This window comes from Salvia hispanica, chromosome 5 (genome assembly GCF_023119035.1).
Source record: "Salvia hispanica cultivar TCC Black 2014 chromosome 5, UniMelb_Shisp_WGS_1.0, whole genome shotgun sequence".
Classification (NCBI taxonomy): domain Eukaryota; kingdom Viridiplantae; phylum Streptophyta; class Magnoliopsida; order Lamiales; family Lamiaceae; genus Salvia; species Salvia hispanica.
Window position 1 is genome coordinate 11233499 of NC_062969.1, and position 72089 is coordinate 11305587.

General features: G+C 37.8%; 7 protein-coding genes, 1 long non-coding RNA gene and 1 pseudogene across 8 annotated transcripts in view; 5 read left to right on the plus strand and 4 right to left on the minus strand.

Moving 5' to 3' along the window:
• Positions 1–6312: 6312 nt before the first annotated feature.
• LOC125189413 (protein FAR1-RELATED SEQUENCE 5-like) lies at positions 6313–9203 on the plus strand. Its single transcript, XM_048086693.1, has 3 exons — positions 6313–6358; positions 6862–7624; positions 7787–9203. Exons 1-3 carry the CDS (start codon positions 6313–6315, stop codon positions 9201–9203), a joined length of 2226 nt encoding a protein of 741 aa, XP_047942650.1.
• A 17209-nt stretch (positions 9204–26412) lies between these two features.
• Positions 26413–27025, minus strand: LOC125186384 (dirigent protein 1-like). The gene has a single exon (XM_048082739.1). It carries the CDS (start codon positions 27006–27008, stop codon positions 26445–26447), a length of 564 nt encoding a protein of 187 aa, XP_047938696.1. The 5' UTR covers positions 27009–27025; the 3' UTR covers positions 26413–26444.
• A 3634-nt stretch (positions 27026–30659) lies between these two features.
• LOC125189414 (dirigent protein 21-like) lies at positions 30660–31223 on the minus strand. The gene has a single exon (XM_048086694.1). It carries the CDS (start codon positions 31221–31223, stop codon positions 30660–30662), a length of 564 nt encoding a protein of 187 aa, XP_047942651.1.
• Positions 31224–39897: 8674 nt separating this feature from the next.
• On the minus strand, positions 39898–40470 carry LOC125189415 (dirigent protein 21-like). The gene has a single exon (XM_048086695.1). The coding sequence runs from the start codon at positions 40468–40470 to the stop codon at positions 39898–39900; it is 573 nt and encodes a 190-aa protein (XP_047942652.1).
• A 15000-nt stretch (positions 40471–55470) lies between these two features.
• On the plus strand, positions 55471–56165 carry LOC125189418 (annotated as a pseudogene).
• A 1395-nt stretch (positions 56166–57560) lies between these two features.
• On the minus strand, positions 57561–57926 carry LOC125189419 (dirigent protein 21-like). Its single transcript, XM_048086700.1, has one exon. It carries the CDS (start codon positions 57924–57926, stop codon positions 57561–57563), a length of 366 nt encoding a protein of 121 aa, XP_047942657.1.
• A 4867-nt stretch (positions 57927–62793) lies between these two features.
• Positions 62794–64152, plus strand: LOC125191296 (60S ribosomal protein L21-2). The gene is made up of 2 exons (XM_048088809.1): positions 62794–63077; positions 63748–64152. The coding sequence occupies exons 1-2, from the start codon at positions 62841–62843 to the stop codon at positions 64003–64005; spliced, it is 495 nt and encodes a 164-aa protein (XP_047944766.1). The 5' UTR covers positions 62794–62840; the 3' UTR covers positions 64006–64152.
• A 497-nt stretch (positions 64153–64649) lies between these two features.
• Positions 64650–65292, plus strand: LOC125191297. The gene is made up of 2 exons (XR_007171081.1): positions 64650–64891; positions 64983–65292. It is a non-coding gene; the product is annotated as an uncharacterized LOC125191297 (long non-coding RNA).
• A 3399-nt stretch (positions 65293–68691) lies between these two features.
• The window catches only part of LOC125188845 (carbon catabolite repressor protein 4 homolog 1-like), a 4950-nt gene continuing 1552 nt past the window's right edge, over positions 68692–72089 (plus strand). Inside the window, exons 1-6 of the mRNA XM_048085908.1 lie at positions 68692–69268; positions 69969–70710; positions 71210–71296; positions 71371–71454; positions 71534–71620; positions 71727–71813. Of these exons, the coding sequence (XP_047941865.1) occupies positions 69111–69268; positions 69969–70710; positions 71210–71296; positions 71371–71454; positions 71534–71620; positions 71727–71813 (1245 nt within the window). The 5' untranslated portion in view covers positions 68692–69110. The remainder of the gene's footprint in view (positions 69269–69968; positions 70711–71209; positions 71297–71370; positions 71455–71533; positions 71621–71726; positions 71814–72089) is intronic.

The window sequence follows — 72089 nt, forward strand, 5'->3', positions numbered from 1 at the left end:
AGCGTGGCCACACTTTCGTCGCACCATGGAAATGTTGTGATTGTTGGATTATTGAGAAAATGAGGGAGATTGTTTCACTGGCCAATCTATGAAATTATTTTGTGATACTCGATGATATTATTTTCTAAATGCAAAACTCGAGTTCACTATGGTAAGGATGGCATATCTATTAAAATATTTTGGCATGTGTCCACTGGCTGGGTATTTCAAAATACTCAGTCTTGCATGTGTTTTCCTTATGTGCAGGTTGAGCTGGCGACGAGCGGTTGGTGGTGTTGAGCAATTTAATAAAGTACTATGGTTGTCTTGAAACTCCGAGTGTCGTTGTGTCTTCACACATGACTTCACTCTTCTCTTGGATGCTTCCGCTGAAACATGTTTTAATTAATGTTGAATGATCTTGGGACTATATTGATTTCCGTTTATAACTTAGGGGCATTATATATTTCGGATTTCATTGAACCCTTGTCATTTTGATAATTTATGATTATAGTCGTTATCCATTGGATTTAACTGCCAAAGCGTTGCTCTGACTTTTCTTGATATCTATACCGTTTCATTAAATGTGGGTCAAACTCTTTTATGAAACCCTAGACCCCGTCTTCGCTCAATTTAATCCCTTTTAGGTCACGATCGCCCGCATTTATTGAATTCTAGAAGGGCGGTCGTGACAGATAAATTAAGAGAGATGAAGAAAAATGTGATGGAAGTTGTGTTAGTGGATTGTGGGGTCTATATTAAAAATAATATTTAATTACTTAAAACTTTATATATTTAGAAATTGGTTTAATTTTGGTGGACGGTCTAAAATGGTAAAACTAGTCTATTTTTAATTGATAGAGATAGTATGAGTAGTATTTATTTTTTTTGAATTCTTGGGAATTTATTGGGAGAGAAAGGGCCAGCAAGGAGATGATGATGATGATGATGATTATGGTGGTGGTGGTGGTGGTGAGAGAGAACGTTTGTGTTTTGGCCATGGCTGCAAAATGTGATGAGTTTGTTTTTTTGTTTTAGTTGAGGTGCTTGAGTAAAGATGATATTCGAACCATATCCAATAAACATCAATATTGTTTTTTCAAATTTATGGTCTATATTCATTTCCATTTTAAAAGACAATTGATATATTTTTAAGCTATGAACTTTGGCAAACTATGAAATTTCTTATGTGTGAATTTTCCTTCGACATTAAATTCTGATGAACTTAAGATTTGATACTAGCTAGTACTCATTCGTCTACGAATAAGAATCCCGTTTTTTTATTTTAGTCCGTCAGAAAATATGAATTCCGGTTCACTTTTATCATAAATGGTAATAGGGTCTCACCTTCCACTTACTCATTCCACTCCCATTTTAAAAACTAATATATACAAGTGAGATCATTATTCCACTAACTTTTTTTTCATCTACTTTTCTTAATATTTTTTAAAACCGTTCCATTAAGAAATGAGATTTTTAATGACGAACGGAGGGAGTATTAAATATCATGAGTAGGGATGTCAATGTAGCTCGCAACCTGTGGGCTGGCCCGAATAACCCGCTAAATTTATAGGGTTATGGTCGGAAATTTCTAGCCCGATAAAAATAAAACCCGATAAGCCCGCACCCGATTAAACCGCAATCCGTTAGGGCTAGAACCGAAAACCCGATGGGCTGGCCCAATAACCCGGTAAAATTTATATTTTTCAATTTTTTATTCCTAATTCGACACTTCATTGACTAATTTTATGACATAGATAACTAAAAAAAGATAACTTCCAATTTTATGGTAAATATATAAATTATATATTGATTTTTTATTAATATAATAATTGTTAAATAAATCAATCTCACTAAAAGAATATTTAAATTTTTAACATGTGTTAAAATTTCACGAAATATCACAAATATTAGTATTTTATGATAGAGTTTAAGCATATATATCAAATTTATCATAATTAAATATTTTATATTTAAATATAACTAATTTTAATCATGATTTATTTGATTGTTCGAGCCTTAACCTTATCGGTAGCGACCCGATTAACCCGTCGGGCTAGCCTGGAACCCGAGCTTTTAGGGTTAGGGCCGAACTTATACAACCCAAAAGAAATAACAACCCGGCAAGTCCGCACCCGATTAACCCGCAACCCAAATAGGATTGGCCCAAAACCCGATGGGCCGGCTTGATTGACATCCCTAATCACGATCTTTGCTTTTTTTGTGTGAATATTCCTATGACGTCGGATTTCGACAACATCAAAACTAAATATCAACTAAAATAATGTCGTTTTCAATACTAAACTAAAAAGAGAAAAGGAAATGTCATATCCACCCCACCCTGCACAAAGAATAAATATACTATTTCCTCCATCCCGGCTAAGATGACACATTGCTTAGCCGGCACAAGATTTTAGGAGTTATTGGTTAAAGTGTTTAATTGGAAAGAGATAAAGTAGATGTAAGTATTAAAGTAGAGAGATAAAGAAAGATGCATATTTAAATGAGAGTGAGAAAAAGTGGTTGAGTGTATTAATTGGAGAGAGAATATTTACAAAAAAGAAATGTGTCATCTTAGTTGAGACAAATTAAAAAGAAAAACGTGTCATCTTAAGTGGGACGGAGGGAGTACCAACTATTAACGAAATGGATGGGCAAATAATTAAATCTCTTTTTGGCGGATTTAAATCATAACAATAAATAATTATTGAACGAAAGGTTTTATTAATCTGGTCTTCCTTTGCTCATTTATTTGGTTATACAACGTCGTACTCTCCGCGTCTTTGAAAAGTATGAAAATTTGATTCGGCACTAATTTTAATATATACTCCTTCAGTCCCTCATCATGTGTCTTAGTTTTCTGTTTTGGTCCATCCCATATTAATTGTCTCACTTCATTTTTACTATTTTTAGTAGTATACCCTACATTCAACGTAACTAACTCATTCTTGCTCACATTTTATTATAAAAGTAGGACATCCATTCTGCTTATTTTTTCAATTCTCTTTCTACTATATTTTTTAAAACTCGCGCTGGGTCAAAGTGAGACACATATTGTAAAGAGTATTATAAGTAGAATTAATGGAGAGTGTGATCCACATCATTAGTAGTATAGTGTAGTGATATAAGTTGTAAATAAAATGATATATACAGATAATGTGCTGTTTTACTATCCAAAATTAGAAAGTTCATATTACCTCCGTCCCACAATAAGTGTTACGTTTTGCCATTTCGGTTTGTCCCACAATAAAAGTCACATTTCATTTTTACCATAATTGGTAAGTAGACCTCACATTCCATCAACTAATTTTAGTCACACTTTATTATAAAACTATATATATATATATATATATATATATATATATATATATATATATATATAGTGCGATCATATCATAACCCATATTTATGTGATAACCTAATAACCCTATCATTTTATGGGTCAAAAATATTATTTTTACTAAAAATGATATTTATACACGATAAAATGATATTTTTTCAGCATGCATAAAACCATAAAATGATATTCTGTTCCATAAAATGATATTTTTCGTCCATAAAATGAGGGTTATTAGGTTATCACCATAAATATGGGTTATGATATGATCACATCCATATATATATATATATATATATATATATAGGGATGTATTCAGATGAAAACCATAATGTATATTAAAACATCAAACCATGTAAATAATGTACATTATACACACTAATAATGTACATTTTATTCATGTATAATGTACTGTTCTAAATATTGTACACACTAATAATGTACATTTACATTATATGAATTCTGTACATTATGCTGACAGTACATTATACATGAATAAAATGTACATTATTAGTGTGTATAATGTACATTATTTTACATGGTTTGATGTTTTAATATACATTATGGTTTTAATCTGAATACACCCCTCTATATATATATATATATATATGTATTATTAGCCGCTGTGCATTATTAGAATGAAAATGTTCATTATTAGTCTATAATGTTGCATTATTAGCCGCTGTGCATTATTAAATGACATGTGGCATTAATCTAACCGTCAGATGACAAAATTGTGGGACTAGGATTAAGAAGGAAAAAGGACAAAAGATATGAAAAGTATTTGAATACATCTATATATATATATATATATATATATATATAGTTGTGATCAATGTCGAACCCTTCTTAAAGACCGAACTAGAGACCAAATTTGGGCCACTCATTTTTCTTAATCTTATGGTTATGAATAATTTAGAATTTATTTAATATTTTATAAAATAAAAAGTTTTTTAATTTATTTTTAAAATTTTTTTTTAAAATTTAAAAAAATATAATTTTTTTAAATTTTTTTTTAAAAAAATTATATTTTTTTAAAAAAATTATAGAAAAATTTTTTTAATTATTTTTTAGAATTTTTTTTTATTCATAAAAACTTGCTGGAGTAAATAATGAACTATATTCACTATATAATGAACTAAATGAATGTATGTTATGAAGTAATTTTTCGCATTCATTATATACTGAATTTACTTCAACTGAAAGATAATTATGGCATAACACATTATGAAGTAATAAAATAATAAAATGAAGTAATAAACTAATGAAATGAAGTAGTAAACTAATGAAATGAAGTAATAACATAATTGAATGAAGTAATAAACTAACGGAATGAAGTAATAGCATGACTGAATGAAGTAATAAACTAACGGAATGAAGTACTAAACTAATAGAATGAAGTAATAACATGATTGAATAAAGTGATAAACTAACGGAATGAAGTAATAACCCTAAACCCAACTGAAAGATAATTATGTCATAACACATTATGAAGTAATAAACTAATGGAATGAAGTAATAAAATGACTGAATGAAGTAATAAACTACTCCCTTCGTCCCGCCTAAGATGACACGTTTTCCTTTTTAGTTTGTCCCAACTAAGATGACACATTTCCTTTTTTGGTAACTCTCTCTCTCCAATTAATACATTCAACCACTTTTTCTCACTCCTATTAAAATATTCATCTTTATTTATCTCTCTACTTTAATACTTACACCCACCTTCTCTTTCCTCAATTAAACACTTTAACCAATAACTCCTAAAACTCCGTGCCGGCTAAGCAATGTGTCATCTTAGCCGGGACAGAGGGAGTAACAAAATGAAGTAATAACATGAATAAATGAAGTAATTAACTAATGGAATGAAGTAATAGCACGACTGAATGAAGTAATAAGCTCATAACAATAACATGACTGAATGAAGTAATAAACTAACGGAATGAAGTAATAACCCTAAACCCAACTGAAAGATAATTATGTCATAACACATTATGAAGTAATAAACTAATGGAATGAAGTAATAGCATGACTGAATGAAGTAATAAACTAACGGAATGAAGTAACAAACTAATAGAATGAAGTAATAGCATTAATAAATGAAGTAATAAACTAACGGAATGAAGTAATAAGTTCATAACATACATTCATTTAGTTCATTTTATAGTGAATATAGTTCATTATTTACTCCATCAAGTTTTTATCGAATAAAAAAAAATTTAAAAAAATTTTAGAAAAAATTAAAAAAAATTTTAAAATAAAAAAAACGTTTTTATTTAATAAAATATTAAATTAATTGTAAATTAATCATAACCATAAGATTAAGAAAAATGAGTGGCCCTAATTTGGTCTCTAGTTCGGTCTTTAAGAGTGGATTTGTGGTTAATAGGATTGTGCTAAAATGACAACACCATTTAATATAACACCATACCACCATTAGGGGCCCTAGGATCTGGAAATCCGACCGTTGCTAAGCTGCCATGTGGCAGCTCTTTTTTTTTTGTTTAATCAAATTAAAAGGCTGAAGGGCAAATTGGGAAATCTCTTTATAATTTGATACAGAAACAGATTCACGCTACCCTTCTTTCCTTCCATTCTCAAAGATTTTCGTTTCTGGATTTGTCGCTAGATTTCTTCAAATTTTTCAACCAATTTCGATTTTGATTCACGATTCTGCAATATCTATCGCCAAATTTCACCCAGCATGTTTAATCCAGTTTGAGTTCATCTCAATTTGACCAATTCAATGACACGAGCTGTGCGATTCATCTCAGTTTTTTCAACCAATTTCGATTTTGATTCACGATTCTGCAATATCTATCGCCAAATTTCACCCAGCATGTTTAATCCAGTTTGAGTTCATCTCAATTTGACCAATTCAATGACACGAGCTGTGCGATTCATCTCAGTTTGATCTCTGCAATCGATTCATCTCAATTGCAATCACACCACATGTGCAATCGTTATTTCTGCAATCCATTCCATAAATTCGTTCAAATATGGGTGAATCAATTATCGATTTTGATCTGGATGTTTTTCCAGCAGGTGGATTTCGTCATTACCTCAATTCTCGATCAATTTTTCATGTGTTTTCTGTCGCACTATGGATTATTGTCATATTTAGTGATGGATTGTTTGCCAATTTTGTCAGATTGAAGAGTATTTTGTGATTTTGATTGTAGGGAAAGTTTTTGTTGAATGTTGCTTTGTTTCTGATTCTGTTTTGTATGATTTGCTGTTTTACGTATTACATCTTGTTGTTTTGTTATATGGTTGCATAGTTTGTTCTATTTGTTGTTTCTGATTGTGTTTTGTTATATTTTAATTGCCTAGTTATGTTTTGTTATATTCTGATTATGTAGTACTAATTGTTCTGTTTGCTCATTCTGATTCTGTTTAATAGTTTTAGTAATTGCTGTCATATTGCTGTCAGATTTTCGTATGCAATAATTGCTGGTTTATGTGTATCACATTGCTGTTCACCTTATCGTTTATTGCAGTCAATTGTATCTGAACTAATTTGCCTCATGTTTTATCTTTTTATCCAGTTGCATGTGTGCCAGCATGCCCCGACGAACTCCGTCCTTATGTTGGTAAGAAATTCCATTCATTAGATGAGGGTATTGCCTTTTATGAAGCTTATGGTCGTGAAACTGGTTTTGATGTGCGTAAACGTGGAATCAAATCTACTAGAGATGTTGTTACGTGGCAATATCTTGTTTGTAACAGAGAGGGATTGAAGGTGGGGATTGAAATGGATGAGATGCATGCACAAGAGGGTTTTATAACCAAACGTAGACGCACATCCAAAAGGTGTGAATGTAGGGCGCGAATATCACTCAAGTATGTATTTGAGGCTGGATTTTTGGGGTATGTTGTTCAAGAATTTGTGGAAGTTCACAATCATAGTATGATTGAACTTCCGTTTAGACGTTACATGCATATTAACCGTAGGTTGGGTGAAGTACACAGGCGATTCATATGGGACTGCACGAAAGCCAATATTGGACCCACCATGACATTCAAATTCTTGAATGAGTTCTTGGGCGGCTATGACACTGTTGGAATCACCGTGGCAGAACTTAGGAATTATGTCCAAGGTCTGAAAACTTATGTCGAAGGTTCTGATGCACAAATGTTGTTAGATGAAATGGCGAGGAAAAAGAAGGCATGTCCTGATTTCACATATCACTATCAGCTTGGGAGTTCAAAAGAGTTGAAAGCGCTTTTCTGGTGCGATGCAATATCTAAGCGGAATTATCAACTGTATGGTGATGTTGTCTCCTTCGACTCCACATACAATACCAATAGGTAATGCCTTGTTCGTTTATATATAAATTCTGCATTCCATGTGTTAGGTTTCTGTTTGGATAACATTGTAGATTAGGACTCTAATATTTGCAGTCTATTGTGTATTATATTGCAGTTTTTGGACTCTAATATTGCAGTCTACCATTTACATGTATGAAACAGGTATTGCATGATATTTTCACCCTTCACGGGCAAGGACAACCATGGAAAGCCAGTCACATTTGGAGCTGCACTCTTATCCAATGAGACCACAGAATCTTATTCTTGGCTCTTCAAGCACTTTTTGGAATCCATGGGTCAAGCTCCTAAGATGATTGTTACCGACCAAGATAGAGGTATGAGAGCAGCTATTCGTGATGTTTTGGTGGATACAAAGCATAGATGGTGCATGTGGCACATTATGCTTAAACTTACCGACAAAATTCCAAGGAGATGTCTAGAAAATGAAGAGTTGAAAAAAGAGATTAGTGCTTGTGTGTGGTCTGAGGTACTAGAGCCGGAAGAGTTTGAAGATTCATGGATGGGGATAATGGAGCGTTATGAGCTTCTTCATGTCGAGTGGTTTGTAACAATGTTTGACGATAGAGAGATGTGGGTCCCTGCCTATTTTAGAGACTTTCCCATGGGGTCTCTTATTAGGACGACGTCTGTTTCCGAGTCTGAGAATAGCTTTTATAAAACATTCACCAGACCTCGCTCCAATCTAGTTGAGTTCATCATGAATTTTGATCATGCCTTGGCTGCACAGAGAAATTCTAGCTCGAAGTTAGATTATATGGATTCAACTATTATACCACCGTTCTCCAGTCAGTTGGTATTAGAAAAGCATGCTGCAACAAAGTACACTGATCACATGTTCAAGAGAGTGCAACGTGAGATAGTGGACGCATTGCACCATTGTAGCACTGATGGTTTGTTGAAAGATGATGTGTTAGAGATCTCCACAATAAAGGACAAGTATAGTAAATCTTGGGTTGTTACCTACACGACCAGTGAGGATTCGTATTCCTGTTCTTGCAAATTGTTTGGGAGAGAGGGAATTCTTTGTAGTCATATATTTTTGGTTTTCAAGAACAGGTTTTTGAAGGTTATACCTGATAAGTACTTCCATGTGAGGTGGTTGAAGACTGCCTTAGCTGATGCTATTCGTGGACCAGCTCGATGTTTGACAGATCCTGAACTTTTATCAGATCCAAACCAACAGTCAAAGAATAAAGTTGCTGACATATTTTTCAGTTACATGAAAAAATTTGATGCTGATAGTGCCATCATTGATTTGTTTTCAGCTGGAATTGATGAGCTTGGGAAGAGTCTTATGACAAGAATCCATGAACCATCTTCAGGAGACAAGGATAAGCCAGTTAAAGATTTCTATTTTGCTGAAAAGCCAGCTGTGGTTAGAGTACAGCCACCATCAGTTGTGTCCACCAAAGGTTCGAAAAGTGATTCCAAAAGTCGTTTGGTGTCCGCGAAGGAAAAGGCTATAAAGTTGAACAACAAACCATTGCGTCAGTGTAAAAAATGTGGCGAATTTGGTCACCATGACTCTAGGAACTGTGGTCGACAAAAGGGAAAATAAAATTGTTAGTTCATTTTTACATTATCAGGTTGCAGTCTTATACAGAAGATATTGCAGTATTAGGGTAGATATATTGCAGTCTAATGAAACGATTGCAGACACACTATTTTCTTCTTTCTATTCCTTCATTACTATTAATTTTATACTATTGTTCCCAAGTTGCCTTTTATTCCATTAAATAGTCTAACTTCAATCTTTTTTAATTACAAAATTTTACAGTACTATATTGCAGTCTTATTCAATGCATATTGCTGTGTTACCACAGCAATGTTGCAGTTTACATATTATTGTTACAATTGTTCTTTCTGATGTAGTTTAATAGAACGAGAGTATAGCTAGGTGGTACACAACCTTAAAGTTAGTATTCTCTACAACCAAAGCATAATTAGCTTTAAAGAAATGTTCACTCAAATTCCATTAATTTCATTCACTAGATGATTCTTTTAAGTTTCTTTTATGCAAAGTCATGACATTTACACTGCAATAATTTCCCAATAGAACTCCCTGCTCTAACTGAATCTCAGATTTCAAATCAAAATAGGTCCTAAACACTTTGTTACACCCAGAAACTAATATGATCTGTATTTAATCTGAAGCATGCAAGCATATTATGAGTAACTGCCATCAAAACAATTATGGATAAAAAGTCAAACCAAATTAAGTCAGTTACATTGTCTACCCCAAAATAAAACTATAAAACTAAATGTTTCAGCACAAGTTCATTCAAACATCCAAGACTTCATGGCAAACATCCAAGACTTCATTGTTGCAGCAGCCTTAGGCCCTATTTTCATTGTGAGGCACGCCAAGATGGTTTGTTCTTGTACTCCGCTACCATATTCTCCACATCAATCGGTCTTGTCTTTTTTGCCTCTGTATACTGATGTGAGGCAAGTCTTGACACACACCTAAAGGCCCTATTGTTGTTGTTATACAGCATTGCTGTACAATATTTGGCTCGAAGAAGCTGCAGAGGCCTTGATTGTTTGTTTGTCAGATCACATTTCCAGTCAGTGACCTTCATGCCCATATAAGTCTCCATATGGCGCATTGCATACAAGCCACAATCTGTAGTGTCTTCTTTAGCACTCCATTTCATTTCTAGAACCTTCACAGTTGCTTTTTGGAGCATGCGACCGTAGCTAGCACAACCATACTTTTCCAGAGTGTAGACAAAGAAATCTATCTGCAATTTATTAAATAAGCATTGTCAAGCTGATGATATTTGCATATTTATATACTGTATATTGCAGAATAACATATATAACATTGCTTGCTTACCAGCCTATAGACTTGGTCGCCATATCTAACCCCACCATCAGCTTCTTCTGATCTAACATTATCTATCACGCAGATTGTTGCTTTCAAGAAATCAAAACAAACCACATAGTAGTGGTCGTTTGCATATATAGGGAAAAAAACCTGGTGCATAATAATGAGCATATTTAATTGCATTCCACTAAGAAACATATTGTAGTTCAATGTATTGATAGTTTATTACCAGACTGTAATTTTCCCATTTGAAGTTTTGGATATACTTCAGCTCATCAATGATTCTTTCATGAAAGACCTCCTTTGTCTGATCATTGCTCCAATCAGTGTTTGGGTCCACAACTGTACCACTCTGCAGCCAAAGAAAATAAGAATTAGGACAACCATACGAGAAGTCTAATATGCATTAAGTGTTTGAGACATACGGAGGTGAAAGTAGACAGAAACAATCTGCTGGGTGATGTACGGGACTTGAAAGTTTCATTCAAATTTAAGTAACAACTCCACCCATCTATGACTGCAACATGGATCCTTGCATATGGCAGCATTGACATTAGTTGAGCATGAGTAATTTTGAAGTTGTTGATGTTGAATACAATCAGCTCCCTGTTACAAAATGTAGGATGTTATCATTCTGTACAATTATTGAATAAATACTTGGTATTAAAAACAATTTTATACGAAAACGTACGTGGCATTGATTTCAGTACTCATCATCCAAAAATACAGTTCCCTCTCATCCCCCGTCAGTTTGTTTGACATTGTAACTGCACGCACAGCATAAGGAGATTTGATCGCATCACTTACTTTATGTTTTGTCTTGTTACGGGTGTAGATTGTTTTTTGTCCCTGTTGGAAATTACAGCAAACAATATTACAATTATTAAACTTAAGAATGCATAGTATAATTTGGCAAGATGCATTATATACATGTTCCTCCTTTTCTTTGGAAGGATCATTCACATTTGATGCAGCATCAGCCTTTTGCGTGTCCTTTGAAGCTGCAGTTTTCACTCCTTGTGGAGGCTTCAAAGGTTCTTCACAGACATTCTACAATAGCCACAAACACAAATGCATTATAATGTGAAATATATAATATACTAATCTGCAACAATTCAAACTGTGTTATGCAATGTATATCATACCTCTGCAGGAGCCGATGTACTATCAGTTTTATCCTTTGAAGGCTCATTTGTTGCAGCAGCTGCAGCTGGGCTCGATGGGCACGTAGCCTGTGAAGGCTCCTTCCTTGCTTCAGTTGCATCACCCATCTTTTCCTTTCCACGACTTTGATCTGCAACAGGTGATTTCTCACCTCTCGACTGGCCACCTTGTGCTTGCACATTCTGCATATCCATAAAACCATCATTATGAACAATCTCCAATTGCAAAAGTGTAGTGAAATTTCAAATACAATATATATAAACCACATATTGTTATCAATAAGAAAAACTTACTTGACTGTCATCACCATCAAACAGATTCCAATTAGGCATATAATTTTCCAATTCAATTTTTTTATCTAGAGCACTCATCATTTTTTCGATTGCTGCCAGCCAGTCAGGATTCTGCAGATCCTCGTCATCCAAATTTTGAGCAAGTGTTTCAACTTGATCTTTTGTTTTCATCCGTCTCTTCTCTCTCTTTCCATTAGTCAGCATTATCAACCCCGCTGCAGATGCTACCTTAAAACTATTCATTTCACGTATGTGCTCTGGTGGTGCATGTAACGTAGCAGCAAACTTGAATATTCCATCAGCCAAAAGATTTCCAGCACGATAGACATCAGCAGTAAATTTCCTTGCTTCTATTTCCTCGTTGTGTTGCTGCTTTGTTTCTGCTGAAGTTGAAGGACCGGCCATATCATTCACCTCATCCAAGATTTGTTGCTCTTGCGCTCGGATTAATGCTTTGTCATCATCAACAAGTTGTTGTGGCATTCTGTCATCATAGTAACCCAGCCCAAATCCACCAGCATTGATCTCTAGGGCTTCTCTTGCTTTTAACGCCTCCAACTCCCACATGTTAATTGATGGGAAACGTCGTTCAACTGTTCTTCTTCCTACTATCATCCTGTCCACATAACATCCCTGACATACAGAAGCATAAAAAACTTTAGTATATGCATTTTTAAAAAAAAAATTTTTAAGAAAGTTACACTTACAATAAGGAAAACTATTGGACCAGTGTAGTATCTGCTAGAGGAGTTCAGCCATCTGTTATGCACATCTAACAGAACATTGATGACGTATTCACACCAATTGTATTCATGGATGATTGACAAATCATCCAAGATATGTAGGATCTTTGGGATAACAGGTCCATCTGCTGGGGTCTCTATAAAACAGTATTCCATGAGCACCAAGAACAGTCTCTTGAATTGGTCACCACCATCTACCTCATTCAACATCAGGATGGCAATGTCATCAACATATATATTTTTCCTTGGTTTTTTAAGAGACTTTGCAACGGCTTCCATCCACGACAAATCATGCTTCCGGAGTTTCCGTTCAATACGATTTTTTCCTTTAGGAAGGCCAAGCGTCAGATGCACATCAACTTCGTCGATGTGCCTGCATTCTGTCCCTGGCCCTCCTATAGGTAACCCACAAGCAATGGGATTGAAGTATGATGCAACCCAGAATCCCAGTTTTGGAGGTATGAAATTTAACTTGAAATTCAGAAGTGCCCCAAACCCCAGGTCAATTATATCCCTTTTTTGCTTTCCATTTAGATACTCCATGGTATTTCCAAATATTTCTGGCTTTAATCTGAATAGCAGGGCATTCACACCCTTGTTTAATCTTATCAAAACTACAAAAAAAAAAAAAAAAAAAAAATTCAATACTACATTATTATAAATGATGGACTGCAATATAGAACAACAAATACTGCAAGATGATGATGCATTATTCTAAATGATGCACTGCAATATATAACAAGCAATACAACAATATATACCATTAAATAAAGCAATATAGCATGCAAAACAGCAAGATGATGCATTATCCTAAATGGTGCACTGCAATCTATAACAAACAAGACTGCATTATTTTAAATGTTGCACTGCAATGTATAAGAAGTAACACAACAATATGACATAAATTATCTTATTTGTTGGTCCCTCATTTTAACTAGTAGAATGATAAGTATCTAATCATGTCATGATTTAGGTATGAATTATCAATAATTGCTATAACTAATATCACTTGAAACAAAATTTAAAATTAGCAAAAGTTCATTTAATCTATACAGTAAACACTGTTATCTATTTTGTTACTTGCACTAACTCATATATAGACTAATTTTGTCAGACAAAGATCTGTCATATAATCCAAATCAATTGTGTAAATATGGAAAACTGCAAGATCATGATGCAGTATTCTAAATGGACTACTGCAATATATATCAAATAAGACTGCATTATTATAAATGACCCACTGCAATATATAACAAGTAATACTGCAAGATTTTTCACAATACCTTCACCTCCAGGTCCTCTTATTTCTTCATTCGTGTTTATTCTCGTGCTTGTTTCAGTTTCCACTTCTTCCTCATTCATATTTTCATGATTAGGTCTAGTTTCACTTGTATCCCCTCTAGATTCTTCCTCTTCTATCTGTGATTTTGTTCTTTTTCTTGCCATTTTAATTTGTCTTTACACTGCATTAAACCAATAACATACAAATCATCCACAAAATGAATCATGCAGTAACATAACCCCTTTTATACATTAATACAAGCAAATCACTAACTAAGCAAATCACCAAATCAGCAATTCACTTCGAGTACAACAATACTTAATCCAATAGATAAAAAATCACAATAGTCCGTCACAATGTGTTAAAAAACCCTTATACATGAAGCAAATAGCTATAAAATTTTGAAAATCACCAAAAACAGACTAAAACCTCAGATCGAAACATTAAACAAGGCATCAATTGAATGAATAATACACATACATAAATCTGCATTCACAACAAAGTAACATTCTGGAAACCTATTTCGTTCAACCCTAAATGGAATCCAATTAACATACCTTGTGAACTGTTTTCACCGTTTACTTGTTGTAGGCGTTCGGAATTCCAGAAATTAGCCCTAAATCGCGCGATTCACGGTGTAGTCGTGGCTGGAAATTGAAGTTACACGGTGTAGAGGCGGAGGCGGTGGGATTTATAGGTGGAGGCGACGGGATTTAGAGTTGGAGGCGGCGGGATCTAGAGGTGGAGGCGGCGGGATGAGATTTTGATCGGAGATTTGGAGATTCGGCGATCTAGAGGTGCAGTCGGGGAGAGAGAGAAGAGTTGGGGAGAGAGAGAGAGGCGAATTTGGAGAATGAAGGCGAATTTGGGGGTAACCCTAATTTGAATCTGATTGAAATGACTAAAATGACCCGGACTGCAATTCGGTATACACTAGACAGCAATCTCAATTCTGTTCACGAAATTAAATCTTGAGCGTTGGATTTCCGGATCTAAGGGTGGATATTGGTGGTATGATGTTATTTTAACTATAGTGGCACCCTAGTGCACCCCTATATATATATATATATATAGGGGTGCATTATAATGATAACCCCAATTTGTGTGATAACCCTATAACTAAATCTCCACCACACATTTTTAAAATATGTGGTCTAGATTTAATCTAACAAAACTATCATTTTATCAAATAAAACTATCATTTTCGGATATATTAAGGGCAAAATTGTCATTTCGTTTTAAAATTTGGTGGGAAAGAAGGAAACTTGACTCAAACGTTCCATTCGATTTCTCACACACTCAAACCCTGCATCAATTTCTCTCACAATCAAACCCTCTGAATCGCGTTTCAAAGCCTTCGAATCGAAGGAAAAATCATCCGATTCTGGAAAATGTCGAAGGAAAACGATCAAGCATCATCGAAGAAAGGTTGGATGAAGTTTATTACTTATTTCACTTTTGATTTTGCTCAATTTATCATTTTGCTGGAGATTTTCTCGATTTTTTTAGATTCTGTAGTTTTTTAGTGTAGATATTTCTTATATTTATACAATATCATTCATGCATAACAATATTGAGAACAATCTATATATTTAGATTTACATTTTGTTGTGTGTGCTGCTGGTGTGTGTTTTTCTGTGTTTGTGTGTGTGTTTTGCTTGGTTTATGTGTTGTTTTGCTGTGTGTGTGTGTTGCTATGTGTTTGGATGATCTGTTTAAATGTAGAAATTGTGCTTTTGCTTGATAAAATGATACTTTGGGTGCATAAAATGATAGTTTCTAAAAATGATAAAATGATACTTTGTGAATAGTGTTTTGTTCTACTTAAGTGACAAGTTATGCCCTCTCTGCTTTTTTGAACTCATTGAAATTTAGAAAATGATAGTTTCAGAAGATAAAATGATAATTGCCCTTGATAAAATGATAGTTTCAGAAGATAAAATGATAGTTTCATGTGATAAAATGATAGTTGATAAAATGATAATTGTCCTTGATAAAATGATAGTTTCAGAAGATAAAATGATAGTTTCATGGGATAAAATGATAGTTTCATGGGATAATATGATACTTTATGTTTGTGTGTGTGTGTGTCCTGAGGCTACTGCTGCTGTGTTGGTGTGTGTTGTTGTGTGTGTGTGTGTTGCTATGTGTTTGGATGATCTGTTTAAATTTAGAAATTGTGCTTTTGCTTGATAAAATGATACTTTGGGTGTATAAAATGATAGTTTCTGAAAATGATAAAATGATAATTTGTGAATACTTTGACTTTATATAATTACATAAACTGTTTAACACACTGAAATCTTTTGTTTATTAGATAAGAACATTCATGATGTTGAATTCTTCTTTCTAGATTTTTCTGCTTCCTGAATATTTTGGTGCTTATTGCTTCCGCAGCCTTCGAAGAGTCCTGCGGCTCAAACGAGAAAGAAGTCCGCCACAAAGCGGAAGAAAACAGAAGCTGTTGTCGCTGACAGTGAACAGCCAGCGCCTGCTGTTAATGGCGCCCAGGAAGATGCCGCCCAACAGGCATGAAGTGCGTAGATGGTGAAGCCAAGCGCGAGCATGATAGGATCTCTAACTGAAACTCAGCGCTTGTTTTAATTACCATACTTCAGCATAGATTCTGTTGGTAGACATTTACTTCAGCATAGATTCTAGTTCAATTTGAACTAGATTAGACTTTTCATTTGTAGGTCTGTGCAATGTGAAGAGAACTCTTCTGTATTGTTCAATTGAAATTATTTTGGAAGCCCTCTTCAAAGATTGTCATAGAAGTTTCCTTGTAGATGTAAACCGTTGTAGAAACTCTGTTCCAAGGTTGCTCATTTTATCAGCCAAAAAGTATCATTTTATTAGTAAGAAGTATCATTTTATCAACTACTATGACTATCATTTTATCAACTATGACTATCATTTTATCAGCCAAAAGTATCATTTTATCAGCCAAAAGTATCATTTTATCACCTATGACTATCATTTTATCAGCTATGACACGCCTGAAAAGTATCATTTTATCAGCCAAAAGTATCATTTTATCAGATATAACTATCATTTTATTAGCCAAAAGTATCATTTTATCAGCTATGACTATCATTTTATCAGCCAAAAGTATCATTTTATCACCTAGGACTATCATTTTATCAGCTATGACACGTCTGAAAAGTATCATTTTATCAGCTATGACTATCATTTTATCAACCCAAAGTATCATTTTATCATAGTATCATTTTATCCGACAAAACTATCATGTTATGCAGTAAACCTAATATTTATAAGCCAAAAGTATCATTTTAACACATAATCGACAATACATAATATAATCAAATAAGAATTTCAGTACATCAGAAACATAAACCAATCGACAACTAATATTAATCTAAAATCAAATTCAATACATGAATATGAACACAATCAATAATGATTGTTACCTTCGTTATTTGCTACAGATTCCATCGAAGCAAATTTTCACAGCAATTGAAGAGGTAATCAATGAAAATAAGAACACAAAATTCAAAACATCTTCCCGATCACAATTATGCGAGAAATATGGAAACAAAATCTGGAGACTACGGAATAATGAACAAATCGAAGAAAATCTGGAGATGTTGAAATAAAATAGGCGAGAAATATGGAAGATGAAGATGAGAGAATCGATCTGTTAATTGTGAAGATGAAGATGAAGATGAAGATGAAGATGAAGGTGAGAGAATTGAGTTCAAACAGAATGAAAGCGTGAATCGCACGTTTAGAGTAAAATTCAGAAATTAAATGAGGAAATTACATTTTTACCCCTCTGCGCCTTTTTATGAAGTAAATCTAAGTTTGAATCTCAACCACAAGATTATCAAATATATGTGGTCCAGATTTGGTTATAGAGTTATTATGTGATTTGGGGGTTATGATATGATCACATTTTTTTATATATATATATATATATATATATATAAAAGTGTGACTTATAATTCACTAATTTATTCAACTTATTTTTCTTTATTTTTCTTAAAATTCGTGATCATACTAAATGTGACACTTAATATGGGATGGAAGTTAGTACTTTTTAAGGGCAATAGCGTACTTATTAGAAAATGGAAATTTGTGTCAATGAATTTCTATCTAGTCACCGGAGAGCTAGTGGACGTATTACCAAATGATGCAATCATGACCTCGGAATCTTCAAATTTTACCATTAGTGACTTACTTTTTGCATAAGAACGGAAATTTGTTCATTAACGAAGATTAGCCCAATATATTATTTTCTTTTGATGTTCCTTCTTTTATTGTCAATTGCGTGTAATTTGAGCCTACGACGTCGACACTTCAATTTTATAGAAGGCACGAGATGCAAAAATATTTTAGTAAAAAGTATACTCCTAAACCACCATAGCCACTTTTATTTAAGTTTAGTACCTATATTTTGTGTCGGGCTAGTCCTTGATCAGTTGCTTGTTCATTGTTAAGTTCAGATTAATTAGTTTTCAATCCTAACCTATTCTCGTAACTTAAAAAAATGAAAGAGTTTACCTTGCATTTTCGGTCCTATGTGATATGTGTACATAAGTGATTTAATTATTCAATCTATTGTTATGTGTGTACATATATGTGATTTAATTCTTCAATCTATTGCTAAATACGAGATCATAATAATTAATAAACATGTAAACGTAAATTAAAATTGACGTTGTCAAACATTCAATCAGGGATGGAACTACCATGGGCCAAGCTGTTGCTCCAGTGGAGGCTTGGCCGCCGGCGGTCCTGGTAACTTCACTGTGGCCTCCCCTGCATATGTCTCTTTTACATTGTTTACAGAAATGACCGAGGGAAGTTGGAAAGGGGAAGAAGACGATAGGAAAAAAGGGGAAATAATTAGAGAGTAATTATCATTAAATTCATTATAATTCCTTATATAGAAGTATAACCGAATTTGCAATTTTTTTTTTTTGGAATATTATAGCTAATGCTAATTTTCTTGCATTTATAGTTTAATTACATGGGTTTCTGTTTAACAAAATGTTTTGCATTTCTGTAGTCATTTACATAATATTTCTTTTTTCAAATCGTAGTTAATTTATTTGAAAGTAGAGTATTAGATCTAGAATTATAAAATATATTGGAATGCATATTTAACTTTTTTTTTTCTTTATTTTAGTAAAACATTATCTTTTTAAACATTATCAAAATACGACATGTTGTGGGATTTAATATTCTAAGTTCAAATGTTATGAGACTCGCCAATTTTTTAACTAAAATTTTGTAATTTGAATGACTATTATCTCATATAAAAAATATATTAAATTTTGTATTTGAAATTTATTATGTATTGTGTTTTCATTATTTTATAAATTTATAAAATAAATAAAGGTGTTTAATATATTGAAATAGTATTAATTTAAATATATATTTATTTATTATACGCAATTACAAATAGTTTTTTATGTGTAATTTTAGCACCAGCTTATTTATATTTCCAGTTCCGTCCTTGCATTCAATAATACATGTACCACAACGTGAACTAACGAAAAAATGTGTATATATTATTTCAGCTAGGAACTGTTTGTTCAAATATGAAACAATTGTTATTACCATTATGGGTAATTGGCTTAATCTTAGTAAATTGGGTACCCGATCCCGAATAAGCCAAAAACTGGTTGATATGGGCTCTAATTAGGCCATTTTGTAAACCATGGCCTGGCCTGGCCCGGCACAGGACCATCTTTAGCCCAGCCTAGGCCTAGGCTTAGGCCCGTCAGACACCCAACTTATATAATTAGTTTTTTTTTAAATGTAATTAGGTAATTAACCATTCATAATACTTTCTCCATCCTAATTCAATTGAGTCAAAACTTTTGGGCACATAGATTAATAAATTGTGTTAAAAAATACTCCCTCCGTCCCACATTTGGAGTCACTTATTGTTATGGTTCGGGTTTTAAGAAAGAGTTGAAGTGTGTAATAAATGAAGTAAGATGGTGGAGTGTGTAATAAATGAAGTGAGATGGTAGAATGTGTAATAAATGAAGTGAGATGATAGAGTTGGTTAAAGGTGGGTCCGGTCCCTTTTGACTTTTGATTTTTGTTTTTGTTTATTTTAATGTAGATAATGGCATTTTGATGTAATTTTGATGAAGAATGAGGTAAAATTGTATGACGAAATATGGAAAATTCTAAAAGCGACTCTTAAACTGAGACGGACTTTTATGGCAAAAAATGACTCTTAATCTGGGATGGAGGGATTATGAAAGAGGAATAAAGTAGGAAATATAAAGAGAGAGTATAGTAGGTGATAGATAAAGTAGGTAACAAATTAATAAAAGCCTAGTCCGCCTTATGAATGGGCTCGGGCTGGGCTGGGCCTCTATATTGGTGGGTGTTGGCCGGCCCGACCCACTTGACAACTCTAGGTGTGAGATGGTGAGAGGTCGACTGCCGAGAGGGGGCTGGCCGGCTGGGAGAGGGCCGACTGCCGAGAGTCAAAGGGACTGGGGAATTTGAGCCTTCTTTGCTAGTACTACATGTTTAGTTTCATCCGACACTAATAAGTGCAAAATCATCCGACACTAATAGTGCACCAAACTGTTCCATGGGTTTTGAAATGGCCGCTGCTCTCAACCTCTCTCTTCTTTTTAGTGTTATTGTTCCACATGCCACGGCTGAAGCTTCTGTTCATTCGACAATAAATTTGTAAACCTGCCCGATTCGTGTTGCATGCACATATGTTAAGTTCATAAAAAAAATGCAAATCAATTTTTAGAATTGGGGGTTAGATTTGGGGTACCTAAACCTAAGTGACTTAGTCATGAATCAACACTCTAAGAAATCAAAACAGTCATTCAAATTTATAAAAATTAAATATATAGATATTTTATAAAATAAAATAAAAATTAAGATATTCAGATATACCTAACCAATCGGATATCGGGTAACCCAATACTCAAAATCCAAAATTAAACTACTTGAACCCGATCCCGAAACCTAAAAAATCGATTTGAATATCAGGTAGCCAATACCCGATATTCATTTTAACAACCCTAATTTTGTTATTCATAAAATACAAATGATTTTATTTTTAACAGTAGCTTATAAAGAAGCCCAATTCGACCCATCAAACTGCCACTCAAACCCCCCTCCAGCTTAATAGCGGATTTTATGAATCTTTATTCGACCAATTATGTAAATACTTATTTTGAAAATAATTGAAATTTTCAATTTTCCACTAGATGTATAATGAATGATAATAAATCTTATAATGTTTAAATTTCCCTCAATATATTTTAATATGTATCATCCGAGTAAGACTTAGGAATTCCTCTAATTAATGGGCATTAATTTTCAAATGCATATATATATTTATAGACCAAATGAAATATAAATATTCTTGAAATGTTGTAAAATGCAGCAATAAACTTAATTTGAAGCGACAAAAAATAAAAACAATAATATAAGCGATGTAATTATATTAATGTTTTTTGGGTCCAAACATAACTAATGAACCGAATCCGATGGATTTTTAATATGTATGCAAAGTGCGATATGTCAAATAATTAACTTGCACTAAAACAAAAGCGCTACGATAAATATATTTCCATAAGTACAACAAACAAGTACTCTCTCCATCCTACTGAAGATGATTCATTTTCCTTTTTATATTGTCCCAATAAATATGACTCATTACTAAAAATAAAAATACTTTTTATCTCTACTATATTACATATTTCTTACTTTACTCTCTCCACTTAACACACAAAATAAAGCTGCATACATCTTGTAATACCCCGACTTTTTCTACTTTTATTTGTTCTCCAAGACATTGTTTGTGTAGCCGAAATTTTTTTGCATTCAATTCTTTTCGATGATTAATGGAATGGGCTTTCCGTTAATAGAAATTGGGCCATGATCTATTTCATTCTTTTTGTCAAGCCAATTCTTTTCTCGAGGCCCGATTAATAAAGCCCAAGTGAGCTTCATTGTTTATGCAATCGCACAAAATCAACCACTCCCTTTCTGTTGAGGAATTTTTGGCCATGATCTGTAACCACCGGAAGATTGGAACGAATCCAGTTCAGTTGATATTTATATACTACAAGTCTTCTCACAATTTGAAGTTACATTACTTTCATTAAATTCTAGAACCGAGAGAGGGAGAGGATGGGTGGCGCTGTTTAGAGTTTTAATCCGGGGGGCGAGGAGTTGAGTGAGGCGACGGATTTTGTGTTGGAGCAGCGGCTTAGGCCATCACAGGCGTCGAGAGGAACGAGGCGACGGCGGCGACCGGCTGCTGATGAGGAGTGCGAGAGAGGCGACTGCCGCACGGCGGCAGCGGCGAGGTGGTGCTCGAGGTCACGAATGGCAGCAATGGGCGTCGAGCAGCAGGGGCTGACGGCGGATCACGAGCTGTCGGCACACAGTGACAGCAGCGGCGTGAGAAAGGCAGCGATGGAGACTCGCCGCTGTTCAGATTTGGACGCGGTGGGTAAGGCCGTGAAAACTAACGACTGTGCAGTTACGGCAGACTGAGCGACTAGGCGGCGGATACCGACTCGACAGAGAGACGGCGGCGCTGTAAATTAAGAAAGAGAAGATGGAGAGATGAGCTAGACAGAGGGAGAGCTGGCCAAAAAGAGAAAGGGGATGGTATTGAGAAATCAATGAAGAGTTTGAAATTCTCAATTTGGTGTTGATTTCCGCGAGAGGGAACAGCAGCGGAGCTTTCACCGGATTGGGGTTTTCGATTTGAAAGAGAAGCAGAGAGAAAGGAGACAGAGATGAGAAAGAGAATTGGCGACGCGCCAGCTCACGGAGCTTGAGTGCGCGAATTGTCGCAGCAGTGCCGACGACTGTGACTCCAGGCGAACCAACGGGCTCCGGACGCGGGATGACAGCAGCAGCAGCTGGAGTCCACTGCAGCAGCGGCGAAGGACAGTGAAGCGTCGAATGAAGTAAAAGAAAACAGGAGGGCAGAGACTTCCAGATTTCACAACTTAAATCGAAACTGGACCGAACTAGAAAAGAAAAGAGAAAGAGTGAGAAGTGACGGCGAGAGAGAAGGCAGACGGAGTTGGACATTTTCACATTCCATTGGGGGTTTACGTAATGAGAAAATGAGATGTGAGTATGGCCCTTTGTTCTATATAATACCATAAGTTTTGTTTCAAGCAGTATTGATAAATAGTAGGCTAAAGTTTTAATTAGGGACTTGGGCAACTTGTTTATCTAAGTTGGACTGGAAATCAATTACAAGAGTGATGAAGGCTCGGGTGGCAGTAAAAGAAGGGGAGATCAAGGGTAAGATTTAATATCGCGTAGGATGCATGCATTGTTTTAACTTAAACTATTTTCGTAAAGTCTAATTCCTGTATATTATGTTTATTCATAAAAGGGTGATTTTTGCAAGCTATTTGAGAACGGAATGGAAAGACAAGTTGATGATTTTAAGCGAACGAGGTGGGCTTTCTTTTTAAATAAGGACTATGTCATAAGTATGTTTATTTTTAAATGGTGCAAAATATGTTGTCATGCCATATTTTTATGTTGATGTGGGACTTATCTGAAATGGCTATGCCATGTATTGTTAACGAATTCGGGTCCCAGTAGGGCCGCAAACCCTGCTCGGACTGGTGTACACCCAGTAGATCGTGCGCTATCTCTTTGAATTGGCCGGTCTAGTGACTTGGAATATGGCCACATTCCTTGTCATGTAGTTCAGATATGGTATGGTGATGTTGATGATGTTGAGGTTGATGGTGATGATGATGTTGGTGAAATGTTTTAGTGACTCGGGCCCCTTTCAAAGTTAAAACCCCGAGGTCACTCGTTAATGGCATGATAAATAATTTTTATAAAAATGTTTTCGGCATGAGTACACTGAGTGCATCAAGTACTCAGCCCTGCATTTGTTTTAAAAAAAATGTGCAGGTTGAGCGGTGACGAGCGCGGTGGGTGTTGAGCATAAAAGTGAAGAATGTCTATCAAATGTTCAGAATATGTTGTGTCTTCATACATAGCATGATTCTACTCTCGAAATGCTTCCGCTGAATGTTGTTTCTTTTGAGTTAATGTATAAGTTGAGATTATATCATTTTGACTTGTTGATTGTCGAAATAATACTCTGATTTTATTCGAGCTACTTCTTTTATATTGAGCTTTGGTCGAGTTTTGTTGTTTTCCCCCTTTCTTTCCCGCTTCTTTAACCCTCCCCTAGTCGCGATTTACCGTGTTTTCTATCCTTAGAAAATGTGGGCGTGACACATCTCGTGCCACCCAAGAAAGTGGCCATCTTTCTTGGGACAGTGGGAGTACACGATTATCTATTGTACTCCCTCCGTCCACCATTTAAAGAACTATTTTGCCATTTCGGTTTGTCCATGATTTATAGAACTATTTACTTTATTCCACTTTTAATATGCAGATCCCACATCCCACCAACTATCTACACTCACAATTCAATATAAAAATAATACTTTAAATAGGTCTCGCATTCCACTCACTTTCTCCCTTCATTTTTCTTCACAAAGTCAATAATTTTTTAAAACTCGTGTCAAGTCAAAATAACTTTTTAAATGGTGGGCGGATGAAGTATATTTCTCTAGCTCGTACAACATACAAGTACGTGATTATTCATTACGTATATTCAATATAAGTATGGAACAATAATATATAGATATATAGTGGAAGTGAGGATCAAGAGTAGATGCAATTAAAATAGACATGATGCTCATCCATATCAACCCCCCTTTCCAAATCATTCACTAATTCCATAACCCGAACATATCCCCTCGTACCCCGGAGAAGGCCAGTGCCGCCGATGACCGCCTTGTTCCCACTTGCATACGCCACTGGCTCTGACCTCCGCATCTCTCCTTTTGTAGGGAATTCTTCGGACTTTGTTGGGAGGGAAATGGCTATGAAAAGGAGGATGGTGAGAGAGAACGTTGGAGCTTTGTCCATGGCTGCAAATGTTTAATGTTTGGTGCATGAAATTTCAACTATATATACAATAGAGTTTTCAAATTGAAGTAACATTAATAATTAAATGTTTTTATCATCTCACGTAAATTTAAGTAATAAAATTGTCTCAAACTAATAAAATTGTCTCAAACACGACTTTTACTACTCCAAGCTTCTTATTGACGATTGACATCATCTCATCAGACGGCAATACGTTAGTAAATGATGAGTTTTTTATGGAATAAATTGAGAAATAATGAAAAGAGAAATTAAAATAAATATAATTGGTCTAATTTACCTTTAAGACTGATAAGCAAATAGAATAAAATAATTCAATAAAATGAAAAGCACTTCTATAAGTTAGTTGTAAACTTATAATTAGGTTTTGCTTACTCTAATTCTATATGATGGTTGATGTACACTGGTCTAATGTCAAGGATTATTTGTTACTAATAAGGAGTATCTATTATTATCTATATTTTCGATTTTTCTATTCACTTTTTAACAGTTTGGTTGATTTTGTACTATTAGTGTCGGATGAAACTAAACATGTAGTACTACCAAAGAAGGCATCAAATTCCCCGGTCCCTTTGACTCTCTGCAGTCGGCCCTCTCCCAGCCGGCCAGGCCCCTCTCTGCAATCGACCTCTCACCATCTCACGCCTAGAGTTGTCAAGTGGGTCAGGCCGGCCAAGACCCACCAATATAGAGGCCCAGCCCAGCCCGAGCCCATTCCTAAGGCGGACTGGGCTTTTATTAATTTGTTACCTACTTCATCTATCACCTACTATACTCTCTTTTTATATTTCCTACTTTATTCCTCTTTCATACTTTTTAACACAATTTATTAATTTATGTGCCTAAAAGTTTTGACTCAATTTAATTAGGATGGAGAAAATATTATGAATGGTTAATTACCTAATTACATTAAAAAAAACTAATTATATAAGATGGGTGCCTGACGGGCCTAAGCCCAGGCCTAGGCTAGGCTAAAGATGGTCCTGGGCCGGGCTGGGCCATGGTGTACAAAATGGCCTAACTAGAGCCCATATCAACCAGTTTTTGGCTTATTCGGGATCGGGTACCCCATTTGCTAAAATTAAGCCAATGACCTATAATGGTAATAACAATTGTTTCATATTTGAACAAACAGTTCCCAGCTGAAATAATATATATACATTTTTTCGTTAGTTCTCGCTGTGGTACATGTATTGTCGAATGTTGACAACGTCAATTTTAATTTACGTTTACATGCTTATTATGATCTCGTATTCAACAATAGATTGAAGAATTAAATCACATATGTACAAACATCACATAGGACTGAAAATGCAAGGTAAACTCTTTCATTTTTTAAAGTTAGGAGAATAGGTTAGGATTGAAAACTAATTAATCTGAACTTAACAATGAACAAGCAACTGATCAAGGACTAGCCCGACACAAAACAATTACAAGATTATTCATTATATTTAATATATATAGGAGTTTGATAAATAATCAAACACAAACACAAAACGACACATACTGAGGATCAATACATTTATGGAGTACTATATAAATATATATAGACATCATGCTCATCCACAAAAACCCCCCTTTCCACATCATCCGAAAATTCCCTAATCCGAACGTGCCCCTTCGCAAACCGAAGACGGCCGGTGCCGCCAACGACCGACAGATTCCTTTCAGGCAATCGCGGCATATCACGCCCTATCACGTTTAGCGTGCTGCCGTTGTACCTCCCCTCGGTGAAGAAGTAATTGTACACCACTAATTGCGCCAGATCTTCCACCTCGGCATACGTGGCCATCCCCTGAGCTCGGCCCACCGCCCTCGAGCTCAGGTTCGGCCCTTCCGTCAGGGGATCGTCGAAGACAAACACCGTGCCGAAGTAGTATCGGTAGGTGTTGGTGGTGGGGGCCTGCGCCACGACCAAGGCCGACGGCGCGTCGCCACGGATGGATTCGCGTAAGAAGAAGTGGAAGTGAATTAGCCGCTCTGACCTCTTGAAGACTTTTGTAGAGAATTGTTGGGAGTTTGTTGGGTGGGAAATGGCTAAGAAAAGGAGGAGGATGATGAGAGATAATGTTGGAACTTTGGCCATGCCTGCAAATGTTTGAAGGTGCATGATTAATTTAACGATCAGATTTCAACTCTATATATACACGAATGTAGTGTTTTCAAATGAAGTTGGCTGCTACCAAACTTATACATCAAATATTTAATATAAGTACTCCTATAATTTTGGATGAATTGTTTGTAACATAGTAAACTTTGGAAATTTAAAAAAAAAAATTTAAAGTATAACTTCGACTAAAACACGATTTTTATTATATTATCCAACTGCTAAACATTGAGCACCAAGCTTCATGACAATTGAAAGCACCTTATCAGACGATAATCGTAATGACGAGTTTTTTTTAATGGAATGAACTTAGGTTTTTGCAAATTTTTCACCAATTAGATTTATTGCCAAATCAGAACTCACGAAGCAATTGAAATGACATCGACTTAGTATCTATATTAGTACTTAGTATTATTTTAGATAACATAGCTTCCTCACCATGAAGAATATCAGCTATCAATTGCAATAATAAGGAATTAGTTGGGCAAATAAATTTTATTTAATTTGGGTTTTAAATTATGACAATAAACTATAATAAAACACTAGGTTTTATTAATTAGGTATCATGTGTCATTCTTTGTTGATCAATTACTTATAAATTAAATGTACGTTTATAGAGGGGGGCCCTTGAAATTTACACTTTTTACGAGAACGAATATCAGTGATTGCGGGATTCATACAGTTTTTGATTTGATTGGAAAATTAGTTTATGACTCTATTCATAATAGATTTTACCTGAGAATGGGTCATAATAACATATTTATTCACTCCAACCAGCTTAAAATGACATATTTTCCTTTTTAATTTGTCCCAACTAAGATTCTTTTTTTTGAAAACTTTCTCTCTCCAGTTAATATACTCAACCACTTTTTTCACTCTAATAAATTGTTCATCTTTCTTTATTTCTTTACTTTAATACTTACATCCACATTTTCTCTCTCCAATTAAACACTTTAATCTATAACTCCTAAAATCTTGTGCCGGCTAAGCAATGTGTCATCTTAGGCGGGACGGAGGGAGTATTATTTTAATTAGGTACGTAGTTGTGAAATAACTATCTCAAAAGAAGGGCGACCTCTAAATTGTTCATTTGATATTGAGGTGCTAAAGCCTAAAGTGTTCATTTTTTTTCTTTGAGCTAAATCGGTTCTTTACTAGGTAATCGAGAACTGAATCTTATTCGGCCTCGGTTCCAGTTATTTGTTTCACCAATTTTGCGAGTCCGTTAACCAACCGAATTCCCAGCTCCTCGGCTTGTGGCATCACAAAAAGGAATACTTCTTGCTTAGGCTGAATGCAAATAAAGATCTCATAATAAACTAAATACGGAAATACCTAATTGATTTACTAATCATCTAACCAGTGGCGCCGAACATACACTTGTGAATGGGGTCCATGGGACTCCAGTACGTTACAAAAGTTCAATAGTGCAGTTGGTTTCCTTGGCGTCAACCTCTTGCTATATAGGAGTTTGAACCTCATTTATAGCAGTTTATTTTCTTTTTAGTCAAATTTGATTATGAGTTCTATACTTTTATTCATTATATTTTTATTAATTTTTCTTACAACTGCTAAATACGTCCATAAAAAATACTCCCTCCGTCCGCCATTAGGAGTCCTATTCATGGGCGGCATGAGTTTTAAGAAATGTTATGAAAAGTGGGTGGAAAAAGGTTAGTGGAATAAGGGTCCCACTTGTATATGTTAGTTTTAAATGAAATGTGAGTGAAATGAGTTAGTGGAAGGTATGACCCTATTACCATTTATGATAAAAGTGAACCAGGTCTCTTATCCGCGGACGGACTAAAATGGAAAAACGAGACTCCTATTCACGAACGGAGGGAGTAGTTCGTAATGTCTTAAACATTGATATGGGCTCTCTGCTATCAAAATTCTGCATCAATCACGGCATCTAACTTACTTATTTAATGCAAAATTGGAACATTACACTAACAATTTTGATTTCAAATCCACCAACAAAAAATACTTCCTCCGTCCTTCATTATGCGTCTTAATTATCTATTTTGGTTTGTCCTATATTAATTGTGCCACTATATTTTTATAACCATTTATAGTGGACCTCACATTCTACTAATTTATTTCCATTTACTTCCTTTGTTTCAACTAAGTTGAGTCACACAGAAATGACTCATTTAAGTGTTTAGTAATTTAAGTGGAGTTATTAATAAAGTGGATAAATTGATTTGACGAGTATTTTATTACTTCTTTCGTCCCAACTAAGTTGAGTCGTATTCCTTTTTGGGATGTTGGAACTAAGTTGAGTTATTTCATTTTTTGGCTAAAAACAAAACATTCAATCACTCTTACTTTATTCCACCATCTACTTTTTACTGACTCTTTATCCTTCCTATTTTATTCATCTCTCTTACTTTTCAATGTAATTTCTTAATCTCTGTGCTCAAAAGTTTTGACTCAACTTAGTTGGGATGTAGGGAGTATTTTCTTTTAATCTTTATTTTTATGCGAAATTTTAATCTGAGTTATGGAGTGGAGTAATTGTTATTTTTAATTAATTTGTGAATTGAATTTCACTTTCTAATTTAATTTAATTTACAATTAAATTGATTATTCAATCCAACACCACCAACGACGAGGGCATTCACCGTTAGGGGCCGGCGAGGATTCACCCATCCCTCTTCATTTGGGTTACAATCGCCTGCGGTGCAGAGAGGAACGAGAGAAACTGAGGCTGGAGACGATGGGCCAAGGTTCCAGTAGGCTCACCGCGACTAGGGCGGCTGGAGATGATGGGCATTCACCGTTAGGGGCCGGCGAGGATTCACCCAACCCTCTTCATTTGGGTTACAATGGAAATTGAGTCAGATTGGGCAGCTGGAGATGATGGGCTAACGTCGCCAACATGCCCACCACGACGACGAGGCAATTAAAGGGAGGAGGAGGAAGAGGTGGTGAATCTAGGATTTTCCAAAATAGAGAGAGAGTTGTTGTGATGAGAGATAGTGGGATGGATGAAATGAATGACGGTAGTTGGGTGGGTGAATTTAATTTATTTTTAAATTGTTAAGTGCTAATTAGATTTTAATTGTAATAAGGAGATTAATTAGGGTGTCTGAAATTCTTAATTTATACCTAAAATAAAAACTTAAAATATAATGACACAATTTTGTTAGGACAATCCAAATTAAAGGAAAGTGATTCAACTTGGTTAGACGGAGGAAATAAATTTTATTAATCTAAAATTGTAGAGTATAAAAAAGTAGGATCATATTCTACTAGGAGTAATTTTTTCAACCACTTTCTTGTCAAGTCAACTTGAGATATATATTGACTGAGGGACAAGTTACTCTTTGAAAATGTTGTAGAATGCAGAAATAATTAACCTTAGTTTGAAGGGATAAAATATAAAACAATGACATAATTATATTAGTAAATATTTTTTTTTTGTCCAAACCTAATTAATGAACCGAATTCGATGAATGATTTGACTAGAACAAAAGCAATGTGATGGCGATCAAATAGGGTATACACAATTGTCTGTGGTATTCATCTCTCGTACAACACAGAAAGAGATGATTGTTCATTATATACAGTAGTAGTATATAGATGGTATATAGCAGTAGTAGAAGTGTACATGAGGATCGAATTAGATCAAGGGAGGATGAGAAAGACAAGATGCTCATCCACAAAGTAGCCCCTTTGGATATCAACCGAATATGCCCTCAGCCGAACATACCCCCTCGCACCCCGGAGACGGCCGGTGCCGCTGAGCACCGACAAATCCCTCACATCCGACCGCGGCGCATTCCGCCCCATCACCTGTAGCGTGCTGTCGTTGTACCTCCCCTCGGTGAAGAAGTAATTGTACACCATTAATAACCCTGTTTCCCTTACATCGGCATACGTGGACAACCCCTGAGCTCGCCCCACCGCCCTCGAGCTGAGGTTAGGCCCCTCAGTCAGGGGATCGTCGAAGACCAACACCCTGCCGAAGTTGTATCGGTAGGTGGGGGTGGTGGGGGCCTGCGCCACCACCAAGGCCGACGGCGCGTCCCCACGGATGGATTCGCGTAAGAAGAAGCGGAGGCGAATTAGGCGCTCTGACCTCTGCAACTCTCTCTTGGGAACTTTTGTAGAGAATTCTTGAGAGTTTGTTGGGAGGGAAATGGCTAAGAAAAGGAGGACGATGAGAGAGAACGTTGGAACTTTGGCCATGGCTGCAAATGTTTGGATGTGCATGATTAACGATCAGATTTCAACTCTATATATATACTCGAATAAGCATCAACGTAGTTTTTTCAAATGAAGTTGGCTGCTACCAAACTATGACTACTAGTACTATATTAAATGTTTTATGCAAGTACTCCTATAATTTTGGATGAATTGTTTGTAACTAGTAAACTTTGGAAATTTTTTTAAAAAAAACAAATTTAAAAAGTATAACTTCATCCGAAACACGGTTTTTATTATACATCCACCTGCTAAACATTGAGCACCAAGCTTCTTGACAATTGAAAGCACATAATCAGACCATAATCGTAATGGCGAGTTTTTTTAAATGGAATGAACTTAGGTTTTTGTGCAAAATTTTCACCAATTTGATTTATTGATAAATCAGAACTCACGAAGCAATTGAAATGACATCGTCTTAGTATCTACTCCCTCCGTCCCGCTTAAGATGACACGTTTTCTTTTTTAGTTTGTCCCAACTAAGATGACATATTTCCTTTTTTGGTAACTTTCTCTCTCCAATTAATAGACTCAATCACTTTTTCTCACTCTTATTAAAATACCATCTTTCTTTATCTCTCTACTTTAATACTTACACCCACCTTCTCTCTCTAATTAAACATTTTAACCAATAACTCCTAAAATCACGTGCCGGCTAAGCAATGTGTCATCTTAGCCGGGACGGAGAGAGTATTACTTTATTCTTTTTTAAAATAACATAGCTACCTCACCACAAAGAATATCAGCTATCAATTGCAATAATAATGAATTAGTTGGGCAAATAAATTTTATTTAATTTGGGGTTTTAAATTATGATAATAAATCATAATAAAACACTAGGTTGTTTAATTAGGTATCTTGTGTCATTCTTTGTTGATCTAATTACTTAATAAATGTTACGTTTATTGAGAGGGGCCCTTGAAATTTACACTTTTTACGAAAACGAATATCAATGCTTATGGGATGAAGAGATTTATTATTCAGGTTAATACTCTTCTTCTTTTTTGGCGAAGAAAGACTAAATTTTTGTATGAAAGTTAGAGGAGATTTCAGAGTGATGAAAATTGAAAGTTTGCCCTCTAATCTGAAAATTACAGGATTTATGATAAAAACTAGAAACACATATAATGGTTATCAAGAGAACCGACAGGGTTGAGAATGCAGCAAATTTACACTCTTTCTTGATGACTGTCTATCACAACACCATATTAAGTAAAATTTACAAATATTTATTCAACAATTTATATAGATATTTATATTATAAAACATTCAAATATTTCAACTTTTCCCTAAATATATAATGAATGACAACAGTTCTTATAATGTCTAAATGTCCATCAATATGTATATATATTCTAATATTTATCATCCGAATAAGACTGAGGAGTTCCTCCTCTAAGTAATGGGCATTATGTCAAAAAAAGAAAAGAAAAAAGAAATACGAAATAGAAATGGTTTTTCTAACTAATGGCAAAATAAAGAATTAGGAATTTGGGAAATACCGAAATATAGTGTGACTTTGGGAGAGATTGGTTTGACCGTGAGTTTGTGATTTTGGGAAGATGGAAGATTGAAGCGTATGGTTTAGAAAAGATAGAAGATTGTACGGAGAAAAGTGTAAACAAACGTGAGTTTGGAGAGAAATTGAGAGAGATCGGTTGTGATGGAGTAAATCAATCGAGCACCAGTTGATAGACCCTTGATTTATCTTTGTAGAGCACGGACATTTATAAAAAGGAGGATGAGGAGAAGAAGATAAACACTAGTTGGAGTTATAGAGGACAATTTCAACCAGAACCGTGAATGAGAATAATATGTTTATTATTTCATTATTTAAACCTCTAACTAGACTCAATAAAGTTAAAGATTGCATACATATTAGCTAATTAAATTAAAAGATATGCTAAATCAACTAATACTAAAAGATGTGGAGAATGTTGTTGGACAAGGCATAACCAATCTTGTTCGACAAGGCATGAGTTCCCTATTAAGAGATCTTGGTAAATAGTGAATCCCCGATGATCTGATCCCTATAGTGTTCACTTTTTTATTTTCTTAGTTATTTTGGTTCTTCCTTGAGTAATCAATAATCGCACTGAACTGATTTGGTCGGTTAGGAACCGAATCAAACCGAACCTTATTCGGTCCCAATTCCGGTCATTTGTTTTATCCATTTTGGGAGTCAATTAACCAATCGTTCGGTTCAGTTGCTAATTGAACTGACCGAATTCTCAGCCATAAATTGTACTCCCTCCGTCCCCTATTAAGATTCACACTTTTCCATTTCGGTCCGTCCCCAATTAAGAGTCACACTTCATTTTTACCATAAATGATAAGTAGGTCCTACATTCCACTAACTCAATTCACTCACATTTTATTATAAAATCAATATAAAAAATGGGTCTCACATTCCACTAACTTTTTCAAATTAACTTTTCTTTACATTTCTTAAAATCCGTACCCGGTTAAAGTGTGACTCCTAATAGGAGACGAAGAGAGTAATATCCTAAAAAAAATACGTCACACTTAACTAGATCAGCGATAAAGATCTGATAATAAACTAACTACCTAATTGATTTATTAACCATCTAACTAGCGGCGTACCTACACCTGTGAATGGGGTTTGGGGGCCCCAACAAATTTAAGATTGACTATGTAATGTGCTACTTCATATGTTAATATAGGGTTCGTTACATAAGTTCAATAGTGGATGGATTTTAATACGTATGTATGATGCACTAGAACAAAAGCGCTACGACAAATATATTTCCGTACACGATTGTCAGTTGTATATTTATATCGTACAACCTACAACTATGTGATTCTATTCATTATATATATTCAATATAATTATGGAACAATAATATATAAGCACAAACATATAGAGTAAATATATATATAGAGATTTAGGGATGTGATCAAATCAATAAGTGGAATTATGTAAAAAAATCGAAGTAAATCTCAGTTATTGGATTTTGTGATGTAATCATTAGATTTATGTCACTTGTCATCTAATAATGTAGATTGTATAGTCTAATACGTAGTCCGACTAATAATGTAATGCATTTTAGTCTAATGATGTAGATTGTGTAATCTAATAATGTAGCTCGACTAATAATGTAACACTTTTAGTGTAATAATGTAGCTCGGATATTATTATCACAACCATCAAATAGGATCCAAGGGCTGAGATTTACTTTGATTTTTTACAGAATCTCACTTATTGACCATAGTGCACCGTAGGGAGGTATTAATATCAAGGGTGTAGGGATCAGATTAGTCTAGATTCACTAATTACCGAGACCTCTTTGTTCTTGTACAAGAGAGCTCAGCCAAACTCTCACCCACGCGGCTGATTTTACACAAGTAATGTTAACTAAGATTACAAAGAATCTAGTTCTAACTATTACAAGGTCTTGAAGTTTAGCTATTCAGCCTTACTTGCAACCACTTCAACCTGCACACTCAATACACAAGTCAGTCACACTAGGAAAGATCCTCTCGGATCTAAACATAAGAAACTAACAGTTAACAGAGAACAAGAACAAAAGATCAAAGTATCTTGGCTCAGAACCCGCCACAACAACACAGATCTATTCTTCCAGAACAAGACCCAAGGGAGCAACAATGGATTGGATAGAGTCAACCCTCAGACCACCAATACCTCCACCAGATAAACCCCTCGCACTAGGTCAAGTTCCACCGAACAAATCTTCACACAAAATTTTCAAGTTCTCACAAACCCTAGTTCCTCTCCAGTAACAAGCAATCGAAGAGATTGCTTCACACCAGCACTCACAAAAGATCTATCACTCAAAGAACCATGGAAGATCACCAAGAGATGGCCGAAAGAACATCGGAGAAGAAGAGAGAGTATGAGAGAGAAGCTCTGAAGAGAGAGAGAGAGAGATTAGAGAGTTGGTTAATGAGAACGGCACATAGCCTTCTCACATAACAAACACAGCCCTACATCCAACGACTGGAAGGCATCATCCGAGTGAGAGGGGCACGTGGCAGCATCTGGTGAGTGAGGGTAAGTAATTGGGCTCAGCCCAATTAATAACATCCGGGCTTAACAAATAACACAGCCCAAATAAGAGTCCACTCTAAATATCCAACATACTCCACCTTGGACTATTATTCTGGGAAACCAATTAGGAGTTGTGGGCTAAGGTAAAATCATCACAGCCTACAAGGCAGAACCCTCAGCACCAAAGGACAAAGTCCATTAGCATCTTGGGAACTACCAGGTTGCCTTTAGACACCAGAGGGGCTGACACCCATTAGTCTAAAGGTCTTCATGCCTCCAGCCACCTACCACCCTTACCACAGCAGATAAGGTGGCTGAGGTCTTTCCCCTGGGACATGCAACCTATCCTAGATCAAAGTGCAAAAACTTAATGCAGAAAAGAAGTTTTTCTAAAGGTAAGGGTTTAGTTCCCATGTCAGCTGGGTTTTTATCAGTATGCACCTTTTGAAGAAACACTTCACCCTTTTCTACAATATCCCTAATGTAATGAAACCTTACATCTATATGCTTTGTTCTCTCATGAAAAATAGGGTTTTTACATAACTGAATAGCAGATTGAGAATCAGAGAACAACACAGGAGAGGATTTCACAAACTTGAGTTCAGAAAGTACTCCCTTTAACCATACAACCTCTTTCATTGCCTCAGTGATGGCAATATACTCTGACTCAGTGGTGGACAAGGCCACAATGTGCTGCAGCTGTGATTTCCAACTTATGCAAGACCTACACACTGAAAATACATAGGAGGTTGTTGACTTCCTCTTATCTCTGTCATTAGCATAATTGGAATCCACAAAACCAGTTAGTAAGACACCATCATCACATTTAGAATAGCATAAACCATACTTAGCAGTTTGCTTCAAGTATCTAAGAAGCCATTTCAGAGCTTCCCAATGAACATGACCTGGATTAGACATGTATCTACTAAGACATGACACAACATAGGCAATATCAGGCCTAGTGCTAACCATCAAGCACATAACAGATCCAATAGCATTAGCATAGAGAATTCTCTTCATAGCATCAATTTCAGATTGAGACTTAGGGCACATATCTTTACTCAACATAAAATGAGCAGCTAAAGGCACAGAAGCAGGCTTAGCATCAAACATGTTAAACTTTTTCAGAATTTTGTACACATATGGTTCTTGATGCAACACAAGGGTGGATATATTTCTATCTCTACAGATATTAATCCCTAAGATTTTCTGAGCATCACCTAGATCTTTCATGTCAAAATTCTCACTCAAAGCAGCTTGCACACCCTTAATGGTTTTCAAACAAGGACCCATTATAAGCATATCATCAACATATAAAAGCAAAAACACAGGCACAGTATCAAGGTTCTTCACATACAAGCATGCATCAAAGGTACTTCTGACAAAACCTAACTTTTGCATACATGTATTAAACTTGATGTTCCACTGCCTAGGGGACTGTTTCAAACCATAAAGGGTCTTTTTCAACAAGCACACATGATTGGGAAACTTGGGATCAACAAATCCCTCAGGTTGTTTCATGTAAATAGGCTTATCAAGATCACCATGTAAGAAAGCAGTTTTAACATCCATCTGCTTCAATTCCCAATTAAAATGAGCACACAAAGCCAACATCATTCTAACAGTTGTGAATTTAACAACAGGGGCAAAGATTTCTGTGTAATCCACCCCCTCTTGTTGAGTAAAGCCTTTTGCCACTAATCTGGCCTTGTACCTAAGGCTCTCCACCTTATTTTTCAATTTATAAAGCCACCTGCAATCAACCACAGAAGCACCAGGAGGCAAAGGTACAAGTATCCAAGTAAGATTGATTTTTAGGGATACATTTCCTCCAACATGGCTTTATGCCACTGATCCCAAAACTTTGATTTTGTAGCCTGCTTGTAAGTTTGGGGTTCATCCCCATCAGACTCATGCACATTGAAAGCTAAGTTTATAAGAGCAACCAAACCAACAAAGCCATCAAACTTAACAGGCTACTTCACATTAGTTCTTCTAGCCCTATCTCTAGCAAGCACATAATCCTGTAAATTAGGAGCATCAATAGCATTATGAATACCAGCAGGACTATTAATCACATTTTGAACAGGGATAGGAGAAGTATTCCTTCCAGGACTATCATGCAAGTTGGACACATTGTCAGCAACATTTTGGGCAGGATTATTATGCAACACATTTGGAGTTCCTTCATCAAGTGTCTCATTAGGAGTATAGACTGGATAAGTGTTCCAAAATGGCTACTCCACCTCACTTGGAGCACCACTAGAATGCAACACTCCAGTGAGTGTTTTTGTGGACTCCACCTCAGTGAGAGGTTCATTGTCCACATTTATAGGATCTAGGCTCAATGTCAGTCTTAAGCAGGGGAATTTATCTTCATTGAAGACAACATCCCTACTTATTATGACCTTGAACCCAGGTTCATCCCTTAGCCAGACTCTATACCCTTTGACACCCTCAGGATAACCTAGAAAAACACATTTCCTAGATCTAGGCTCAAGTTTATCAGACTTATTATGCACAAAAGCAGTACAGCCAAAAACCCTTAGGTGAGAAAAAACAAGAGGCTTGCCATAGAACACATACTCAGGACACTGACTAACCAGAGGCACAGAAGGAGACCTATTTACCAAATAAGTAGCAGTTAACAAAGCCTCACCCCAAAACTTTTTTGACAATCCAGACTTAGAAAGCATGCATCTCACTTTTTCAAGTAAAGTCATGTTCATTCTCTCAGCAACCCCATTTTGCTGTGGGGTATAAGGCACAGTTCTATGTCTTTTGATTCCAAAACTATCACATAAATCATCCATCTGATTATTACAGAACTCCAGGCCATTATCAGTTCTAATAGCCTTAATCTTCTTACCAGTTTGAGTTTAAATCAAAGTTTTCCAAGTTTTAAGTTTTTCAAAAACATCAGACTTGAGTCTCATCAAAAACCACCAAACTTTTCTTGAGAAATCATCAATCACAGACAAGAAGTAAACACATCCAGAGTGAGAAGACACAGAAGCTGGACCCCAAACATTCATATGCAAATATTCCAAGATACATTTACTCACATTAGCAGGAGCAGGGGTACTAGGAAAAGAAACTCTATGCTATTTACCCAGCACACAAGAATCACAGAAAGGCAACTCACTTTAAACATCATTATCAGAAAGAATGGCATGCTTTTTCAGGATACTCAAACCTTTTGCACTCATATGACCTAGCCTATTATGCCATAACATGGTTCTGTCAGTTTTAACTACATTGGCATAAGCTTTTTCACATGCAAGAGGCACAGCATTACAAACATACAAGCCACATTTTTTCTTAGCTTTGAAAAGACACATAGAACCTCTGCATATCTTCATACAACCTTCTCCCCACTTCCCCCCAATACCCTCATTTTCAAGAGCAGTACACGACATCAAATTATAGCACAGATCAGGAACATATCTGACATCCTTTAAGCTGAGCACATAACCATTTTCAAACTTCAAACACACAGTGCCAATACCAAGAATTTCACATTTCTTGTCATCAGCCATTGACACAAAAGTCTTAGTTACAGGTTTCAGCTCAGAAAACACTTCCTTAAAAGGACTCACATGATAAGTACATCCAGAATCACACAGCCAATCATTTGAAGTGAAGGGACATGCAGGAGAGGCATTCACAAATTGCAGGTCATGCACCATGAACACAGAATCATTGACATTGTCATAAGTAGCAACATTAACAAGGGTTTCAACCTGGAAATTGTTGTTAGGAAACTTATTTTTCTTAGGTTTAGTGCACTCTCTCTTATAGTGTCCAACATCACCACAGTTGAAACACTTCCTATAGGTTTTAGGATCCTTGCTTCTAGACCTAGACCTAAATTTTTTCCTAGAGTTTGAGGAATTACCAGAACCACCACTGGGCTCATTGCCCCCTCTAGATTTAGATCTTCCTCTAACATTCAACACCTTATTATAAGCATTCTTATCAGCAACACTTTCCCTAAGCTCAAGTTCTTTGGATTTCAGGGAGCTAATAATTAGGTCTAGAGGAGCAGAGTTTCTACCATACTTAATGGCAGCCTTAACATCACTATAGGAATCAGGTATGGCATTCATCAGGGCTATGCTTGTGTATTCATCTATGGTTTTATCACCTGACCTCTTAATGTCCTGAACTAACTTCTGAAACCTATCCACATTGTCATCAATATCTTTAGCAAGATCAAGCTTAAATTTGAACAGTTTTTCAAGCAAATACATTCTGGAAGACATAGAGGTTTCAGTATACAGAGTATCAAGTAATTTCCACATTTCAGCAGCAGATTCCTCATGATCAACTTTTCTTATCACAGAATCAGATATATTTAACACAATGGTAGCCCTTGCCAGATCATTCATCTCATCAATTTTATCTTGAGCAGTATCCTCAGGTAAAGTACCATCAACAACTTTAAACACTTTTTGTTGAATCAAAACACATTTCATTTTCTGTTTCCAAATAGCAAAATCATTTTTACCATTATAAGGAACCATTTTAGCAAGAAAATTTGCAAGAACACAGGAAGCAAGACAGAAACACACAGCCTTACACACCAGAAAGCACAGAGACATACACCAGCCCAAATAAGAGTCCACTCTAAATATCCAACAAAGGGGAAGGGAAGATGACAGAGACATGATGCTCATCTATATCAATCCCCCTTTCCAAATCATTCACTAATTCCCTAACCCGAACATACCCCCTCGCACCCCGGAGATGGCCGCTGCCGCCGATGACCGCCATCTCAATATTATCCGACCGCGGCGGATACCTCCCCATCACGTTCAGTGTGCTGCCGTTATACCTCCCCTCGGTGAAGAAGTAATTGTAGACCATTAATAACCCTGTTTCCCTCACATCGGCATACGTGAACAACCCCTGAGCTCGCCCCAACGTCCTCGAGCTCAGGTTCGGGCCCTCCGTGAGCCGAATGTCGACGACCTGCACCTCGCCAAACCTGGTTCGGTAGGTGTTGGTGGTGGGGGCCTGCGCCACCACCAAGACCGACGTCTCGTTGCCGCGGAGGTGGTAGTGGAAGTAGAAGAGGAAGTGAGTTAGCTGCTGTGACCTCCGCATCTCTCCCTTTGTAGGGAATTCTTTGGAGTTTGTTGGGAGGGAAATGGCTATGAAAATGAGGATGATGAGAGAGAACGTTGGAGCTTTGGCCATGGCTGCAGATGTGTAGAGGAGGTGACCATCAGATTTCAACTATATATATACACGAATAATTAAAATGACTATTCTATTGTGTTTTCAAATTAATTAAGTGCATTAATAATTAAATGATGTCAGATTAGAACTGGCGAACCAATTGAAATGACGTACACGTATATATTTATTTTTTTTAGAAAAATAATAGCTGCATCTCCACAAAGAATATCAGCTATCAATTGCAATTGCAATTATAACGAAATGGTTGGGCAAAAAAAATTAATTTTATGTTTTACATTATGGCAATAAAGCATAATAAAACTATTTGTTTATTAATTAGGCGTCATGTGCCTTTCTTTGTTGATCTAATTAGTTACACAAAACAACGTCAGTAGTCAGAGAAGGCACATTGAAATTTACTCGCCCGTCCACTGTTATTTATCCATTTTTACCATATTGCCATTAATCATCCACGTTCACTTTTTACCATAAATAATAAGTAGATCACATTCTAACTCATTTCATTTATATTTTATTATAAAACTAATATACACTTCGTCCCATAGTAGTTAAGGTTAAAGTCAAAGTAAGGAAATTTGCTACTCCCTCCGTTGCATGGTAATAGAGGCGTTTCTTTTCGACACAATATTTAAGAAAAATTGTGTTAAGTGGGTTAAGTAAAGAAAGAATAAAGTAAAAAATGAAAAAGGTAGATAGATGAAGAGAGATTAAGGTAAATGAGAAGAAATTTGTTGACTTTTGCTAAAAAGGGAAATGATTCCACTATTGTGGAATGTATCAAAATGGCAAAATAACTCTATTACTATGAAACAGATGGATTATTTTTTTACTACAAATGAAATGACTCTACTACTCATTGTTCTTTACATTTCTTAAAATTCGTGTCGGAACCAATGTGGACAATTATAATTGGGGAACAAATGGAGTATTTTTATTTTGGAAATGATTGTCAATGCAACTTGTGTATTAATATGTGCAGTGTGTGTCGTGTAAGTATAGTGTGTGTGGTGTGTGTAAAGTGTGTAAATTGTGTGTAGTGTGTGTGGTGTGTAAAGTGTGTAAATTGTGTGTAGTGTGTGTGGAGTGTAAGTATAGAGTGTGTACAGTGTAAGTATAGTTTGTGTAGTGTGTGTGGTGTGTGAAATGTGTGTATAATATGTGTAGTGTGTGTGGTGTGTGTAAAAGTGTGTGTGGTGCGTGCAATGTGTTTAGTGTGTGTGCGCGCGAGTGTGGATTTGTTTTTCAATTACTATATCTAAAAATTATAAAATTATGATGATATTGAATTTAAATATAATATACTAATGTAATACTGTGTTATACTCCTCCGTCCCAACTAAGTTGAGTCTTATTCCTTTTGGGACGTCCCAACAAAGTTGGGCCATTTCCCTTTTTTAAGAAAAAAAAACATCCAATCATTTTTACTTTATTTCATCATTTACTTTATTCTCTCCTTATCTCTCCTACTTTTTTCTCTTTCATACTTATAGTACTTTCATTTAATCTACTCCCTTCGTCCCGGATAATTCGGGTCACTTTGACCGGGCACAGGTTTTAAGAATTGTAATGAAAAGTGAGTTGAAAAAGTTAGTGGATTGTGGGTCCTATCTTTATATATTAGTTTTATAATAAAATGTGAGTAGGAATGAGTTAGTGGAATATGAGATCCACTACCAAAAATGGTAAAAGTGAAATAGGACAAATTATGTGGGACGACCCGAAATGAAAAACTAGGACGAATTATCTATGATGGAGGGAGTATTCAATAATTTCTTAATCTCCCCAAAAGTTTTGTGCCAACTTAATTGGGACGAATGGAGTATAATTTTGTAAAAATTTAAAATAAAAAGAAAGAAAATGAAATGGAATAGAAAAATCATTCCCTTAGCTAAATAGAAAGAATGACTATTCCCATGAAGAATGGAATAATAATTTCTAAAAAAAATACCAAATAAAGGAATGAATTAAAGGTAGACATTATTAAGTTTGGTATACTGAAAAGAATGTTTCGAGCAAGTGTCGTGCGAATAGAATCTTGCTTGTTTACGGAAAACTCTACAATCGACTTTGAACCCGATTCAGTATTATTCGAGCAGTCTCCGCACGAATAGAATCACTATTATTATTACATTGAGTTTGCTTGTGCATTTATAAGATGTTTTATAAACATTTAAATGTATAAGAAGCAAATAAAGTCTAAGTCTTTTGCTTAGTAGACCGGTTGTGGGCGGCGTCCACTTTAAGGTAACACGGTCAGATCTATGCAATGCTTTGCAAAAGAAAAGAAGAATTTCACAACCTAGATAGGCTTAGACTACCTATCGTGAAAGGTTGCAAAGTCAGTCCGCATATTTCTAAGCCTTACTGAAATAAGATGACATTGGTGTGGTATAGCACTGAACGGATCTAACAGCAAGACGTGTCTTTATGTTATCTACTGAAAGACTATGTCTTGATAAAATACTATTTATTAATCTACATATGTTAGTATTGAGCATACGGTATTGATTATGCACTACTTTGACTTATCAAATGGTGCGGGTTTTTCGCAACCCAATAATCCCGATATATTGGGTAGTGGTGATTGATATCTAGCGGTGCTAGGATTGCTATTATGTTGAAACGTGCGCGAGGTGAGTCTCGTTTGACAATGTCCTCAAGAGGAGCTTGAACAAGGTTTTATTATTTAGAAAATTGGCCAGTTGGAGTTTTATCGCTCTATGAATAATAATTAAGTGTTTCTTGCTAAGTCCACTCTTGGGTTAATAAGATGTTAATTAATTAAGTCCATAGCAGACATTAATTAATTAATTAACATTTATATCTTAAGCGCGGGAAATAAATAATAAACAACGGAAACCCGGATTACTTATAATTTCGGATTTGGATGGGAGAGTTCAATATTACTTCTGTAGTGACTGCTCGTAATATTTCAATATAAGTTTGTACTAAATTGTGGGTTTAATTTAATTAGTAAAAAGCTAATTGGGGGAGCCCATATCCAAAACATTCCATAGATCCCTGTCTGGGCCCAAAAGGAACTTAATATAAATAGGAGAATAAAGGAGAGACAGATACATAATTTAATTTTTTTTTTAAATTTTCGATCTCCTCTCTCTACAGAAGGAGTCGAAATTTTCAGCTCTCCTCCGTGAGAATTTTGTGTCTTCTTTATTCGAGTCCTAGTATTTTGATAAGATCAGCCCACCCTGATATCGAGATACAGTTCGGGAACCAGAGAGAAGATCCGTGGTCTAGTATAGAAGATCATCACGTGGAGAAAGCGCGAGCAATAGACAATTCTTTGGAGAATCTAAATCGGTAACTCTAAACCGTAGAAATCATGTTTAGGATATTTATTCTCTAAGCATGAATTATTTGCGTTCTAGCATGCAATTATCTTTTTAACATGTGAATTGATTAATCGCATAATCGGTCAAATAGATTCGTATCTAATTTATTTTTTTTGTAAAAGTCTTCTGTTGTGCAAGGGGCACCAAACCTCAACAGACATACCATTTGATACGGTCCCTCAACTGCCTATAGTCGGGGCCGAGGTATCCGGCGGTATAGCTGAGCCGCCAGTGACAGAAGAACCGAAGGATTCTCTCGACGGAATTCAAGAGGACTTGGTGAATCAGCCATCCATCGCGAAGATGAAGCCGAAGAGGAACGTACGTCCGCTCGAGAAGTTGGGCGACTTCGTTCCTAAATAAGTCCTTAGTTTATTTTCGTTATTTTCTTTATTTATTTATTTTGGATATTATTCTTTTGTTTATTTATTTTTTATTAAGAGTCGAGCATATCTATAAGCTCCGTTTCGGGTTTTCTTTGTTGATTCTTTCCCGAGATGAATAGGATTAGGTCGAATCAACCCTAGGGTCCTTAGTCTATATATAGGGCTTTTGTTCATTAACACAATTATGAATGAAAATATTATTTTCCCACATATCTTGTGATTTATCTTACAAACCTATTTCTCACGCTGCCCAACGGATCGCCGCGTACAGCCTGAAACTATTTCATCCGCCGACCCTACGATTGGGCGCCGGAATTGTTACTCAGATCGACGAGAGACTTTCGGCGATCACCGTTAAGGAGGAGGACCTTAACATCTGGTGGTTTCATCAGTTTACTCATGAAGCGTTTCAACTACAACAACGAGAAGGCGGTTTGGGGGGCGCCAAGGACGAAGTCTTTCCCTGCAAACTGCTTCGGAGGTCGCCAGACGAACAGAGACCGCCGCGACGGGGCGGGTACTACCGTTCGCCCTTGGGTGACGGTGAGTTTGAGAGTCGTCCGACAGTCGACCATCGCAACACCGATCAGAGTGGTGACAAGTTGGATTGGTTGGTGGAGAGGTTCGACAAGTTTGAATTATGGAGGGAAGACACAGATCGTCGATTTGAGAATCTGGATTCGGCTCTCTCCCGAGATACGGAACGACAACCAAAATTTGATGATGGGGACGATGAGGAATATGGTGATTTTCGTCGCTGTAAACCCGGAGAGAGGGGTGCCAATTACAGAAACCCTAACCTAGGGTTTCGCCCCTACCAAGTCGGCGACTGGGGCCGCCGTGATGGTAGAGATCGAGATGGATCTGCCTGGGAGGCGCCCGACAGAAGACAAACATGCCCGACGTCGTGTTGGGATCCACCTCAACATTATCAAGCTCATGCAGCAGGGTACGACAAACCGCAGCGCGTAAAGATGGAGCCACCACGGTTTGACGGATCTGATGCCAACAATTGGGTATCAAGGGTTCAATACTACTTTGACCACCTAATGATGCTTGATGCCCAACGTTTACACTGCGTCGTGATGCTATTTGACCAACCGGCAGTAGAATGGGTGATTAATTATTATGCCAACAATGAGTTTGTCACATGGCAGGATTCCTTGGACGACGTGCGCCATCGTTTCGACAAATAGATCTTTAAAGACCACTTCGGCTTGCTCGCCAAGTTATAACTCAGACGGGAACGGTGCTGGAATATCATGATACATTTGAAAGATTCCTGAACTGTTCACACTATTTGTGGCCGGCTTGAAACCGGACATGCAGGAACGCGTACAGCTCCACCGACCCTCATCACCAGCGGTCGCAATGGCGTTGGTGTTGGAATTAGCAGACACGCAGGTCGATCGCGCTACTCAATCTTCCAACCAGTGACGGCCGTGGCAAAATCAAGAGAACCGGGGATCGGCAGGGGTATCGCACACCCAGCCATCAGCCAAGGGTGCTTCTCGGTCCGGACAAGCTGGAGTGCAGTCTGGCCAAAGTACAAATCAACCCAAATTCCCCGCGATTCGGGTCTCGCAGGCAGAGAAGGCGGAACGCGAGTCTAGGCTTGTGTTAGCATTGCCCAGAGAAGTGGATACCAAGGCATGTATGTAAACAGCGGATACTATTCTATGCTGAGGATGATGACGTTTTGGAATTATGCTCTTCCGAGGAGTACCCGCTGGAGGATATCGGTACAACGGAGGTGGCACATACTCACGCCATGGATGATGGTCGCAGGTCACGGCCGTTGAAGGTCGTGGGCATTATTCAGGATACAGAGGTATGTGTGCTCATCGACACGGGTAGTGACAGGGATTTTCTACCCCCAAAGATCACGGACTCTCTTCACCTTCCGCTTTCACCCATACGTCCCTTCAGAGTTTTTGTAGGAAACGGGGAAGCGCTTCTCTGCACCCATGTGTCTCGCCAGACAAAGTTGGAAGTCCACATTTTGCCGATCCACGACCCGAATGTAATCTTAGGAATGGATTGGCTGGAATCTCTTGGGAAAGTAACTGCCGATTTTGCGGGAAAAACATTGGAGTTCAAACAGGGGGATACGCCTATCGTGCTAAAGGGGATCCTACCGTCTCCACGCCAAATCAGTCTGCATTCTTTGGCCTCACTCCTACCGACCGCCTCCAATTTGGAATGTTTTGAGATACTAATTTTGGAACCAGAGACGGCGACCAGCACGGTAACGGGCGGGGACGCATTCCCGCTAGATTTAGCGCCGGGGGTGGCAGCAATGTTGGAGACCTACCGGCCAGTTTTCAATATTCTGAGCGGCATGCCGCCACAGCGACCCTATGATCATCGGGTCCATTTGATACCGGGCACGAAACCCATAAATGTCAAGCCATATCGTTACCCCTACTTTCAGAAAAACGAGATTGAATGACAAGTGAAAGACATGTTGGAACAGGGTATCATACAGCGTAGTAGCAGCCCGTTCTCATCGTCGGTCCTGCTCATTCGCAAAAAAGACGACAGTTTCTGATTTTGCATCGATTATCGCACGCTGAACACCGCAACGGTCCCGGATCATTTCCCTATCCCGACAGCGGACGAGTTGTTTGATGAGTTGGGTATAGCTCGAGTGTTTACGAAGTTGGATCTCCGCTCAGGATATCATCAAATCCGGATGCATGACGAAAATGTGTTTAACACCACGTTTCGAACACATGATGGCCATTTCAATTTCTGGTGATGCCGTTTGGGTTGACTAATGCACCATCCACCTTTCAGGCGGCAATGAACTCGATCTTTCAGCCATTGCTTCGGAAATTTGTAATAATGTTCTTCGACGACATCTTGGTCTACAGCCCTTTGGTGGAAAGCCACAGCCAACACTTGGCAGCTCTCTTGGACGTCCTACAGAAGCATAATTTTTTTGTAAAGTTGTCTAAGTGCGTTTTCTGTAGTTCCTCTGTGGAGTATTTGGGCCATTTGATATCTGAGGGTATGTTGAAGGCTGACCCAGCTAAAATCAAGTCGATGACAGCCTGGCCAATACCGAAAAACGTTAAGCAACTCCGGGGATTCCTAGGCCTGACCGAATTCATTGCCCACTATGCTTTGACAGCTACCCCGTTAACGGATTTGCTTAAGAAGGATGCCTTCCAGTGGTCTTCTACAGCAGACTCGAGTTTTTTGGACCTCAAAAAGGCAATGACGTCAACGCCCGTGCTACGCCTTCCGGACTTTGAGAAATCATTTTGTATTGAGACGGACGCGTCCGACACAGGGATTGGGGCGGTCCTACTTCAAGAGAATCACCCAATTGCATATTTCAGTAAAAAGCTGGGGCCGTGTCGACGGGCCGCGTCAACATACCACAAGGATTATACGCTATTGTGGAAGCCGTACAAAAGTGGCGACAGTATTTACTGGGGCGGGAATTCGTTATTCAAAGCGATCAGAAGAGTTTAAAGGAGCTACTTCATCAAATAGTCCAAATGCCGGATCAACAGTTGTACGTAAGGAAGCTTATGGGCTATAAGTTCCCTATCGAATATAAGAAGGGTAGTACAAATCGGGCAGCAGATGCGTTATCGCGTCGCGACGAAGCTCCGCCAGCCGAGGTGTCGGGTTCGGCTCCCCTGAAGGTTGACGAGAAACTGGACGAGGGTCGCACCGGCCCTCTGTTGGTAGCCGCGGCTCATCCGATCCCACGGGTCATCGATTTACTTCGTCGCGAAACGTCATCATCGCCGGAGATGCGCGAAATTACGAAGGTGATCGGAGAGGGCAGGGCGCCGCCTCATTTGACTATGGTGGATGGACTTGTGTACTACCATCGAGGAATTTTTGTTAGCTCCCCCTCTTCGGCGCGAACTCCGATATTAACAGAGTACCACAGTTCGTCGTTGGCAGGGCATCCCGGGTCTGAAAGAACTTTATGGCGAGTCACTATGAACTTCTACTAGTCGAATATGAAAAAGGAGGTAAGGCATTTCGTGGAGGCGTGTGTAATTTGTCAAACAACGAAGTACTCCACCCAGAAGCCAGCGGGATTACTGCAACCGCTACCTATTCCGACTCAAGTCTGGGAGGATGTGTCAATGGACTTTGTAACCCGGCTGCCGCAGTTGCGATGTTACATAGTGATAATGGTAGTCGTAGATCGGCTGACCAAGTATGCTCACTTCGCGCCTTTGCCAACCAGATTCGGCGCACTGAAGGTGGCACAATTGTTTATTAGCACGGTTGTCCGCCACCATGGTTTCCCGAAGACGTTGGTCTCGGATCGTGACTCGGTTTTCTTAAATCAAGTTTGGGAAGACGTGCTGCGATTAAGTGGCACGAAGTTGAATTTTTCGACCGCCTACCACTCGCAGTCAGACGGACAAACGGAGGACCGAAATAGGGGATTGGAGCAGTATCTGCGAGAGTTCCCTGCGGATCGTCCGTCGAAGTGGGCGAACTTCCTGCCTTGGGCGGAGCTGGCCCTTAACTGTTTTCACCATGCCGGTTTGGGAACATCCCCGTTCAAGGCACTGTACGGCCGTGAGCCGCCTAGCCTTATCTTCGCCGAGCCTTCGGCGACGACTCTGCCAACGTCGGCTGAGCTAATTCGCGAGAGGGGTGAGCTGCTGGTTACTTTACGGCGTAATTTAGAGTGGGCACAGCAGCGAATGCGCGAGTCGGCCAACCAACACCGTCACCATGTTGAGTTTGCGGTGGGCGAGTGGGTGTTATTGAAGCTCCAACCGTACATACAGCATTCAGTAGCAAGACCACAATCAGCTAAGCTCGCGAGGCGTTATTATGGGCCATTTGAGGTACTGGAACGGATTGGCCAGGTGGCGTATCGTTTACGGCTGCCGGAGGGGAGCAGAATACACAATGTTTTCCATGTGAGTCTCCTACGACCGTTTGTGGCGGGAGGCGCCAACGAGGGCATGGCGCTGCCGTCTGAATTTTTTGGGGACAAACCCTTAGTTTATCCGGTGCGGGTTATGGATAGACGGGTCATGTGGCATGAGAACCGGCTTGTCGAGCATGTCCTTGTGCGTTGGTCTGATGGTTCGGATTCGCCATCTTGGGAGCCGTTGAACGTCATCAAGCGACGATTTCCAAATGTGCTCCTTGAGGACAAGGAGGTCTTTATCGAAGAGGGAGTTGATACGGTACCTCAACTGCCGACAGCCGGGGCCGAGGTATCCGGCGGTATAGCTGAGCCACCGGCGACTGAAGAACCGAAGGATTCTCTCGACGGAATTCAAGAGGACTTGGTGAATCAGCCATCCATAGCGAAGAGGAAGCCGAAGAGGAACCGAGAAGTTGGGCGACTTCGTTCCTGAATAAGTCCATAGTTTATTTTCGTTATTTTCTATATTTATTTATTTTGGATATTATTCTTTTGTTTATTTATTTTTGATTAAGAGTCGAGCATATCTATAAGCTCCGTTTTGGGTTCTCTTTGTTGATTCTTTCCCGAGATGAATAGGATTTGGTCGAATCAACCTTAGGGTTCTTAGTCTATATATAGGGCTTTTGTTCATTAACACAATTATGTATGAAAACATTATTTGCCCACATATCTTGTGATTTATCTTACAAACCTAGTTCTCACGCTGCCCGACGGATCGCCGCGCACAGCCTGAAACTATTTCATCCGCCGACCCTACGATTGGGCGCCGGAATTGTTACTCAGATCGACGAGAGACTTTCGGCGATCACCGTTAAGGAGGAGGACCTTAACACCATTCCATACCACCGTACAAAATACTAGCCACTAAGATCATATATATATATATATATATATATATATATATATATATATCTCCAAGTACACCATTCTTCGTATAATTCTCTCAATCCAACAAACAAGTAGTAGTACAAGATTATTTATCATATTCAATATAGTATACATAGATATATAGTAGAAGTGTATAACACCGACAATAACACTAATGAACACAAAGAGATGAGAGGATCAATAGTGGAAGACATAGACATTGTACTCCTCCACAGTAATCCCCTTAAACCCATCCACAAAATATGTCCTGATCCTCGCATACCCCCTCGCAAATCGGAAAACGCCGATGCCGCCAAGGATCGGCATCTCCCTCTCGGCGTTATCCACCGAGTTCCGCCCCACCACGCTGAGCGTGCTGCCGTTGAACCCCTCCTCGGTGAAGAAGAAATTGTACACCATTAAGAAGCCCACCTCTTTCACATCGGCATACGCGTACATCCCCTGAGTGAAAGGAAATGGGCTAGAATTAGATTAATATGGATTAAGTAATTACAGTTGGGCTATAATTATAATAGTCCATAAGCCCAACAATCATGAAACCCTAGTGACTCTTCGTCTATATAATGATTATTTATTCTCCATTGTGGGGCATCAGAAATAACGTAACATTAGACAGAAAATACGTAAAGCTTTGTAGAGAGAATTCCTAGCATTCTTCTACGGAGCAATTGTACCGGGATAGTTCCTGCATCGGATTGGATTGCACGTGGACCTCGATAGTAGTGGATTCAACTTGCAGGATTCAATCGCAGAAGAAAACAACACAACAAGTAAGATTTAGTTTCGTTGTGTTTTACATGCTCAACTTGCAATATGATTATGAATCTAGATCTGTATTCTTGTATGCAATTTCCGCTGCGCGCATTAGATGAATACATGAATTCCTAACAGTGGTATCAGAGCCCCGGGCTTGATTCATGATTGATTTTTCATTTTAATTAAATGTGGATGTTAACTTATAATTAAACGTAATTGGGTTTAAAAGAATTGAAATTAGATTTCAGTTTTGGATTGTTGGTTCCAGTTTTCCATGCGTGAATCGGATTCCAAGTGGAATTCAAAATACTATTAATTTGGTTGTTGGATTTTGAATCATCGAAATTAGATTTCGATTTCGAATCATTGTGATTTGACCTACACCATTGAAATCCGACAATTATGTTCTCATCGACCATCATAGGCAGATGCAGCCTAGGGATGTTCTAATGACGCTCAACGCTTCACAATCAGAGCTTGCCGTTGGTAGCTGATGTTATGTTCTTCACAATGGTGGTGAGACTAGCAGCGGCGTCCGATGGTGGAGGGTGATTGCGATGCACAGCCACGCCGTGCAGGTTGCGCATATTTGGCTAGAGGGTCGCCGACGGTGTTGGTATATGGTCAAACCACCGCGAACCTTCGTGAGTTACTGTTTTTCATCGTTCGTCGTCTAGGATCGACGACTGAAGGCGCTGCCATCTTGTCTATCGGAGGGGTGGTAGTGCTCCTCGCGATGGCGACAAGAGAAGAGCAGCAAGAGGCGACTGAGTTTACAGTCCCAAACCCTAACAGGTCGTGGGCTGCGTGTCGGATCCAGTAATGGATTTGCGCCGTTGTTGGCCGTTGCTGTAGAGCTTGGTTTGGTTTGTAGCACTACTGAATGTATTCCAATTACATAAATTCATTTGTTTAGTTACCGTCTCGTACTAATTTGGAATTAGTAAATGGTAGAATGTATTAATTTTAAAATTAATCGATGATGCATTATGTCAATTTGGAACTAATATTGAATGCAAACTTATATATGAATAATGTATTGATATATAATGGAAACTAAATTCATTAATTAGATTGATGAATTATAGAATAATGTTATTATTTTGGAAATAGTAATGTCTGTGATTAATTTTAATCTGTAATACTTTTGAATAAGAAATTATAATTATTTATATTAATTTAGAATTAATATAAATTCTGTGCATATTTAATTAGAAATAAAATTTGATTTTATTTGTTGAGCATTATTTGATATCCTATGTGATAAGCATGCTATTTGATTTTTTATGCTTATTTATTGAACTATAGTAGTTAGAGACCGTTTTATTGTTTGGGTAGGCGGCGCCCAGTATTTGTAGTCTGTGTTATACTATGTCTGGGTAGGCGGCGCCCAGTAATTGTTTGAGATTTAATATTGGATATTATATTCACATAACTAGTATCACACTTTTTCCCCATAAAATATAAGTTTTGTTTTTGAAACAAACGCGTCGTCCATCACAATTGTTTGATGTTCCTAGCCTTTTCGACCATGAGTTTTACGCCCTCGCCTTTACTCCAAATCAACAAGGTTTAGGCTCATTCATAGATGCATGGTTGGCACGTGTGATGGGGTTGACTTGCTTAACTTATTGTGTGTAGCCCTCGCAACCAAAATAATTTATGGGCGTATATTAATTAGATTAATAAACCAAGAATTGTAAAATTGTTGTTACAATTGGCTTGGAGGCCTACCTAGTGATATTATTGTAGTCATCAGCCCTCGCAGAGGCTACAACTATATAGACTTGGATCTTGGACCACTAAAATTTATATTTGATATAAATTCGTATTTTATGTTTGGGGGCATAATATATGTTAAAATTAGTGGGAGCTAATCAATACAATAAACCCTTGTTTGATTAGTGATGCGAATGTGATCTTTGTATGCTTTTCTAATTTGTTTTTCATTTTATTTTCTGTTCAGATAATATGTCAAACTTATCTTATGAGTGTATGATGGAAACAAACAAATTGACTAGGTCAAATTTCACGGAGTGGCAGAGAGACTGCCCAAAACTCAAGGCACAAGGTGCAATGAGTGGGAGCTCAGCTATGTTTGTCATTGAGATAAATATGTCTATGAATAACTCACAATCCTAGGTATTGGATACCGCTTGTGGTTCACACATTTGTAATAATGTGGAAGGTCTAATAGACAGCAGGAAAGTGAGGCCTGGGGAAGTAGACCTACGTGTTGGAAATGGAGCAAGAGTTGTTGCCGAATGCGTGGGAACTTATAGATTAGATCTTCCCTAAGGACATAGACTAGATTTACATAATTGTTATTTTGTTCCAGTTATTTCAAAGAATATTATTTCCACTCCGATGTTGGACATCGAGGGTTTTTCCTTCCATTTTGCAAACAACAGATGCTCGTTTTCTAAGAATGGATTGTTTTGTGGAAATGCCTCTTTAGAGAATGGATTATATATGCTTGAATGCAAACGAAATATTCTCAATGTGCAAAATAAAAGACTTAAGCTATGTAATATGGATAATGCTACTTATCTTTGGCATTGTAGACTTGGTCATATCAATGAGAAAGGATAGCGAGATTGAGAAAGTTAGACTATCTAAATTCATTTGATTTTGAATCATATGGTGCTTGTGAATTCTGTCTCAAAGGAAAGATGACTAATAAACCACTTTCTGGGAAAGGGGTGCGTGCTAATGATGTGCTAGAGTTGATCCACACAGATGTGTGCGGACCGTTTCCAACTCAAGCAAAAGGTGGTTATTCGTACTTCATTACTTTCACTGATGATTTGACAAGGTATGGATATGTGTATTTATATGAAACACAAATCTGAGGCCTTTCGAGAAATTTAAAGAGTTTAAGTGTGAAGTTGAGAAACAACTTGGGAAAAGTATCAAAAGTCTTCGATCAGATCGAGGAGGGGAATACTTGAGCCGAGAATTTCTTGATTACTTGAAATCACATGGAATTCAGTCAGACTGGACACCTCCTGGTACACCACAAATGAATGGAGTATCTGAAAGGAGAAATCGAACATTATTAGATATGGTTCGATCCATGATGAGTTTAGCTAGTCTCCCTTTATTTCTCTGGGGTCATGCTTTATTGACTGCTATTTACATTCTGAATAGAGTTCCATCTAAATCAGTTGAGAAAACACCATATGAGTTATGGTATGGCAAAAAGCCTTATCTTAACTATATGCGGACATGGGGTTGTCCAGCTTTTGTTAAGAAACAAATGACTGATAAGTTGGAATCTAAAAGTGAGAAGTGTTACTTTGTGGGATATCCTAAACAAACTAGAGGATATGAATTCTACTGCCCTGGAGATCACAAGGTGATAATCTCTAGGAATGTGATGTTTCTTGAAGACAATTATGTCTTAAAGGAACAAGGTCACAACATTGTAGATCTTGAAGAAATTCAAGAACCACAAGATAACATTGAGGATAAGGTATTGTCAAATGGTTTGAACAATAACTCAGTGGGAGTTTTTGATGATCTATTGGGAGGGGAAATTACTATTAGAGGAGACCTTAGAGGGACTCTCGAAGAACCTCCTCAAGACAATGAGATGCATCAAAGACAAGATGATACAATAGTTGCATCACCTTTACCTCAAGAAGATCATAGTGATATTCCTGAACCTACTCACATTCAGAATGAACAGCCCGAGCCAGAAGAAAACCAACTCAATAGGCCTAGAAGGATTCGTCGTCCACCTGAGAGACTAAATCTAATGGTTGAGAACCAAGATGATGAAGTTGATTTAGATGAAGATGAGCCTAAGACCTATACCGAGGCGGTGTCAGACACCGATCGAGAGAAGTGGCTTGAAGCCTTGATATCTGAAATGGACTCGATGTACTTCAACTTGGTCTGGGAACTAGTTGACTTGCCAGAAGGGGTTTACCCTATAGGCTGCAAATGGATCTTCAAAAAGAAGAGAGATGCAGATGGCAAAGTACAAACCTACAAGGCTAGGTTAGTGGCAAAGGGTTATAGTCAACGCGAAGGCATTGACTATGATGAAACCTTTTCGCCAGTGGCTAAGATCAAGTCCATTAGGATATTACTTGCAATAGCTGCATACTACAACTTTGATATTTGGCAAATGGATGTCAAAACCGCATTTCTCAATGGAGAATTAGAAGGCGATGTCTATATGACACAACCTGAAGGTTTTGTATCGAAAGAAAGGCCGAATGCAGTGTGCAAGCTAAAGAAGTCCATTTATGGACTTAAGCAAGCTTCTAGGAGTTGGAATATTTGTTTTGACAGAACAATCAAATCGTTTGGTTTTGTCAGAAACAAAGAGGATCCATGTGTTTATAGTAAACGCGAAAATGGAAACGTCGTATACCTTATCATATATGTTGATGACATCTTGATTATGGGAAGCGATCGTTCCATGATGCAATCCGTGAAAAAATGGTTGTCTAGATCCTTTATGATGAAGGATCTGGGTGATGCTTCCTATATCCTTGGAATTAAGATCTATCGAGATAGACCAAATAGGATGTTAGGATTATCACAATCCACTTACATAGACAAGTTGTTAAGGCGCTTCTCAATGGAGAATTCTAAGAAAGGTTTTCTTCCTATGGGACATGGCATTGTATTGTCAAAGAAGGATTGTCCTTCTAATGACAAAGAAAGAGACAACATGAAGAGGATCCCATATGCTTCGGCTATAGGATCTATTATGTATGCCATGATATCTACTAGGCCAGATGTGGCCTATGCGCTTAGCATGACAGGCAGATTTCAGCAAAATCCCGGTGAAGAACATTGGAAAACTGTTAAGACTATTCTTAAGTACCTTAGAAGGACTAAAGAATATTTCTTAGTCTATGGTGGACAACCAGAGTTATCAGTTACTGGGTATACTGATGCTAGTTTCCAAACAGACCATGATGACTATAAGTCTCAGTCTGGATATGTTTTTATCCTCAATGGTAGAGCAGTGAGTTGAATAGTTCCAAACAAGGTACAACTGCCGATTCCACCACCGAAGCCGAGTATATTGCTGCATCTGAAGCTGCCAAAGAAGCTGTTGCTTTGTTAGAGTTCGTTAAGGAACTGGGTGTTGTTCCGAGTGCCAGTAGTGCTATACCTTTGTACTGTGACAACACTGGTGCTGTTGCGCAAGCAAAAGAACCCAGAGCTACGAACAGGAACAAGCATGTTCCTAGAAGATATCATCTGATCAGAGAAATAATTGAAAGAGGTGACATAAAATTAGAAAGAGTACCCACTGATGATAATTTAGCTGATCCTTTCACTAAACCGTTATGTATAGCAAAACACAACAAGCACTTTGAGAGCTTAGGTGTTAAGCATGTTGGTAGATGGCTTTGAATCAGTGGGAGTTAAAGTTTTATATGTCTTAGAAACATTTTGTGTTGAGACAATATTACTTGATCACATTCTATGAAAATTTAATTTTCTATGGGTTTTGTGCACTTATTGGAATAATTGTTTTAAATGTTTGTCTTTATTCTAAATATTTGTTCCCTTGAATTATGACTGTCGTTAATGGTGTGAGACATTAAAGATATAGTATAATTCTAAAATAGCCCTAACCAATGATCATCAAGAATGGGATATTGATGATATGTTACAGGTTAGCATGGGGTTTGCATCACATTCTTCGAGAATGTAGTTGTTCTCACAACTATGAGATATCAGATACTCGTGATGGACACATGGTATACTTTGGAGAGTATTGGTATACCCTACTATTAAACTGTTTTGTTAAGTGTCTACAGTTTATTAGTGCATAAAGTATGTAATAGTCCTTGGATCTGAGGTCATTACACATTTTGTTTGTTGAGTGGTGTGCTTTGATCTTGTCCAACGCTTTGCCTCCCAAAGGAGGATTGAGACACGGACCTGTGTTGGGTATATCATAAGATAAATGAAAATGGTAGTTGAGCCAAGAATGAGATTCATTCCTCGATTAGAATTTCGAGAGAACACTCAAATTCTCTATATTACTTGACCACTAAGTCATTGGCCAATGCAAAAGATATATTCAATTAAAGTAATTGAATATGATCTAATGAGTCATTTAATAAAGATGAGATAAAGTGATTGAGCTATTTGGATGACACATAGCAAATCTTAGGCTCAATCGGGTGGTTCGTGAATGAAAGGATATTACTATAAACTTTATGTAAAGGCTTGTTTACCGAATTCACGTAAACGTCCTTCATATATAGAGCTACGCTGCCAATGCAGTCTAGGAGCTTTGTGCAGACTTCGATTAGATCGTCGTCAATAATGAGGGCCTAAAGGGTCACACTATATGTGTATTTTGATCCGCTCAAGGGTACAAAGTTGGAACTGCGTATTATATCTAATGCTAGTCCAAGTGGGAGATTGAAAGAAAATGAGCTAGAATTAGATTAATATGGATTAAGTAATTATAGTTGGGCTATAATTATAATAGTCCATAAGCCCAACAATCATGAAACCCTAGTGACTCTTCGTCTATATAATGATTATTTATTCTCCATTGTGGGGCATCAGAAATAGCGTAACATTAGAGAGAAAATACGTAAAGCTTTGTAGAGAGAATTCCTAGCATTCTTCTACGGAGCAATTGTACCGGGATAGTTCGTGCATCGGATTGGATTGCACGTGGACCTCGATAGTAGTGGATTCAACTTGCAGGATTCAATCGCAGAAGAAAACAACACAACAAGTAAGATTTAGTTTCGTTGTGTTTTACATGCTCAACTTGCAATATGATTATGAATCTAGATCTGTATTCTTGTATGCAATTTCCGCTGCACTCATTAGATGAATACAAGAATTCCCAACACTGAGCTCGCCCAGGTTCGGGCGCTCCGTCAGCCAGTCGTCGAAGACCGCCACCTCGTCGAGTCTGTATTTATAGGTGTTCGTGGTGGCGGCTTGCGCCACCACCACGTTCGTGGCTTCGCCGCGGAGGAGGTTGTGTAAGTAGAAATGGAGGTGAGTTAGCTGCTCTGGTCTCCGCATCTCTCTCTTGGAGAGTTTTGTAGAGAATCCTTGGGAGCTTGTTGGGAGGGAAATGGCTAGCAAGGAGAGGAGAATGATAATGATGATGAGAGAAAATGTTGGAACTTTGGCCATGGCTGCAAATGTGTGGAGAATGATAGTGTGTGTTTCAGTTGAGGTGCATGAATAACGATGAGACTTGAAGTATATATGCACGAATAAACATGACTCTTGTGTTTTTAAATTAAAGTTACTCCCTAGAATTTATCCAAAACTGAAGCGATCAACTTTTCATTTTAAATTGCCTCGCCACTATTGATTGATAATTTTTTTAAGTAAAAAGCAGCACTTCTATTTACCTTATTTTCTATTTATTCTCTACTCCATCCGTTACATAGTAGTAGAGACATTTTTTTCCAACACAGAGGTTAAGAAAATTGTGTAAAGTGAGTTAAGTAAAAAAAGAATAAAGTAGGAAATGAAAAAGGTAGAGAGATGGAGAAAGAATAAAGTAAGAGTGAGTAGAGTAAGTAGGAAGAAATGTGTTGACTTTTACTAAGAAGAGAAATGATTCTAATACTATGGCATGTACTAAAATAACAAAATGACTTCACTATTATGAAATGGAGGGACGAAGAGAAGCATGTAATATTGTAAATTTGGAAATTAATAATATAAGTAAGTTTAAGCGTACACTTAGTTCCAAATATGATTTTGAGTAATCCACAATCGCAAGAATATTTTCAATAGAGTTCTAAAACAATATATATCAATATATATCAATATAGATCATAAAAACATATTCTCCCATTTTTAAGACTAAATGGTCAATTTTTATTGGGTCTATGGTAGCAAAAATCATAAACTTAAAAAATTGACGAAGCAATTGAAATGACGTACATATAAATTTTCTTTTAGAAAAATAATACAGCTACCTCACCACAAAGAATATCATCTTGCATTTATAACGAAATGATTGGGCAAATTAATAAATGAATTTAATTTATTGGGGGTTTTAATTAATTAAGTACTATATAAAAATAATTCTAATAAAACAATAGGGTTTTTATTAATTTGGTGTCGCGTGCCTTTCTTTGTTGATCTAATAAGTTATACAACGTCACTTTATTGCGATGTCCAACGAAATTTATTTTCTTCTGTTATTTTTGTAGTGACGAAGGACTATCGACTTTTTGTAAAAAAATAGGAGTTTCGAAGAGATTAAACTTGAGATGTGTCCCCTAATTAAGTTGAATCTCGGCTAAAGACGAATAGCAAACAAAAGTGAAATTACATAAGCTGATAAGCATATATAAGGTCATCCAATACATTTCCTCTTAATCTTTTTTTCTTTTCAACTCTCCGCCATCTCTTTTTTCTTAACTATTCACATGTCTCACTACTTCATTTGTTCAATTTAAATGCAAATAAAAATGACAAATAAAAAATTAAAAAATACTACTCCTACTCCATAAAACAGTAGTAGTATATTTGAGGAAGTGAGACAATTGTATATTTTTTTTAATTAATTTTTTATTTTAAAAAGCGATGATGACGATGACGACGACGACGACGACGACGATGATGATGATAGTAATAATAATAATAATAATAATAATAATAATAATAATAATAATAATAATAATAATAATAATAATAATAATAATAATAATAATAATAATAATATGAGTAATAATAATAATAATAATTAAATCTGCGAATTTGGAAGTCGAGTCTTCAATTCCAAATCCTATGTTTGTTACCACAGAATATTCAGATTCAGAATTGAATTACAATTCCAGTTCCTCTCAATTCCACACTTTGAATTTCCTATCAAAAATAGATAATTGAAATTTCAAATAGTTATAAAATTGGGCACATTCACACACTACACCCACAAAAACATACAAACACACACTGCACACACTACGCATACTTCATATAAATTATATAACTTTGGGTTTAATTAGTCATTTAAACCATGAAGATACTAATCGAATACTAATCTAATCTAATAGAAAATACTAATATAATAGAAAAAGAACTGTCCTTTCTCTATACTTTTCCCGATTTTTAGTCAAATTCTGGTATGTTTCATAAACTTTAAAATTAGAATATTAAATCACGAAGTTTCAATTTTTCTCGAGTACCTAAGGCTGGGTCGATATAATATATTGTATCGAAAACGTTGTATCGTGTATTGTATCGAAAATATCGATATGAAAGAATTTCATATCGTTATCGTATCGAAAGTTTTGATATATCAAATTTCGATATATCGAACTTTCGATATGGATAATATCAGTATCATTACCACATCGATATCTCGATATATCGTACCGAAATTCGATATACCGTTAAGAACGATATATCAAAGATTGATACGATATACTGAAATAAAGTACCATTTCAAATACCTGTATATCGAAAAATATAATTTTAATATGTATTGAATTTCAATATATTTCGATATATATGGTATATATCGATATTTCAATATGTATTGATTTTCAATATAATTCGGTGTATCGAAAATATCGATATATATCGTATATTCGATATATAATGATATATCGCGATATAAGGAAATTTATATCGTTATCGTATAGAAAACTTATGATATGATATCGTATCATATCGAAAATTACGATATACCAAAAATTCAATAATTTTTCGATATTTTTCAATACGATACGAGCGATATATCATTTTTTCGATATTGTTCCCCAGCCCTACGAGTACCCCATCCATGCACAAAATGTCAAATTTTAATGATATTCAAAACGTGTTTCATTAATATAAGTTATTTTTCTTTTAAATTCCTTTATTTTCTCATTTCTCTTCTTATATTATTAAAATATTGTCATTCGTAACGTCACAAGAAAACAATGGTTTGTGCATTAAGGACATCCACAATGGGACGCCATAAGCGACGCCCTATGCACCGCCACGTCAGCATTTTATCCTCCTCCTATTCCACCTGCAGTGGGGCGGACTATAGCCCGCCCTAAGCGACGCCCTAAGCATTTTACTATTTTGTATTTATATTTTTATGTTTGCAAATGTAAATAAAAATAATAAACAAATAAAAACAACACAATTAGGGATATTCTAATTTTACTTAATTAAAAAAAAGTTACAAAATAAGATATAAAAAAAGCACTAAATACAAAAAAAGGAGGCTAGTCTAGAGAAGTCCCAACTTGCGGCCGAGGCCATCGATCATCCGCTGGATCCCCTCGATTTGAGCCGGGTTGGTCGCCTGCATGAGGGCGGTGTGCGCGTCCAACAACGTCCGGTAGTCGGAGGAGGCCGCCAAATCCGCGTACGCATGGGCCGCAGTCGAAGTCGCGGACGGCATCGAACTCGGGGTCGGTGACGGGGCCTGGTCAGGCGGCGCGACGGAGGTTGATGTGGCCTTGCCCTTGCCCTTGGCAGCCTTGACACCAGGGGGACGCCGGGAGGACATCGGTGTGCCGGAACTCTCATCCTCGAACACCGGACTGTTGAGGTCCATCGGAGATGCGCCGCTATCGCTACTTGTATAATCATTGAAGGTGCGCTTCGACGCCCTCCTCCTCGCCGCCGTCGATTGGGGAATCACACCACCAACGACCTTCTGGTGTCCCTCAAGAGCGCCCAGGACTGGTAGTGCTTGAAATCGCCGTACAATGAAATGTACCACTGCATCGCTTTGTCCCGCACATCCGCGAGACTCTCGCCACTGGCCTGCTCCCTCTCGCACTTCTCGTACTCCGCCGCGAACAAATTTACCCGCTTCTTTATTTGATCTCAGTGCTTGCGGAGCTGCTCCCTGTAGCGCTTGTACGCGTTCGCCGGCTTGGCAGCGTTGTATTTCTCGGCGATGCGCTCCCAATACGCAGTCACCCTCTGGTTGTTGGCGTACACCGGTTCCTCCGAAACATCAATCCAACATTTCGTCAAGACGATGGATTCGGAGTCGGAGTAGTTCGTCCTTCCCGGGGCGAACTCTTCACATACCTCCGTTGTAGGCAACTTCTGGGCTCGTGCCTTGGTCCGCTTCTTCTTGGTGGCAGACCCAGAAGCGGCGGCGGCAGAGGGAGTGGCGGCGGCGGAGGGGCGGTGTGGAGACGGTTCCATATCGGACAGCCCGTATGAGTCGGTGGAAAAGTCGGGATCGTACTCGGCGTTGGTGTCGAATGGCCGGTATTCGTCGGGTTCTGTACCCGGCCATCGTGCACCACCGAACATCGGACTATTCGGATAATCTCCGGAATCCATTTTGCTTGAAAATGTAGTGAATTTGATGAGAGTGAAGTGAGAAAAATGAAGTGTGAAAAATGAAGTGAAAGAGGAATATATAGGTTTTGAAAATTTAATAAAATTAAAAAAAAAAAAAAAAAAACTAAACCGCGTCGCATCGTCCGTGACCCATCGTCCGCCTCGTCCACAGTGGCGGACGATGCGACGAACGATGGGTATCCTCCGCGCATCGTCCGCGATGCTGCAGTGGCGGATGATGCGACGGACGATGCATTGTCCGTCGCATCGTCCGCCCCATTGCGAATGCCCTAATGAGACAATTGAGAATATATGAAACTTCGTGATTTAATATTTCAATTTAAATATTTATAGGATAGATTAGAATTTAACCAAACTTCATAATTTTAATAACTATTATCCTTATAATGTAATTAAACAACAAATTGGAATTGAATTATTATTTAATTCTAATTCCATTTCGAATCCATAAAATTCTAACCAAAAAAACAAACGTTATATAAGACTAACTTTAAAGTTAAGATGCAATATCAATTTATTTCCACAGTTCATGAATTACAATTAACTTATTTTATTCAGAGTTTTCAATTTTTGTAGTAACCATTAATTTTGCTCATAAAATACAAACGATTTAATATTTAATTGCAGCTTTAGAAGCCCAATTCGAATCATCAAACGGCCCATCCCCCCTCAGAAATCGTAAAGCCCTAATTGAATTTCCCTTTAAATAACATTCATCTTCCCCCAAAACCCTAACACTCAAATTCAGCTCAATTCATCACAACAATGCCGGCTGGGCACGGATTGAGATCGCGTACCAGAGATTCATTCTCGCGGGCCTTCAGAAAGAAGGGTCCCACCCATCTATCCACCTACCTCCGCACCTACAAAATCGGCGACTATGTGGATGTCAAAGTTAACGGTTCGATCCACAAAGGCATGCCCCACAAATTCTACCATGGCCGAACCGGCCGGGTCTGGAACGTCACCAAGCGTGCTGTCGGCGTTGAAGTCAACAAGCAGGTATCCATCGCTTCCTTAATTCCGGACTAATTTTGTTTCTGTATTTTGCTTCTCGTATTCAGATTGTGTGTGTGCGTAGGTGTGTTTTCAATTTTGTATTTTGCTTCATTTTTAATTGTATATGCGCTTAATTGGGGTTTCTGTGATGACAAATCCTAAGGCTGTTTCTCAAAACATTCGCAGTAGCCGCCTGAAAGCTTTCGCCTTTCTGATGCTTTTATTCTGCCTTGGGATGTTTTACTTTGCCAGCCTTGTTTATGTAATATGAGGTTACTAGACTCGATTTGTTTGTTTGAAGTAAAGTAAAACTGGAACTGAAATATTCAATAAATGGAGGTTACTTTTGATCTCTGGCTGATTCTCAACACTGACAGTCTCTGCCTAAGAGCTTTTACTTTGCCAGCCTTGTTTATATAATATGCTCATAAATAAAAAATGCTATGATGTTTCTTAGTGATCACTTAAATTGTGAGTACTTGAAATAATTTATAGCTACTATTTACAAAAAATGTCAATGCTAGACTGATTGTTGTAGCCTTAATGAGCTCATGAATACCTTGCCTTTTGCAGTATGACTGTTGATTTCCTTTGGTTTATTTACTTGATCATAGATTGTCTGATGTTTTCTTTCTTATCTGACCTTTGTCTGGATTATGATACATTGATTCAGGTTGGGAACAGAATCATAAGGAAGAGAATCCATGTCCGCATTGAACATGTTCAGCAATCACGATGCCACGAAGAGGTGATGCTAAGGATCAAGAAGAACGATCAGTTGAAGGCTGATGCAAAGGCACAGGGTAAAATCATCAGCACGAAGAGGCAGCCAGAGGGGCCGAAGCCTGGATTCATGGTGGAAGGTGCAACATTAGAGACTGTAACTCCAATCCCCTACGATGTGGTCAATGATCTCAAGGGTGGTTACTAAGTGTTTTTTTTTGTTAGATGTCATTGCTTCACAGTTTGATTATTTTTGTGATGAGGACAAAGAGTTGGAAATTGACCGCTCAGACCCTTTTTGAGCCACATTTTGTCAAATGTTCAATGTTAGCTTATAAAGCTTTAGTTATTGTGACCTTGGAGTACCATACTAGTGATTTTTATTATTAATGAAAATATCTAACATGGAGAAGGGATTCAGATAATGGTGGCAATAATATGGAGTATTTTGTTTCAGATTTGTTAAATTAATATCATAGATTCTTTTCAACTCATTCTGCATGATTTTCAAAGGTTAAAAGTTTTGTACTTGATTTGTATATAGTTCTATAGTTTTTTAATGCAGCTATTTGTATATAGTTCTATGTTGGCTTCTTCTTGTACTTGGGATTAGAATTTTTTTTTACTTGGATACATCAAATTGCAATCCTATCCTAATGTTACGCCATATGTATTGGATACTATAAAATTGCACATCAATGTCACGCTCATTGTGTACCAATAAATTGCTATGTGGATGTTTATAAGAACGTTCTCATTATTGTAGATATGAATTTAAAAGATTTGGACATCCTCTATCCTTATCCATGTTCAGGAGTGGGCACAAAGAAAAGAACTTGTGCTTAAGTAAAGACCTTGTTTAGTGTACAACACAACTCAATCCCCATTAATTTTAGGAAATGCATTAACCCTTTTGCAGGAAACTGCAAACTATCTTTCGACACAAGTAACATTTTTTCTTGCTTTCTGTATAAGTAGTAGGGGCTATGTTGCAGCAACAGTAGGCTCTTGCTTTTCAAGAGACTACATCGCAATGAAAGCTCTCTCAACTGCCATGGTTATCCTAGTCGCCCTCACCCTGGCCTTCACCTCTGGTTCACACTACGATTCCTTAATTCGTTTTTGGCTGTTCATACTATGTTCCTTATTCGTTTTAGTTGTCGATAATCATCTGTGTTGTTTCAGCCATTTCAACATTACTTCCGGAGCATCGGTGTGTCAAAAGTCTGCAGTCCACCACAACATGTGATGCATATAGATGTGAGCAAAAGTGTTCTACAATGGCTTATGGTCATGGAATATGCAGTGACAGCAATTGCATATGCACTTATTTCTGCCCCCAGCCTCCCAAATAGAGTCTTTCTTGTTTCCTAATATTCAGTTTCATGTATGATTTGCAACAATAAGAGATTTCTTTCAATCTCTTGTGTTTTTCAAGAATTGTGTACACCTTTATTTTTATTGGAGATTGGAGAACACATTGTTGGATTTATTAGCATGAGCCACTATACTAAAATATCATTTTCATGTGATTTATATATCGACAGTAAAGTACTAGCAAGTTTGACTTAAAAATTGAACGGATCCGGAAATGAAAACATGACCTAGTTTGGGTTAAAAAATTTAGAATTTATCATTAGGGGTTATCTATTTTTATGAAGAATTGGATTTGTATGAAATGATTCTTGGAAGAAATGAATGTGGTCAATTGGTATTCATTTGTTGCCGTTTTCGGTCGACCACCTATGCAATGTTGTCGGACAAATATGCCCTCGTCATTTTTTACAAATTCCACCATCTACCCCCACCGTCTTAGATGCAGCAAATCCAAAATCACTTGTCTTCGAAAACCCTCGCCTCTGTGACGCCTACATCGCGCTGTAGGCGTGGAAGAAGGCCATTCTCTCATATCCCTACAATCTCACCGCCGATTGGGTTGGATTTGACGTTTGCAACTACTCCTACGTCTTCTCCCCAATGCTCAACAATTCCTCAACCACAGAGGCATCACCGACTATTTGCTTAGAGAGAGAGAAAGCTGCAACATGTGCATTTGAAAGTGTGACTAAGGGATCGAGATTTTCAGGGTCAATTTATTCATCTTAACCCCAATTCTTGGTCCAATAAATCAAACGAGAAATAAAAATCAAGTTGGAAATCTAACCAAGGAAATAATGAAGGAACATTTCGGGTCGTGGGCATTAACGAGGGCCATGCAGATTTGTACGTGGAACACCGAACTGACATTAATGCTCAGTTTTATCCTCGATTTTGCTAATTTAAGAAACACCGAACACGCCCTAAAGATAATTAGTGATGGACTAATGCACGATACACAAGCCCTAATAGGGTAGTGATACAAACTCCAAACTTTTTCAACACAATATCAACATAAGAGCATCCACTATAGGTGGACACTTTTTGGTGGACAATTTTTTTTTTGTCCATAGCCACTTTTTATTTGTCCACGGCCACAAAAAAAAGTTTCCGCAGCAATAGTGGACACTTTTGTTAGCCACATTTCACTTTATTTTTATTCTTTGTATATTTTAATTCAATTAGACTTAAAATTATCGGACTAAAAATAATTAGAAAATGAGATAATAATAAAATTAAAAAGTGCGATGAGACCAAATATTCGTTGTATTAATGGATACCGGAAAATTATACAACGAACATTTTATAAAAAAAAACATATAAAAACAAATAAAAACACCGCCACCATCTACTCGGTGGTGGAGTCGGAATCCTCTGTCTCTTCTTCGTCGCCCACTCCCCCCGGCGCCGCCGCCCCTGCCCCCGTCACCCCTGCACCCGGCGCACCCGGCCCGCTGGACCAGTCAGCCCCAGATCCTCTCTGATCCTACACATGAGATCATAGTATATCGCCTTGGTGATCGGGTCGGTGGCCGACTCGTAGAAACGGCAGTTCTCTTGCAGTTGTTTCATCAACTGCACATTCAGGTTCCTGTTCAAGACCACATGGGCCCCATGGTCCACGGACTGAGCTCCAGAAGGCGCCTGCGCGCTGCGCGATCCAGACGTGGGCGCCGAGTAGCGGGAGGAACCTGCAGACATTCGGGCGCTGCGGATACTGGCCTTCTGCCCCGGAGGGCGTGAGCGCCTAGTGTGTGTATCAGAGGGCTCCTCCGTTTGGGCGTCGTTGAGGTCGATTGATTGTCCACCGCTGCTGCTGCTGTAGTTCCCGGCTCTGTTGCGTCTATTGCGCTTCGCCCCGTGACCTTCAGTCTCCTCTGCACAGATGGACTTGAATTTCGGGCAGTTCTCGAGAACAAGAAACTCCTCCCAGTGGGTGAACTTATGCTTCCATAGCGCGTTGTATTGGGACATAGACAGAGCCTTCACGTCGGCTTCGTTGCGGCCACTCTCTGCGTTGAGAAGGTTGTTGCCGTAGATGCCCGCGGACTTCCTGGTAGGTGTCAGAATCCTCCCAAACCTTTTCCGGATCTGTTCCGCGTCACGCGGTTTGGCGCCTCTCGGCTTGAACTCATTGTAGGTCAACAAAACGCGCTTCCAAAAGCCCATCTCGATCTGATCGGTGCCAACACAGGGGTCTGATGTGACGACATCCCATGCCCTCGCCATAGCAATCGACTCGTCTTTGGTGTAGTGCCCGCCCCGACTTGCTACCGCCGACTCACTACCGCCGCTGCTGCCGCTGCCATCCCCGTCGCCGTCGCCGCCGGCCCTCCCCCCACCGCCGTCGCCGGAACATCTCCTCGGCGGGGTCTCCGGTAGGCCCGGACTCATCAGCCCCATCATCTGCTCCAGTGTGAACCTATCGAAATCAGACAAAGGAGTCTGAGTGCGCTGGAAAGAGTGAGAGGGGGTATCCGGACGCGGATGGTTGGGCGAGTCCATAGTGGGTCGATAATCTCCGAATGCCGAATGACCCAAATTCCTCTGATGAGATGACTGACCCCGATATTGGGTTTGTTGCCACGGCGGGGATGTCGGTGACCACGACTGGAATGGAGGGGGACTGGGACTCGATCCCCGGGGGTGGGACTCGATACCCACAGCTGAGATGGTTGGGAAGAAGGATAGTATCCGTATCCCGATTCTTCCGTGCCGGATGAATCTTCGTCTCTCCCGTGCATTTGGTATAAAATTCTGAAGAGTGAAATTGGAGGTGGAGTGAAAATGGGTGTGGAGTGAAAAACAAATTGGTGGGGTATTTAAATAAGCCAAAAATTAATTACAAATTCGAAAAAAAAAAAAAAATTAAAATACAAAGCGGCGACCGCGCGCGGTTTCGCCCGTAGATAGATAGCGCGGCGGCGGCGCGCTTCTCTCTCCTCCGGCTCGTCCACGCCGCCTTCGGGGCGAATGCCCGTCCGCCCCAACAAAATCGTCCGCCTCCGGGGCGGACGATTCCTCCGCAGTAGGCCGCCGCGGCTAAGCCGCGATGGGGGCGGCCGGCACGCCGCCCCTATAGTGGATGCTCTAATGTCAACACAGTATAAAATTTCAAGATTCTGATATCAACACAATATCAACACAATTTCAACACAACATCAACCGTTGACATTGTGTTGACATTTTTTATTGCTATTATTTCATGATCTGTTGATATTTTCTAACGGTCTAGATTATAGTTTGGAGTTTGTACAATATTTAGAGTTTGCATTTGATCACGTCCCAGCCCGAATAAATCTTAATTTTGAAGCATAATTATAATAAATTAATTACAAAAATTAATTACAATTGTGAATTGGACAATTGGTGACTCAGATCAGTTATAATAGAAGTCGTATCGCTTCAAATTAGCGACTTTACTCTGTGCAGCCAACCGCACCGAATCAATCTCGCTGCAGCGAATATCTGGTAGGTTTGTTAAAGGCTGTTTTCACCCTTTTTATTTTAGGTTCAAAATTCGTAACTTCTAATGCTGTAAAACCCTAATTTTTCCAATGAATCGATTTGCCAGTCCTATTAATCCTTCCGATTTCATTTCCCCCAATTCTATTTCTCTACATTGACATAGCCCCTTCTACACCACCAAACCATTCATTACTTTTCCTTCAATCTCGATTGACTCATCCCAGGATCGCCCAATCCCTCCATTGAAATCTCTAATATTGGTTTCTAACAAATCGGTTCCCATTTTCGCGATTTGATTGAGGTTTCAGGACGTAACGCTGGCGATTGGCACCGTGCGTGGGTGATGGCGGGTCCGCCACAAGTCCGCCTAAAAGTGTTGTTTGATTCCTCAATTTACTTTGTTTTAGGGTTTGGAAAGACGACGGGAGCAAAGGGCGAGGCGTTGAAGAAGAAGAAGAAGAGGGCAAAATGGTAACTGTGCTTCGGGTGCACTTGCCGTCCGATATACCCATTGTTGGATGCGAATTGACTCCATACGTGCTTTTGAAGCGTACTGATAAGTCTCACATTTCTGATGATATTACTGAGTTCAACCCCATCGACGGCCATTTCTTGAGATATAAATGGTCAGCTTTCTTTTGCATTCAAATATTGATTTATGAATTCCTTGATAATATATGAATAAATCTGTGGTTATAGCTTACCTATTAGTGGTTTAAATTTGTGTTTTCTTGATGATGTATAACTGTTTGAAAGCTAGTTCTTAGCTTTAGTTGCTACTAAGGGGATTTTTAGCTGAGTAAAAAGCTCCGGAAATTAAGCTCTTTAATCGCATCTTGTTTTACCATGATCTCATAAGCAACAAATAATTAACAAATATAACCCTACTATAATTTGTCATCTTTAACATATACCTATCAAATTTCATATCTCCTCAATTTTCTTTCTATGGCTTATTAGCTCAATTATCCAAATATATTCATACTTGAGAACTTATAATCTCTTGGAGCATCTTATACCCTGCCAGAGCTTGTAAGGTGTCTAGCTTAGCCAAACACCCTCTGACCGCTAGTGGTTGTGGGTACAGTTTAAAACAGTGGCTTCTAGGGTAAACAACTGAATAACTTTTCGAGAGTCCGAGGAAATTGAAGCATCAGATTCTTGGTCTCATGCATCATTTGGACTGGGATTCTTTGAATTATTCATTTAGCTTGTAAATTAGTCTGAATAGCAAAATCAATAATTATGTTACTCGACTTCTAAATGCATACTACATCAGAATAAATGTGAATGTTTGCGCGTGCAAATAATTGGGTCTCCATGCAGGTATCGCATACTAAGTGACAAAAAAGTTGCAGTCTGTAATGTTCACCCAACCGAGCAGGCTACATTACAATGCCTTGGATGTCTCAAGGCAAAATTACCTGTTGCCAAGAGTTACCATTGTTCGCCAAAGTGCTTTGCAGATGCCTGGCAACATCATCGTCTCCTGCACGAGCGTGCTGCTAGTGCTTTAAATGAGAATGCAACCGAGGAGGAGGAAGTTTTTGGTCGCTTCAATAGTAGTGGTAGTAATGCTAGCTTGTCAACATCTCAATCAAATCCTAATTTGTCGAATGCAAACAGTAGTTTGTACCCTACTGCAGTTACTCAAAGAAATGGTGGTGAAACGTGGGTTGAAGTTGGATACACAAAGATATACACACCAACAGCTGATGATGTTGGTCATGTCCTTAAATTTGAGTGTACTGTAATAGATGTTGAAACTAAATTAACTGTGGGATCTCCTAGTACTTTTTCAACTTCACGTGTGATTCCAGCTCCGTCACCCATTCCACGACGGGTGATTCCTGTTGGAATGGATGTTTCCAGGAATATAGATTTTGATGGGCGTATTTCATCGGCAATGACATTTTCTGTGCTTTCATACAATATCCTATCCGATGCATATGCGACTAGTGATGCATACAGCTATTGTCCCACTTGGGCTCTATCTTGGCCTTACCGCAGGCAAAATTTGTTAAGAGAGATAGTTGGCTACCGTGCAGACATTGTTTGTCTCCAAGAGGTACCAAGCAGTGCACAAATTTCCATTATGTTTTCTGGATGTTTTAGAAGTTATGTTTGAGTTTATAATTATTTTCATTATGATTGGTGAAACTAGGATAACAGTTATTTTTGGAGCTCATGCCCCTATGTTGAGCAATTAGCATTGTAGTGGAATTTGACATCTTTGAGAAAAGCTTTAAACATTTGGAGATCTTGTAGCACCAATTGTTATTACCATATACTTCCATTTCTTGAGATTTCATGTTCATTTTCTGTTTGGTTTGAAATGATCAGTTTATAAGCATTTCTTTTGTCAATATATTGAAATTTCCTTACCATGATGAATGAGTACTTTTGTAACTGTGTTGACTGAGACATAACTGGTCAATTGAACTTTCCAATTTATTAAAGGATGCTATAGTTTGAAATACTGAAATGATGTTCTTTTTTTCGTGTTATAACATGTTTACACTCTGCAACATGACCTTTTTCTGTTTGGTGGCCCAATATCCTGTCAGGTTCAAAGCGACCACTTTGAGGAATTCTTTGCACCGGAGCTGGACAAACATGGTTATCAAGCTGTTTTCAAAATGAAAACAACAGAGGTCAGTGAAAAGATCTATTTTGAATCTGGATGTCCAAAACATGTTATTGATGCAATATGCTGTTTTTCCCATAGGTTTTTGTTGGGGCCATGAAAAACATTGATGGATGTGCTACTTTTTTCCGTCGTGATAGATTCACTAATGTCAAGAAATATGAGGTGACCAAATTGTCATGTTTGTATAACATCTGTGGGAAAGTTGGTTATCATTTTGATACTTGGCACCTGTGGTTTTTAGGTTGAGTTCAACAAAGCTGCACAGTCTTTAATTGAAGCATTCATACCAAGTGTTCAGAAGAAAAATGCTTTAAACCGGTTGATCATGGTACTGCACAAGAAAGACCAATTTTGCTTTGGGATTTTTACTTTGCTGGTCATTTGTTTCATAAGTAAGATAAACATATTCCATCTTATATCCTTCCATTGTACAGGATAATGTTGCGCTCATCTTGGTTCTAGAAGCCAAGAGCAGTAACCAGGGTGCTGATAATGCCGGGAAACGCCAGCTTATTTGTGTGGTAAGATTTTAACCACATATTACTATGATGCCAATTCCCTAGCAAAACTAAAGATGCTAGGAGTAATCATTTGTATAGGTCTTACTCATGAAACATCAATTAACTTAGAAAGGCATTTGCTCTTAAGTCTGGTGCAAATAAGAATTTGAAACTTTCCAATGACTGGAGCATTTGTTTACTAAATTCAAAGCATCATCAAGACCTCGGGCTTGTCAAAGGTTAACGTGAAGTACAGAGCACTAGTAAACTTGGCACTTGAAGTTAGGTTTTATAGAA

What these genes read in the sequence shown, in the direction of transcription:
- LOC125189413 (XM_048086693.1), top strand. Translation starts at nt 6,313, where the DNA reads ATGGGTGAATCAATTATCGATTTTGATCTGGATGTTTTTCCAGCAG. An exon ending in TCTGGATGTTTTTCCAGCAG is followed by an intron (nt 6,359 to 6,861) that starts GTGGATTTCGTC and finishes CTTTTTATCCAG; the next exon opens with TTGCATGTGTGCCAGCATGC. An exon ending in TCCACATACAATACCAATAG is followed by an intron (nt 7,625 to 7,786) that starts GTAATGCCTTGT and finishes TGTATGAAACAG; the next exon opens with GTATTGCATGATATTTTCAC.
- LOC125186384 (XM_048082739.1), bottom strand. Translation starts at nt 27,008, where the DNA reads ATGGCCAAAGTTCCAACATTATCTCTCATCATCCTCCTCCTTTTCTTA.
- LOC125189414 (XM_048086694.1), bottom strand. Translation starts at nt 31,223, where the DNA reads ATGGCCAAAGTTCCAACGTTCTCTCTCATCGTCCTCCTTTTCTTAGCC.
- LOC125189415 (XM_048086695.1), bottom strand. Translation starts at nt 40,470, where the DNA reads ATGGCCAAAGCTCCAACGTTCTCTCTCATCATCCTCATTTTCATAGCC.
- LOC125189419 (XM_048086700.1), bottom strand. Translation starts at nt 57,926, where the DNA reads ATGGCCAAAGTTCCAACATTTTCTCTCATCATCATTATCATTCTCCTC.
- LOC125191296 (XM_048088809.1), top strand. Translation starts at nt 62,841, where the DNA reads ATGCCGGCTGGGCACGGATTGAGATCGCGTACCAGAGATTCATTCTCG. An exon ending in GCGTTGAAGTCAACAAGCAG is followed by an intron (nt 63,078 to 63,747) that starts GTATCCATCGCT and finishes ACATTGATTCAG; the next exon opens with GTTGGGAACAGAATCATAAG.